Below are 69,488 nucleotides of genomic sequence, written 5' to 3'. Positions count from 1 at the left end.
CCACAACCTGCCCTTTTTTTGTGTGTCTAATAGCTAACCTGACGAAGAATGCAGCAGCAGTGCTCAAAGGACTGAGCATTACTTGGTCCCTTAGTTATATTTAGGGATGGTGGGGAATTGGGTTGGTTTCACGTTTTAGTGTGAGCCTACCTGATTTGCTACAGTTAGAACTGGATATGGAACAACTGATTGGTTCAAAATTGGGAAAGGAGTACGACAAGGTTGTGTATTGTCTCCCTGCTTATTTAACTAATATGCAGAATTCATCATGCGAAAGGCTGGACTAGATGAATCCCAAGCCGGAATTAAGATTGCCGGAAGAAATATCAACAACCTCAGGTATGCAGATGACACAACCTTGATGGCAGAAAGTGAGGAGGAATTAAAGAACCTTTTAATGAGGGTGAAGGAGGAGAGCGCAAAATATGGTCTGAAGCTCAACATCAAAAAAACCAAGATCATGGCCACTGGTCCCATCACCTCCTGGCAAATAGAAGGGGAAGAAATGGAGGCAGTGAGAGATTTTACTTTCTTGGGCTCCTTGATCACTGCAGATGGTGACAGCAGTCACGAAATTAAAAGACGCCTGCTTCTTGGGAGAAAAGCAATGACAAACCTAGACAGCATCTTAAAAAGCAGAGACATCACCTTGCTGACAAAGGTCCATATAGTTAAAGCTATGGTTTTCCCAGTAGTGATTTATGGAAGTGAGAGCTGGACCATAAAGAAGGCTGATCACTGAAGAATTGATACTTTTGAATTATGGTGCTGGAGGAGACTGTTATAAGAATTTTGAGGTCATATCTATATATATATATAATAATTGTTCATAAAACATGTACATGAATGTACAGGCACATGTCTGAAGCAGCACAGGAAGACAGGCCTTTCTGACACCATTTTGACTCTCTCTCTGACCAGGTGTTCCTCTGCAAGGAAGAAGTGGGGTGGGGGGAACCTTCTCATTGTCTCAGGAATTAAAGTGATAATCCCTGGCATCCTGATACCTGACTGCCAGACAAAAGGGTGTGATTAACTTGGCTGGGAAACAGGGAAATGTAAATATCTCTCAATTTTGTTGATTAGGTTTTGGGGGGCAGGGGGCAGGGTCCAGACTGCTCAGATTACTGCCACCAGACCTCCCCTTTCATGATGTACCTATGATGAATCTAGGGAGGGGGGTCTTGGGCTACACCCCTTCTGTGACATATGGATGATGCTTCTGGGGGGTGGGCTGAAACCAATTTCAAATTTCTTTTTAAGGGCAAGACATCTTTGTTTGGGGTTGCTTCCTTGTTCTCCTGTGTGAGAGGAAGGACCCTGTTGCAACAGCAAAAATAAAAGTGCCTTGCTTCGTACGTCCTGGTTTGGTCTCTGTTATTTGGTGGGCAGGAGACGCTTAAATTCGTCTGCTTGCCTGGATCCTTGAGCTCTCCCTGGGTCAAGATCCATTTCTCTGGGTTCATAGGAACCAGCTTAAATTTTACAACAATTTGGCGACCACTTCGGGGACCCAGTTTTGCCTTGAGCTCCGGGTTCACTGAGGAAGGGGAGCCCAGCGCGCCCTTGCCTCTTTTGCAGGGGGGTAAACCAACCTCAGGACCCGAGGCACTTGGTAGTAATTGAGAGTCCAAGCGGGACCCCCAGGACGAAGCAACGTTTAAAGGGACAAGGCTGTTTTTTTTTCAGGAACCAGTTGGAAGCTGGAGACAACGGGATTCGACTGAAAGGATCGGTCGTGAGTATTAAAAGGGGACACCTTGGGTGAGCTAAGAACCACAGCAACTAAAAATCTATTTCTCCACTTGGACTATCCTTTTCTACTCTCCTCTTTGGACCTTAGTTGCAGCAAGGCTGCCAGGCACAGTTACAAGGTAGAACTGAGGTCCAGGGCAACAGTCTTTACGTTAAACGCAGAGCTCAGAAAGACTGTCCCAGCTCCCTTCTGCCAAACTGAGCAGAAGTCTGAGCAAACTGTCGCTTTTCTACCAATCTGGGAATCTGGCTATCCCAGCTCTGTTTCCTATTCCTCTGCTCTTAATCTTCGGGTGAAGACGCCCCCCTGCCATGGCGACCTTTGTTAGGTATGACCCATGACCAGAGATTGCAAGTGCGCCCGTTCCTTTCCTACTACTCTGTATCTCTGTATTCCTCAGTTCCGACCTGACATTGCGTAGGCAAGCGTTCAGTAGGATATGAGTCTAGTGTGTAAGAGGCAGGGAAGTTGCTGTGGAACCCTCAGGCAATTGATGACCAGTGGGAGGGTTCCAATAGGGTTTTAGCTGCACCAGGCCGCCTAGTAGTTAGTGCACGCGAACGGCAGGCAGGAACACCACTAGGACGTGGGGGTGAGTCATAGACTCGGGAAGTTAAGAGTGTCCAGGAACAGGGTCGGGGACCCGAACTGCAGTATAAAAAGGCTTAAGTAAAATGGGTGCAACCCACTCTAAGGAATTCCTTTCCCAGACTCCCAACCGAGGCAAAGCACAACTGAGGCTTGGCTCCGGTAAGGACTTTGAGGATGAAAGTCCACTCCAATTCGTTCTCTTAAATTGGCACGAAATCCCCGGGGCGGACAAGCTTGAAGGGAACCAATTGCAAAAACTTTGTAAGAAAAAAACATTGGGTCCGATTTACTATGGACCACCCAGATGAGGGGAAATGGCTACCAGGAGGTTCCTTTAACATACAGTGAATCTCCGCTTTAAAATTAACCCTGGTGAACTCTGAATGAGAAAAGTTTTGTGAGGAATCCTACAAAGTATGTTATGGTATAAAATTATATATGTTTGCATGTTACATGTTGTCTGTGTTGTCTGTGAAGTGTATGTGCGTCTGATCCTTGTGTCTGCTATAGTTCATTGTTCCCCTTAAAGTAAATGAGAGATATAATCCAGGTTTAGGAAATTAGGGGTTTGTGTAAAATTTGGCCATGACACCCACAGACTGCCTTTTTTAAAGCATGCATAGTTTAAAATAATATAATAATAAGGCAAGCTTGCTTAAATAATCTTATGTAAGGGCTTGATCAACCCAAAAACAATGGCAAATATTTAAAAGAGTGGAGGTAGTGTGTAAAGGTTTGTTTTAAAGAGGCTGTAGAAGGCCATTTTTTCCTCTCCAAAAGTAAAAAGAGGGGGCAGGATGAAGGAAAATAAGAGTAGTAAGTTTGAAAATGCTTGCTCAATGCTTTGAAAATATTTTGAAACTTGAAAATGTTCACTTCATGAGGTGTGCAAATGTTTGTTATTGAGAGAGGCTCTAAAAGGGAGTCTTCCTCCAAGTGACTAGAGGAATATTGACTAAAGGAAAATTGAACAGCTATTCCTATAAAGGTGAATTGTTTGTCAAAAGTAGAGCTTCCTTAGCCAGGAATTGTCTATCTGAGTCTAGTTTTAACTTCAATTGTGTTGGGCTCCTGATATCACCTCTTAAGGAAAAAAACTCATCTGCTAAAGGGTTCTATATAAAGTTGGTATTTTCATTCAAATCTTGTGAATCCTGTATCTTAGAGGGTTAGACTAAATGACCTCAGGGTCCCTTCTAACCCCCATTTTAGAGCTATGTGAAAGGCAATGTGTCTGATGTGGTGATGGGTTGAAATTCAGCCCAGCTCTGCTTTCTGGCAAGGAAAGATTATTGGTTTTCAGAGTTGGAACAAGAGTGTAATTGTTGTTTTTGTGGAGTGATTATATAAGTTTTTATCACTTTCTCTATTAAGGGTTAAAGTTTAAGCACATATGAAAGTCTTGAACATTTCCCAATCTTTCTCTAGAGAGTAAAAGTGGGGTGTATGTGCATACCTACCCCTTTCTGTACAGAAAGGGGGAGCGGGAAGGGAAAAGGGAGATTGTAACCTTGAAAATGTTTGTTTGTGAACTCACAATATTTAAGGTCTGTGTCACAAGGGAGCCATGTGCTCTGTATGTAATGTTTCACCATGTGACTATGGAATATGGTGTTCCTTCTAGGGAAATGTTATTAAAAGTAGAGGATCCATAGCCAGCAAATGTCTATCTGAGTCACTTTAACCTTGATTCAAATGGGCAGAATGGTTTTAGTAAGGAAGTAAATTCCCTCTTAAACTGTTTATCCAATCTTAAGGTTTGCTAAAGGCTTCTATATAACGTTGGTACTTTTAATCTTCCCCTTCCTTATTTTTCCCTTAGTACACACATGTGCTTCCGTGATAGGGCATAGCCTGTGTTTCCTTCCCAGTCAGGCGTCTGTACTCAAATGTATGTGTATCCTAAGGGCAGTGATAGTGTTGAGATCCCCATATTTCAGAAGGGGTGGACTAGATTACTCAAGATCCCTTCCAACCCTTTCCAAACTTGCAAAAAGGAGGGAGAGAAAATGTGTTTGTAAGCACTGAAAAGTGAGTTTAAACCCTGGTGGTATAGTGAAATGGCCTGAATTCAGTCAAGCATTACTCTTTGGTGGAGAAGGATGGAAAGATAGATTTTTAAAGTTTGGCATGAAGAGTTTGAGGTGCCATTCAGAAAGAGGTAGAGATGGTATATCATGCATTGAAAATGAATGTCTGGTGTTATTTTTTCCACCATATTGTCAGCTATTTTTTTTTAACTGCAAAACTCCAGCCAACAGTTCAAGCACATACAAATTCATAATCAAGCAGAATGAGCCTTGACCATCCCTGTAAATAAAGGGCCAGAAAATTTTGTCTGGAATTGGTAAGGCTGAAAATCAATGAGAATGCAAAGGATTTTATGAATTCTGGCTCTATGACCATATTACCCATAGATAAGGGGGCAGAGAATTTAGTCTGCCATGGCTGTAATAAATTAATTAAAAACAAACAAACAAACGAAAACATTTGCAATTACGAATTCACCCCGAACCCTGTAGATAAAGGGGGCAAATCAAGATTTATTTTGCCTGGGGTATGAGATGTTTATATAGTACAGTAAACATGGCTAATTAGTGCCATGACTTCATTAAGGAGTTTAATTTGACCAAACTTTTCTTGCAGCTTTCTGGTGAAAATATTGGGTTGCCTGGATATTGAAGTTTTATATATTTAAAGTTTAAGATTTATAAGCCTGCTTCCTAAGCAGCAAGGAACAGGAAATAAGAGGTGTCAGAAATATCTCAGGACACAAAAGCTAAAGAAATTGATTTAAACTGACCAAAGAATTTAATTTCACCACTTTTGTTGCTGGTTTGGTGGAAGTGTAAATTGCTGGGTTTCTGTGTAAAATCTAACCCTATTTTAAAATCTACTCTTTCCCCTTCCCTTCCTTTATTCAGATGGTAATTTTGTCAAGAGGTGCAGCACTTTAAAAAATGGTACAATAGACTGCCGAATCATGAACTCTGTACATGCACAGAGGCTATGTCAGCTTGAAGAGGAAAATAGAGGAGAAAAATGAGGTTTTAACTAAGGGGCGAAAAGGTTATAATCTGCTCATGAAATATTATTCAAATTTCTTAATGTAAAGCTTTGAACCACTGAGGGAAAACAACCTCATGTGTGTTACTGGTCCATCAAGGTTAAGTGGTTGCCAAGTTCCAAAAATCTTAACATGCCAGATTCTTTCCACAGGTATAAATAGCAGAGTACTACTATAAGTCTGTCTCTTGAGTAGTTTATAAATTAATTAAGAGGTTCAAGGTTATGCTTTGCACATGAAACTTAAATTTAAATTTCCTTATGTAAAAATAAATAGATAAAGAACCATTGAGAACCATCAACTGTTTAGAAGCTGCCAATTCCAGTTCAACATGCAAAACTCTGTACATTTTAGGAACATTTCCTGACTGATTTTCACATGAAATAATTTTCCCTTTCCAGCAGAATACTGAGATTCAGGGTGTGGAGAAATTCTTTCAGAACCTTAATGCAAAATTATCTCCCAATGGGGGGGGGGGGACGCCACCTAAACAAGCCCCTCCACACTTGGAAATTCATAGAAAATTGCTGTCTACCAGTTGACAGACTATGCAAACAAAAGGCTCCATTTCTTTCCTAGCAGGTACTCAGGATGGATACTTATCTCCCATTTGCATTTCACCCCGAAGCATTACCCTATGTTAATATAACCCTCCCTTTTCTAATGTAGCAATGATTGAGTGTTTTGCCAATTCTTTTCTTCCACAGCAAAAAAAAAAAAAAAAAAGTGAGGAGTGAGGAGATACAAACAGTAATTTCATTTCTCTTTGGCGCTTCTCTTTAGCTTATAAATAATCTGCTTCCATTTATTATATCAGTTTTTCCATTATGTCTATGAAATTATTCTAACAATAACCAGGTAAAAATTGTTGTGTGAGTGGTAATCTAAATTTTATTTTGTTTTATTTTTGTATCTTTTTTTTTTGGTATTTCTACTTTTTCTTTCTGTACATACAAATGTAGCATCTAAGTCATTCTTTCCTGTAAATAATAATAATAATAATCCCTTTCAAACAAGATACATGAACCTCAAAGAGAATTCAGAACCACATAAGGAAAATGTTAATAACTTATCGATTGTGTCCTAATTAACAAAATTTTTGTCCTTTGTTTCCTCCACAGCCAAACTAGGTGAAGTAAATTAAACTGACTGAGTAGACAATAACAGCAGTAATTAAATAACTATGATCTTATATTATTTGCAGCTCCCCAAGAAGAAATTTCTAGAATATTCTCCCCTTTCTTGACTATTTATCATTATTATTTTTTAACTAATTATATCTTCAGGCCCCAACCCCCTGCAGGCCTATTTTCAAAAGGATGTTTTACAGGAAACCAAATTGACATTTTATCTCTTTGATCACAACCTAAGAAGGAGGACCTAGAAAGCTATAACGTTTCAGCAAGGTTTAGAAGTGCTGTTATAGAAGTACTGTTAACTTCCTCCCAGTGACTCGAAGGCAGACAAGAAAACCCCCTTGTTGGAGATACATGCAAAAGCAGCAAGAATTATCTCAAGTTCACCTGATTGCCTCAAGATATACAAATGGCGTATAATTAATAATTTGAAGGTTTTGTGCATTATGTGTTATATAGGAATACTGAAATGTGTCAAATGACTTTGGGACAAAGGGGGAAAGTGAATTGCAAGGACATTCTCTCTCCTTGACCTCAAGACTCTGTGCCCTAGGATTTAAAAGCAGCCGGAATTGTCTCAAGATCATGATGGCCTCAAGACATACAACTGATATATAATTATTAGGTCTTATGTTGCGTGATATTCGACAGAAACATTGAACTATGTCTGACAGTATGTTATTTCCACAAGGAGGGGGAGGTGAACCAATTTTGTGTTTAATTGTTGGGTTTTTTTTTTAAAAAAAAAATGTATAGTGTCCCAATGTTTTTTTTTTGTATTATTGCCATGCATTGTATGCCTTTTAAAGGATCAGGATATTGCATAGTTCAGTATTTAGATTAGATCAACTTATGACCACATTTTCTTGTCCCACCTGGCACTCTGCAGTGTGCCAACCTTCTCTACACATTTTTTAAATTTGTTTTTACTCATTTTACCAAGAATAAGCTCCAAGATCCATGAAACACCAGATAAATGAAGGTATTTATGTCTTGATTTAACAGGAATGATCCCTTTTAGAGTTAAATTTGACTAATTTGGACATGTTTTATGGGGCTGTATAAATTTTAATTTGGCTTCAGTTCTAATTGGGCAAGTGTATCCAAGGTGCAAGTAGCTTTCTTCCTTTAAGAGCAACTGGGCAACTCCCTACAGTGCAAGGCCAGAGCCTATAATAAAGGCCCATAGAAAGCCCAAGGCAAAGGCATCTCTCTCATGACATGTCCAAACCTGTGGCAGCTATGGTGAGTGCCAGGCGACATGGTCAATATGAAAGCCCTAAGGGGATTCACCAGGGATTGTTGCTGTTGTGCCACGTTGGAGGTGTGCAACCAGAGGAGAGCTAGCTTTTGACACCTGAGAACACACAAAAGGGTAAACAAGCAAACTGCACTTTCCAGTCAATATTGGTGGACCATCCTGTTAAGTGTAATACATAGACCATTTTTGAGAAATGCTTCTCCCAAAGTACTAAAACAACACATCTGGTTATTCTTTTGTGGGGCAACAATTTTTAAGAAAAATTATAGCCCCAAATGGGGAATTGTTATAAGAATTTTGAGGTCATATCTATATATATATATAATAATTGTTCATAAAACATGTACATGAATGTACAGGCACATGTCTGAAGCAGCACAGGAAGACAGGCCTTTCTGACACCATTTTGACTCTCTCTCTGACCAGGTGTTCCTCTGCAAGGAAGAAGTGGGGTGGGGGGAACCTTCTCATTGTCTCAGGAATTAAAGTGATAATCCCTGGCATCCTGATACCTGACTGCCAGACAAAAGGGTGTGATTAACTTGGCTGGGAAACAGGGAAATGTAAATATCTCTCAATTTTGTTGATTAGGTTTTGGGGGGCAGGGGGCAGGGTCCAGACTGCTCAGATTACTGCCACCAGACCTCCCCTTTCATGATGTACCTATGATGAATCTAGGGAGGGGGGTCTTGGGCTACACCCCTTCTGTGACATATGGATGATGCTTCTGGGGGGTGGGCTGAAACCAATTTCAAATTTCTTTTTAAGGGCAAGACATCTTTGTTTGGGGTTGCTTCCTTGTTCTCCTGTGTGAGAGGAAGGACCCTGTTGCAACAGCAAAAATAAAAGTGCCTTGCTTCGTACGTCCTGGTTTGGTCTCTGTTATTTGGTGGGCAGGAGACGCTTAAATTCGTCTGCTTGCCTGGATCCTTGAGCTCTCCCTGGGTCAAGATCCATTTCTCTGGGTTCATAGGAACCAGCTTAAATTTTACAACAAGACTCTTGAGAGTCCCATGGACTGCAAGAAGATCAAACCTATCCATTCTGAAGGAAATCAGCCCTGAGTGCTCACTGGAAGGACAGATCCTGAAGCTGAGGCTCCAATACTTTGGCCACCTCATGAGAAGAGAAGAATCCTTGGAAAAGACCCTGATGTTGGGAAAGATGGAGGGCACAAGGAGAAGGGGACGACAGAGGACGAGATGGTTGGACAGTGTTCTCGAAGCTACCAACATGAGTCTGACCAAACTGCGGGAGGCAGTGGAAGACAGGAGTGCCTGGCGTGCTATGGTCCATGGGCTCACGAAGAGTCGGACACGACTAAACGACTAAACAACAACTACTTTTTCAGACACATGATTTATATACTTAGGCACTTCCCAGAACAATACACAAATCCAGAACTCTGCTACCTTTCAACATTTCACATTTCCTGAATTCCGCAATGTGGGTTTTCCAGCCAAAAAATGCGGATATTCGGCAATAGATGCTTATGGTGAAGAGCAGGTCATAAATTTAATAGTGGTGGCAGTAATAGTAGTGAAAATAGCATTATAATAATAAAAATTGCTTGCAAAACTATTAGGAGAAATGTGCAACAAAAGCTGAGAGTAATTGAAATTCACAGATCTGGCCATCCTTAGTTCCGCTGTGCTCCTGCTGTTTTGATATGAATTGCAACAAGCATCCACCAATATACACGGTACGGGGCTGTCCATTTTTTTACCCCCTCTAGGTAATGAAAAAGCTGAGTCAGCCCAAGCTCCCATGCCCACTAAAGGCCACCAGCCTTCAAAACTGTGGTGCCTCGGACCATCACCAAAGCATGTGCAGAGTGCAGAATGTATTTTCACCTAGAAACAGGACCTAAGGGCAAAGTGCCTCTGAGCATGTGCAGAACACTTGTTCTCTATTCAGGGAACCAGCTGTCTGGAATCTTTTTCATCACAATGTCAGGATTCATTGTGAACTGTGGAGCGGAAAATGGGAAGTTTTGAGCTGAGCAAGCAGTTGCACCCTCGATTCTGATATTTATGGGCGAAGAACTTGGAAGACCTTGGGGACGGGGGACCCTTCAGTCAGGGATTCTTTAACTGTGATTCCTGCATTGCAGGGGGTTGGACTAGATGCCTCTTGGAGCCCCTTCCAGCTCTACGAGTCTCTGACCCAGGAATGCCAAAAAGGTGGCAGGCACGGGGCATTCCTTTGTGACAACTACCGAAACTATGTGAGGGAACTCCTAGAAGGTCATCATAACCCCTTTCACCAGTGCTTCGTACATCTGGTTGGAGCACTCACACTGAACTTTAAAAAATGGGGGAGTGGGACCTCTGAACCCTCCCGGCAGTTGGGGTGCTCGAGAATTGCCCCAAGGCCCAGAAAAGCCATGCACACTATATTACCCATGCAGAGCCCTCCATGTGCGAGGTTTTTGAACCAAAAGCGATCCACACGTGACCCACCAACATCCCTCCTGCCCGTCTTTGGGCTGTTTCTTTGGAAAGCCACCAGGGGGTCAGCTTATGCTCCCCAACCCCAATCTATTTCCCCCCCTTTTCCCTAGTGGGGTGCCCACAGCCACTGTCCCCGCCATCCCCATGGCTTTATTCCAGGTGGGACACTTGGCCTTTACTCACCATCCCTTTGCTTTGCTTTGCTCCTTCCGCAGTTCCAGGGGCTGCTGTTGCTGCAGAGAAATGGGGAGGGGGGGAGGAGAAGAGGAGGAGGGAACTCTTCCAAGAATAAAGGCAGGGGGGCTGCTGAGTTCCTCTCTATCTCCTTAGTGCCTCTGATGCCAGAGGTTTGCTTTGGGGGCTGCGGCGTGCGCCCGATGCCATCGTGGGATAGCAAGTGGCCGTGGTGGATTCCCAATGTTACAGCCTTGGTGGAGGTCACTGCAGAAGCAGTGCTGCTTCCTTCAGTGTCCTCCTCTCTCTGCCTCTCCTCCCTCCTTCCCTCCCATCTCCACCTTTTCTATTTAAAGGTGCCACTTTCTTTTCTTTTCTCCGTCCCTCTCCAGCAACCCAGACACAGCGCAGATGGCCGGGGAACCCAGCCTTTGTCTCCCAGCCTCCTCGGTCTGTTCCCACTGGGTACCAGATGCCAGCTGATCACTTTAGGACACAGTGCAGAGAAAGCTCTCTGCTTTGCAAAGGGCCTCTTAGGCTTCTCCAGCATGTTGTTTAAAAGCGAGAATTTGTTACAGACAATGGCCAGTTTCTAACTTTCTTCGGCATCCTGGGAACTGCTGAGCGACACCGGGGAAGCGCAGCGGGCAAAGGTCGTGAGCCGCGGGTCAGGGCTGACGTGACAGCTTGTATCTCATGGCAAATTCATTAAGGGCCGCCTTAGACGCTGGACCAGCCGGCTTATTTTCAACCCTGGACTTGCTGGTCTCACATGGCGCCCCCTTTGGGCAGCCGTGAGTATTGCTTCCATTGTGAAGCACTGGCTTCTATGTACTGTACAGTACAATATAGAGGTGCCACAGCAGCAGCTAATCCTAAACCTCTGCATTTTCGGGAGAAGAAAGGGCTATGGAGTAAAGTACTCCTCCTTCCAGCAACTCTTGGTGGCAAACGTATATTGCTCTGCTTTCCTTTGGATCACATCAGCCTCTGCTTTCCTTTGGACCACAACACACTGGCTTGACTTCACCCCAGGAGGCGCACTCCATTGTCTCTTGAGAAGAAGAAGAATAGTTTGCCAGCCACGTGTCCATTTCATATGTCCTTAAATCACAGCACCATCAGGCCCTCAGCGATAAAAACACACTTGCTTCTGTTGCCCTGACACTTAGAACACATTTGTTTGGGAATAACCAGCCCCATTTTGTTGTAGAAAAGGTTAATAGGTATTTTGGAAAGTCGAAATGATGAAATGAGCCTCTGTAACCATGCATGTGTCTGGCTGGTTGCTGTTTGTTTGTTTGTTTGTTTGTTTGTTTGTTATTAGAGTTGCAGAGGGTCAGTCTAGTTGGTTCCTAGGAGTCCCTTCCAAACCTGTGACCACAGGAGCCAACCCCTAGGCGCCGAGGTCCCTTCGGGGTCCCCAATAAAATATTTGAAACCCCACCACCACCAGTTAATGAGCATTGTCATTCCATTAGTGTGTGTACAGCATTTTATTATTGATTGTGTGGGGCAGAGCCTACCTATCCTCGTCCCATATTTTATTCAAGTTGGCACCCCTGCCTGCAATCCTGAATCCAGTGAGGTTTAGGCGCTAGAAGAAGAGACAGGTCAGACAAGTTATTTTGTTAAGGCAATGGCCTTAAGCCAGGCGTCCCCAAACTGCGGCCCTCCAGATGTTTTGGCCTACAACTCCCATGATTCCTAGCTAAGAGGACCAGTGGCCAGGGATGATGGGAACTGTAGTCCAAAACATCTGGAGGGCCGCAGTTTGGGGATGCCTGCCTTAAGCCAAGCAGTTAAGTACTGTTTGTCCATTTGCAAGTCCAACAAGGTTGCCATAAAGACAAATGGGTGAAACTTTCCCCACCTCACCTGGTTGGATGCTTGGGCATCATAGGATGGAGAACAATAGACCAAGCGGAACTGAGTTGGGTGTGTTTGGCTGATGTTAGAAGCAGTGGTGGGGGCCCGAGGGCCACATTTAGCCTCTTGGTGCTCTCTATCTGGCCCCCCAGGACACTCTCCAAGCCACACACTCCTAATCATTGAGCAGCTGGTTGTTACAGAATACAAGAAACAGCAGCAGGACCATTTAGCCACCAGGGGGCACTGCTGTATTTAGGATACCCCCCCCCACACACACCCCTGGGCCGATCATTTCCATGAGGACTAGTTTGTTTGTTTTCCCCATTGGTTAACAAAATCACAAAATAATAGTAGTGATGTATGGAAGTGAGAGCTGGACTATAAAGAAGGCAGATCGCCGAAGAATTGATGCTTTTGAATTATGGTGCTGGAGGAGACTCTTGAGAGTCCCAAGGACTGCAAGAAGACCAAACCTATCCATTCTTAAGGAAATCAGCCCTGAGTGCTCACTGGAAGGACAGATCCTGAAGCTGAGGCTCCAATAAACAATATATCCTCTCCTGCCACCCTGAACATTCCAACAGTCTAGAATTCTCTGATGTCATCAGAAGAAGAAGCCGTTTTGTTCAGTTAGGTCCGTTATCAACTGCAGAGGATGAGTAGCTTTGGGAGCCTCTTGGGGAGATGGAAGTGTTCAAAGGACTGAATCCATGAAGGAGAGCTACTTGCTCTGAGATGGGGGAACCTTTGGGCAAAGGCCAGCAGCGAAGAGATGCTGCTGGGTGCCAGGTTTTTTGGCTCCCCACTTTCCTCTAGGGTGTAACATTGGAGGTCCTGCAGGAGGAAAGAGCGTCTCAGACTCAGGGGCCAGTCTGGGCCAAAGCGGCCCTCCATTGCCCCCACCGCAGAGCCCCTGGCATCCCTTTATCACCTCCGATGCCATCATCAGGACACTTACGTTAAGCAGGAGGGGGAGGTGCGAAGCGTTGGGGGTCTCTGTCAGAGCGGATGATGGAAGCGCCACTTCAATTCCTGTGCCAGGCGCCCCTGTTCAATGCTCCAGGTCCACGGAGGGCTAGGAGGGAAAGAGAGAAGAGATTTTGGGTCCCGGGCACAATTGTGAAAGTGTGTGAGGAAGAAGAAAGAGCCACGTCAAGAGAAGTTAAAATCAACGACAAATCTTCCTGTCCACCTCCTTTCCTTCCTCAAACATCCTGGGGACTATTGTACTGCAGAGGTCGGAGGAGAAGTTTGGCCTCATGGAACTCAGTTGGAAAAAGGCCTCCAGGGCCAAGTCAAGGATTAGGGGCCGTTGTTAAAGTCATCCCGGATGTCCTCCCTGTCCTCCTTATTCTCTTCTTCTACGATGGCCTGGAAAGTTGTGTGAACGATTGCGCTGCCCATGTCCGAAGTGGAGACCCCCCCCCCCAAGCAGGTGCTGGAAGTGCCGCTTCAGTTCCTCTCTGTGCTGATCCTCTTCAGGAACACCGGGTGGGAAAGGCCTGCCAGACAGGGAGCAGGCCCTGCAGGACTCCCTTCTTTTGGATTTGGCCAGAAGCAGGCCAGCTCCGGCTGAACTACTGTCTTCTGGTATTATCGCCGTTCTTCCTCCGTTTCATATTCTCCCAACAGTTGCAGAGCTGTCTTCTCAGCGCCATCCAGAGTCTCCTTGCATCGCTGCTGTACTCGTTGTTCTTTACATTTTTACGGCCCTCCTTTAATCCAAGAGATTTTTTTCTCCTTCCAACGAGGGAATCTTCTCAGGACTATCCTGTGGATCTTTGCATCTCTACACTTCCTCTTTAGCCAAAGAAATGTCTTCTCCTTCTAACAAGGGAGTTTCATCAGTCAAAGACGGTTGCTCTCCATCCTCAAATCTATTCCAGTTCTTTTTCCTCTTTTCACCCATCGGTTCTCATTCCTCTGACCAGGCTCTCTAGAATTCCACTTTGAGTTCCAGGAGCTGCAGATTCAGAAGTCTCCGCAAGTGGACAATAATTTGGTGGCCCTTCACGATTTTGTAGAATTTCACTACCTGATCTTTGTGACGCAGTAGAAAGCTTTGCCCAGTGGCCTCTCTCTGGTGTCCAGCGGAGCCCAAGGTCTGCACTGACTATAAATCCTCGATGATGAGGTCATCTTCTTTGGGTCTCCGGCAGAAGCAGGCCAGGTCTGGCCGAATTACTGCCATTCGGAGTTGGGGGAATATCCGCGCCACGGCCAGCAGCAGAGAAATGCTGCTGGCCGCTAGTGTTTGAGCCTCCCCAGTTTCGTCAAGGGCGTATCCTTGGAGGTCACTTAAAAGCTGGAGGAGGGTGCCAGCCAGGACTGGGGGCTTCCATCAGGAGACACCCCAGCAGGAGCCGGAAGTGCCTCTTCAGTTCCTCTCTGTCCTCCTCCTTTTGTGGGCCCCCAAGAACGGCCTCCAGGGTCCTGTGCAGGGTGTCACTGATCATCTCTCCTCTAAACCTAGGCATCATGATGCTTAGCTGGATGAGGGCCTCCAAGGCAGGGCTCCAAGGGCCCCAAGATGTCTAGAATGGCTTGGGCCGTCTTCTGCTTGGAGTACTTCAGGGTTCGGAACCTGCTGAGCTCAGCTGCCTGGTACTCTTTGATCACCCCCAGGAGGTATATAAGTTGCTCATCCTCCAGCAGCCCTAGGGAAGGGATGTGGAACCGCAGCAGAACTGGCCCCTCCCAAGGGGGGAGGCTCCACTCTCAGAACTCGGAGGCACCTGCTGTTCCGCCTGCAGCTGGGCTGCCTCTTCCTTTCATCTCCTCCTTCCTGCAGCCCCATTCCCAAAGGGAGACCATCCCCACATCCTTCCAGGCAGGCGAGGGGTCTCCATAGCGCAGGATTGGACCATCTGCTTTGCATGCAGGTCTTCCGTACTGGGCGGCATTTCCAGGGGGGGCTGGGAATGTCGGCGTCCCCGTCCGAAACCCTGGAGAACTGCTGCCGATCAGTGCAGGTGATGCTGAGGTTGATGGGTCCCCGGACTGACTGTGTACATGCCAGCTTCCTGGGAATATTCCTCTGAAGTTCTTTAGCTGAAGAGGAGCAAGCTAACTTCTGCACCAGACCGACCATCGATTCCTTTCTTTAAGAGACAATCTGGAAAAGTCCCTGTTTTTTAAACAATTATTATTAAAGATTTTCTTGATTTACAAAAATATGTGCAATGTCTCTCGTAACATTTTTACAAATCCGTTTAATTTGTTGAGACATTGGGAGGAAAAGGGGGAAAGAGGTAGATGGGGGAAAGGTGGGTGGGGTGGGGTGGGGTGACGATGTTTCTATTTTACTTAATATATGTGGGGTTTTTGTCAGCTGGACCCCTGGGGTCCCCACTCTTCCATGGGGTTTTTTCCCCGGGGTGTGCTGAGCCCTAGCGACACCCTCCCAAAGCTCTGTCAGCCTAAACTTTGTCGTCCTTTCACAGAGACGACATGGAGTGCGCTGCCATTCCTCCACAGCCGGAAAAGTCCCTCGTTGTTTTCCTTTTCATATAGTAGTGGCACTGTGGGTTAAACCACAGAGCCCAGGGCTTGCCAATCAGAAGGTCGGTGGTTCGAATCCCTGCCAACCTAGCAGTTTGAAAGCACATCAAAGTGCAAGTACAGTGGTACCTCGGTTTATGAACACAATTGGTTCCGGAAGTCTGTTCATAAACTGAAGCGTTCATAAACTGAAGCAAACTTTCCCATTGAAAGTAATGGAAAGTGGATTAATCCGTTCCAGACGGTCCGCGGAGTAACCGTTCATAAACTGAAGCGAACTTTTCCATTGAAAGTAATGGAAAGTGGATTAATCCGTTCCAGACGGGTCCGCGAAGTACTTAAACTGAAGCGTTCATAAACTGAAACATGGGTGTAATTGGTTCCGGAAGTCTGTTCATAAACTGAAGCGAACTTTCCCATTAAAAGTAATGGAAAGTGAATTAATCCGTTCCAGATGGGTCCGCGGTGTTCATAAACCGAGGTTCCACTGTAGATAAATAGGTACCGCTACAAGCAGGAAGGTAAACGGCGTTTCCGTGTGCTGCTCTGGTTCGCCAGAAGCAGCTTTGTCATGCTGGCCACACGACCTGGAAGCTGTATGCCGGCTCCCTCGGCCAATAATGCAAGATGAGCGCCGCAACCCCAGAGTCGGTCACGACAGGACCTAACGGTCAGGGGTCCCTTTACCTTTACTATAATGTATCTTATTCTTTTCTATGTTAAAAAACAACAGCAGCGTTTTTTGCTTTTTTAAAAAGATGTTTCTAAGCAGCCGGAAGTTCAGCCTCCTGTCCCTGTGCTGGAAAACAGGAATCCACATGAAATATTTGCCTTGCCTCAACCTTTTTTTCCCAAAAGCCACTTCCCACCCAGAGAGTCACTGTGTCTTAAAGTATCACTTTTCAAACATATTCTTCCACATTGGGGGGGGGGGGGAAGTCTCTGCCCATGCTCACAAGTCCTTTGATCTCGAAACAAAAACTTTGCCTGTGCATCACTCTGCACGTGCTCAGAGGCACGTGTACTCTGAAAAGTATGAAAGTGACTGTTTGGCAGGCTTAGGCGGAAAGCTGGTGTGATTTCTCCTCATTTCCTTTGAGGCAGCAGAAGACAGGATCGTCCTTGCTCTCAAGTTCCCTGCGTAACAGTGCCAGCCTGCCTCTTCCTTAGCTCTCCACCCACGGCCATTTCTCCTCCTGTGCCATCAGCTATCGACCAGCTTGGCTTCACAACACTCCCGTGCGCATTTCCCCTCCAAAGCGCCCTGCTTGTTCCGGACAGCTGTTTTAAATGTCACTGTCTGTCCTCCTGCCTTTATTGACACAGTCTGCCTGAGCTTTGCAACCGTGATCTTCCGCTGCTCCCTGGCTTGTGGATCTGGGCCGAGGGGAACCAGGTGGGGTTTTTGGCCGAACGGATCCAGATCAAGTGGGCAGTTTTTCAGCCACTAAGAAAACTAGCCAGGGACATTACTACAGATTCATCCCCCCCCCCCCCCCGGAGGCTTCTGAACTGGAGAAAAAGCCTTTGGGTCTTAATCCTGGAATGATCAGTGTCTCTCTGAGCGTGTTCAGAGTGCTTTCTGCTCATTGGGTAAACTGCAACAATCCTGTGTGTGCTCTTGGGAAAGGTTCTTGGGACAGAGGGATATTGCTGGCTGTTGACTCGAGAGCTCCGGCATCTATCATTTTATAATTAAGAAGTGGTGAAATTAATCTCCCAAGAATGCCAGAATGCAGGAACGAAGGAATCACAGCTAGGTAGGGTAGGATTCAGCTTCCCAATGCTTTCCACCTGAACAGGAGCTAAGAGGAAGGATGAAGCAACACTTTGGGTCCTTCCCGTCTCTATTGACCCTTTGACCCTACATTGGAAGGATAATTAGGGTTTTATGTTTGTGACCTCACCCTTTAAGCGGGCTGACCAGGATATGTTCTTTAGAGGTGTAGGTGGCACTGTGGTTAAACCACTGAGCCTAGGGCTTGCTGATCAGAAGGTCGGCGGTTCGAATCCCTGTGACGGGGTGAGCTCCCGTTGCTTGGTCCCAGCTCCTGCCAACCTAGCAGTTCGAAAGCACATCAAAGTGCAAGTAGATAAATAGGAACCGCTACAGCGGGAAGGTAAACGGCGTTTCCATGTGCTGCTCTGGTTTGCCAGAAGCGGCTTTGTCATGCTGGCCACATGACCTGGAAGCTATACGCCGAGCGCGCAACCCCAGAGTTGGTCACGACTGGACCTAACGGTCAGGGGTCCCTTTACCTTTACCTATTTTGTACTTACAGGTCTTGTTTTATTGCTTATTAAAAATGTTTCTTGTTACTTTTATTTTTTGTCCTGTACAAGTCACTTGCAAGACTGTTCAGTGGGGGAAAGCGACAAATAAATATGAATATAATATTGATATTAATATTAGAAAGAGAGAAATGATAAAAGTACAAGCTGGCTATCATATATTTTTGACTATCCTAGCTCCCGAGTCAGTATTTTTGTTCCTTGTTGTGTGAGATGCTAGAATGAGGGGGGCAGAGTGGCGGCTTAAATAGGTTATGAGCTTGTAGAACTCTAGACAGCATATACTGAATTTCCTTGGGACTGACACTGAGGCTGCGCAAATCTAAACCAAACATATAAACCCTTGGACTCCAGCACTGTCTCTCCTCCAGGTGAAAACAGGCCCTATAAGAGAATATGAAGTGCCACGAAAAGCTCTGAGCTGCATTCAAGGCAAGAGGCGTGGAGCACATTGTTGGCCATTTACAAACACGGACACGCAAATAAGCAAACAAACACAGTAGTTCTTTTGTTCAGTATTATGTGTACATTATTTTATATCTATCTACTGTATCTCTATTGGTCCATACAGGACTTTATAGCACAGAAAAGCTTTAACGGTTGGCATTCACCACCCAACAAGTTGTGCGTTTGGCCACAGGGGGCGACATTGTGCTTGTACCACGATTGGAAGAGAAAGACGAGTGCAAAGGCAATTGAACGAAATTCAGGGGGGGAACCTGTGATTTGCTATTAAGGAAACAATGTCGGTTTAGAGCATGGAGGGCTGCCTATCAGACAGAGGGCATTATTGGGACTGGGAGAAGAAAGCATGTGGGGCAGCGGGGGGGCGGGGGGGGCGGTTGGAGTCATAGCAGGAAATATACCCTGGATACCAACGCCCTTCTCCACAACTCAGAATACTGAAATTCAAGAAACTTGGTGGCTGGAATTGACGGTAGGCAGGAAAGTGGGTGGTCCATATTCCCTCCCCGGCAGCAGAGCTGTCGCTATTGGCTGGACTTCTCTGCTGTCATGGAATGTTCATAAACATTCCAGCGCAGCAGGCCAGCCAGTGCTCTGCCCCAGTTACCAAGGTGGAAGAGGAAGAGGATTGTGGAAGCAGGGTTTGGAAAAAAAACAAAAACAAACAACCAGTTGTTGTTTTTTGCGAGGGAAGGTTAATGTGGGGCCCTGCCATGTCCTTCTCAAAGAGTGCCTCCAGCAAAATTAAGTGCTCACTGCTGTGAGAGAAGGAAGAGGTTATTCTGGCTGGCTGGTCTTGAGCTGGGAAGAAAGGCAGGCAGGCAAGGGAAATGGGGAGCTGCGATCCAATTGGGGGAGTGGTAGAGGCGGGGGATATGAAATGCACACCCCGACCTGAACTGACTTTTATCGCTGGAAAAAAATTCACAGGGCGGTGGCCCATGCCACCTGAATAAACCAACAACTCAGCGGCACAGGGTGTGCCGTACAACCGGGAGCAAAAGTGCGAGGAAGAGGGAACACTGCACAGGTGCTCCTTCAGGAGAGCGGAGGGTGTGCTTGGATTGGGCCTCAGGCCTTGAGGCTTCCCTGTACCCTGGGAGTGGTGGGGGTCCCACCTTCCTGAAGCCCCCCTGTGCCTGCTGAGAGAGAGAGAGTGGGGGTGTCATTTCAGCGCCCCCCGGAACAGCGCTTAAGGATGGAAGGGGCTGAGTTCAAGTGTTACTCCGAAGTACTATTGCTTTGTCGACACTACTAAACCGCAGGAAGGAACAAGAGGATACATTCGTTGTTGCTGGCAACCCTGGCGGCTTTGCCACGGCCTCCCTCCCTCCCTCAGTTATCGAAGCCGTTTTACAGACGTGGGTCGGTATCGGGAGCCCCATTTGGCAGGAAACTGAGGCACAAGGAAAGCTGGGAGAGGCAGGAGAGCCCCTCGCTCTCCTCGACTGGCCAAAAGAGCGCAGCGTCAAGGCCCGCACTTGATCTGCACCAGACATTTCAATCCGTTTCAAACTGGATGAACAGCCATGGAATCGATGTTTCTTGGGGGGAGGTTGCTGGGCGCTCTCTTTTGGCCCAGAGGACATGCAAGCTGAGGGCCAAGAGGCAAGAGGGTCGAACCACTGCATTGAAGGCTTGGGCCCTTTAGAGCTGGCCAGGCCTTGGGGAGCTTAGATTGCGTCAAAGATTTGTCTGGGTTCCCTGATGCAGGCTGGGTTACAGCTGACAGGCTGCTTGGGGCGGCGGCAGTGGGAATCCCAGAATTACCCCTACTGGCCAGATAAATCCCGTTGCCATCCCTGAGCCCTGGCAAGGAACGGGAGAGGAGGAGGTGCCCCCCAAAGTGGTTAACAACCAGGTACTCCCAACATAAACATACCATTATTCTGGGAGCTGGTGGAGGAAATAGATGCACCTCCTTGTAAGGAAGAACGAAGAGTGTCTCTGAGTTTAATTCAGGGGTGGGGTGGGGAGGGAGATAGATAGATATCCTGTGTCTCGGGCATTTTGGGGGAGTTTTGCCCTACTGCAGCCTTTGCCAACATATTTTTTTTTGGTTCCCATATGCTCTAGACTGCAACTTCCAGGTTGAAACCAGGTTGGCAAAGGCTGCCTTGGCATTTTTCGGCATTCTGTGGGGCTAGGGGATGATGCCAGTTTAAAGAGGCTTGGGTTGGGTTTGGCATTTATCCCAGCTGCAGCAAACTTTTCAGGAAAGTCACGCCCCACCTCCAAAAGAACCCAGGTGGGCTCTGATCCATATGAAGAGAGCCTGGCAACCCGTAGCTAGAGCTCTCCCGTGCCCATGCCACCCACTCCAGGAGGTGACAAAGAGAACATGTGCCCTCTCCGTTTTCAGCTTTCCAGGTCTAAAAACCAGATGTGCGTAGATTTGTGTCCCTGAAATTGGGCACACAGCTTCCCAACCAACATCAAGTGTCAACAAGAGAACTGAAATCTCCCCCCACCCAAAAGGGAAAAAAATTATCCAAAGGAATATAGATGAAGGTGACCCAGGGAAGAGCATCTGGGGGCTTATAGTCCTCTTTCCTACTGGGGTGGGTCTCTGCTTGCTGAGGACGGTACCCTCAAAGCGGATATCGATCCACAAAATGTATGTTTTCCAAATGTGAATTCACCCTCTAGATTTCATCTCAGAGACGTTGTTGGGGTTTTACCCAATGGAGCCACCATGTCAAGCATCAGACTCCATTGCTCTGCCTTTTTGCAGTTCCCAAGCCTCGTCTGTAGGGGCAGGAGGCGAAGGATCCCAACAAGTCTCCTGCATGCCTGATGAAGATTTTGGTGGGTCAGTCAAGGAAGCCAACACCCGACTCAACCTTCAAAGAATTTCATCGCAAGCAGGTGGGCCAACTTCCTGGTCGCCTACTTGCCACCAGCGACTTCTCACTCTAAAGACCCCTCCCCTTCACTCTGGCCTTGCGGTGTCAGCTCCGACGTCATGCTTCGTATGTCCAGTTTATAAAGATGGCGGCTACGACATGGAACACCAAAATGAGAGGAAGGAGGAAGACGCAGAAACCCAGCTACGAAGACAGGGTGGGCTCAGAGGCCGGCGAGGAAAGCAGGGAAACGGCATTGTGGAAGGCCCTCCGAGTCCCCATGAGGCAAAGACGAGAAGACTGTAGATTGCCCTGTTCACATTCTGCCATGTTTTAACTGGCCACCGAGTCCCCTTGGGCGACCAGGCTCTGAAAACTGACCAGCTGTTTCATCTGCTCCGTCTGCATGGAGTGCCTCCGGAGTAGCCTCTTGCCCTTGGGAGAAGTGGGGGCCACCGGGATCAGGCCCTTGTGGGCCGGGGAGGAGGGCTTGCCATTGCCCCGGATGTCGCGGAGGGGAGGGTGGGGGTTGAGGTGGAGCGGGGGCAGGAAGCCCGGACGGGTGTGGGCAAAGTGGTCCAGCAGCAGCGTCCCAGAGCCCCTCCTCTCGAGGAGACCCGGGGCCCGGCGTCGTATCGTGATGGGGGAGACGGCATTGGGGATACTTTCCAAACTCTCTCGGGACGAGCTGGCCGGCAGGGTCAACGGGGAGGCGTTGTACTTCCTCCTCTCTACAGAAACGCGGCCCGAATCCGGGGAGCCGGGCATGGACTCGGGGCAGAGGGAATCCAACTCGTAGTGGTCCAAGCAATTCAGCTTGGGGTGGACCAGAGCCCGGGAGCCAGGACTCGGGCCTCCGTCTTGGGTTTCGGGCGCTGTGTTGCGTCGGGCGAGAGTCTGGTGCAGGTGGCTGAAATGGACTTTCTCTGCCCACGCGGCTTCCAGGCTGGCCAGCTCTTCCCCTGAGGCCTGGTGAGCGGCCATTTTGAGGCAGGACGACTCCTGGCCCTCCATGCTGTGTCTCCGGGACAACGGAGGCCTCTTGGAGAAGCTCAGGCCGTTCATCTCAGCCGTCATCCTCTCTTCTGGGGTCCGGGCCTTTTCCTGGTGGGAGGCAGCTAGGACAGAGGGCGCCACCAGGCCCCACGGCTCCGAGTTCAACCTCTTCAGCTGCTTGGGCCGGCCTTTGGGCGGGAGGGCCGGGGCTTTCTCCTCCGCCTCCTTCCCTTTGCCGTGCGGGAGAGGGGAGCAGCTGAGCCGGGTGGCCATGGTGAAGTTGAAAACGTCACGCTCCTCTTCCTTCTCGATGCCGCCGGGGGACTGGGAGGTCCTTACCTCGATGTCCGAGGGGGACATGCACAGAGCGGGCGAACGGCTGTCCTCCACGCCTGGCGATGGTGGCGAGTTCAGGTACTGCTTGGTTTTCTTGGTCCCCGAGGGGGATGTGTCTGTGGTAATGATGATGACCTCTTTCCCTTTGGCCTTGCAAGCGTCCAGGAGCACCTGCAAGGTCCCCCGGTCCCCCTTGTTGATGGCGTACACCAAAGCTGACGACCCGGAATAATCCTTGGCACTGGGCTCCGCCCCGTGCGCCAACAAAATGGAGGCCACCTCAGCCCCAGCCCCGTTGGCGCAGGCGTGCATCAGGGCGGACTTCCCCATCTTATCGGGGATGTTGGGGTCGGCCCCGTTCTCCAGGAGGTACCTCACCATGCGGGACTTGTTCTGAGGGTCCTCGTAGGGGGCCAGGCAGGCCGCAATGAGGGGGGTCTCCCCCTGGGTGTTGCCCTCGTTGATGTAGGCCCCGCCCTCTAGCAGCAGGCGGGTGAGGCGGAACTTGCCCTGCCAGACGGCCTTCAGCAGGGCACTCCCCTCGGGGTGGACCATGGCGGTGGCAGGCGGTTCCGCAGGCATTGGGCAGAGGCAAGGAGTTCACGAGATGGAGGAGGACATCTCAGGGGACGCCATGACCTGAATGGGAGACAAAGCGAGGGAAACCAGAGCGTGAGGACTGCTCTATTGTGGAGCTATATTATGGGTTTTTGAAGGTCTGTCCAAAAGCATTCCCCCCAACATTTCTCTGATGAAATAAGGGGCTTCCTATTCAATAATAATAATAATAATACAGTGGTACCTCGGTTTTTGAGTGTCTCGGAAGCCGAACGTTTCGGTTTTCAAATGCCGAAAACCCAGAAGTAAATGCTTCCATTTCTGAACGCGCCTCAGAAGTCGAACGGCTTCCGCTGCATGTTTTTCGATTTTCTCCACTGACTTTGCTGGCCGCTCTTTGTGCCTCGGTTGTCAAACGTTTCGGAAGCTGAGAGGTCTTTTGGAATGGATTACGTTTGACAACTGAGGTACCACTGTAATAATATTTATACGCTGCCCATCTGACTGGGTTGCCCCAGCCACCAACATATATAAAAACATACTGAAACACTGAAAAACGTCCTTATACAGAGCTGCCTTCAGACGTCTTCTAAAGGTTGTATCTCCTTGGCTCGGGGGGGGGGTCGCATAACTACTCCATACCCTCCAACATTTCTCTGATGAAAATAGGAATGTCCTAAACAAAAGCAGGACATTGTGGGATCAAATCAGAAACCAGAATGACTGCTGTAAATCCTGGACTGTCCCCTGAAAAATAGGGATGCTTGGAGGGTCTGCAAAAGAAATAAAACGGGAAGAGGAGGAGCATGAATAGACCCAGGGAAAGGAAGAGGTGGGGCCTGAAAAAAAAATAGCACTGGGGAAAAGTAGGGATAGGAAATGAGGAGTGTGGTTCAGGAACGGAAAGAGAGAGTGGGAGAGAAGTTAGGCCTGAGCGGGGACTGAGTTCCTGACAATTAAGGACAGCTTTCCCAGGATCTGAATTTGCTGGATCAAAACAAAGCGCTTTGCAAGCTCCTCCGACAACCTTGCTAGCGTCCCCCCTCTGCTCCTTTGCAAGCTTCCGCCAGTTGAAATTAATAGAAGCTTTCTTGGGGTCTGAATTTGCTGGGTCAAACCTCAGCACTTTGCAAGCCTCTCAGCTCCTCTGACAACCTCGCGAGAGACCAACTCACTGCTCCTTTGCAAGTTTCTGTCAGGGGAACTCTGGCGATTCCATGCACGTCTAGGCAGCTCAGGTGTCAAACCTTGCAAGGAGACAACTTGAGGCCTTAAGGTCCAAGGGAGGTTCAGCAGCCGATTTTTCTTTTGGATGCTTCCCAGCATCTCTGTGACTTTTCTAGAGGCGGCCAGCGGTAAGCCGAGTGAGGGAAGGACCTCTTGTCTCTTAGGCAGGCTGTGCCAATTTTGCTGCCCCCGCTGAGGCGCGGGCCCCTGCCAGCGCTGGCAGGAGGAGCAGTATTCAATCCACATGCTGTTAAAGACACAGACTGGCACAATTGGCCGGTCCTTCCGGGCGCAGCATCCAAAACAGCCTGCTCTGACTCAGAAACCCTTCCGCAGGAGCCAGAAGGGAAAAGGGTAATTAATTCTCATTCTCGAGATTTGCTGCCCATGCCTTTAAAAACTAGGCATCTCAGGGCAGCTTTTGCAAAGGTTAGTTGACTTTGCGGGAAGCGTCACTTGACAACGTCTTGTTTCCCTTGCGCAAACCAGGTTATTTGTGTGAGCTATATTAGGTTCTTCCTGAAGGCAACTTTTGCCCTCAGATCCACTAGTTTTCTGCCGGCTTTCTTGATTTATTGATGGATTGATGAATCTATACATCCCTCAATATGTCATGTTCTCTAAGCCAGCCTTTGTCAACATGGCCCCCTCCAACTGTTTGGGACAAAACATAGCCACCACAGATAACACACCTTCTGTGAATTTGTCCAGCCCTATTTTAAAGTGAGGAGGAATTAAAGAAGCTTTTAATGAGGGTGAAAGAGGAGAGCGCAAAATATGGTCTGAAGCTCAACATCAAAAAAACCAAGATCATGGCCACTGGTCTCATCACCTGCTGGCAAATAGAAGGGGAAGAAATGGAGGCAGTGAGAGATATTACTTTCTTGGGCTCCTTGATCACTGCAGATGGTGACAGCAGTCACGAAATTAAAAGACGCCTGCTTCTTGGGAGAAAAGCAATGACAAACCCAGACAGCATCTTAAAAAGCAGAGACATCACCATGCCGACAAAGGTCCGTATAGCTAAAGCTATGGTTTTCCCAGTAGTGATGTATGGAAGTGAGAGCTGGACCATAAAGAAGGCTGATCGGCGAAGAATTGATGCTTTTGAATTATGGTGCCGGAGGAGACTCTTGAGAGTCCCATGGACTGCAAGAAGATCAAACCTATCCATTCTTAAGAAAATCAGCCCTGAGTACTCACTGGAAGGACAGATCCTGAAGCTGAGGCTCCAATACTTTGGCCACCTGATGAGTAGAGAAGACTCCCTGGAAAAGACCCTGGTGTTGGGAAAGATTGAGGGCACAAGGAGAAGGGGACAACAGAGGACGAGATGGTTGGACAGTGTTCTCGAAGCTACAAACATGAGTTTGACCAAGCTGTGGGAGGCAGTGGAAGACAGGAGTGCCTGGCATGCTATGGTCCATGGGGTCACAAAGAGTCAGACACAACTAAACAACAATTTTAAAGCCATCCCAGTTGGTGGCCATTACTGCCTCCTGCCATTACTGAGGGAGTGCTACAGTTTACCTCTGTGCCACGTGAAGAACTTTATCCACCCTGAATCTTCCAACCTTCAGCTTCATGGAACGTCCACGAGTTCTGGTGTTACAAGAGGGGGAGAAAAACTTCTCACTAGCCACTTTCTCCCTGCCATGAATAATTTTAGAATCTCCTATCATGTCACCTTTTCTCTCAGCTTGAAAAAAAGTCCCAAAAGCTGCAACTTTTCCACTTAGGGGAGTCACTTGGCAGAATTTTGGCTTTTTCCCTCCATTTATCTTTTTAGCCTGCAATTTCTCCTTGCGCAGGGGAAACCAGCCTCAGCAAGGCTGCAGTCCTCATCAGCTTGGAATTGCCACCCCTCCACTTCCTGTGTCTCTTGGAAGGAGGGAAAAGTGGGGTAAGGCGGCCGGGTTGTTTGAGTCCAGCTCGCTAATTTAGAATCCTTTTGCGCTTGCTTTAAAAACAGAAGCCGCTTCAATGAGACCTTGCTTTGGAGCAAGTGGCTTCTGGATGGCTGAGCAAATCTGCACTCTGGCTCATAAATCCCACTTCTGACTACCCACCGTGGCTAATTTAGTGTGGCAGGCAAATTGCCTCCTGCCCACAAATCATGGGAGGCCATGCACAGCCACACCAGTTGACCCCCAGAGTTAGTTAGGACTGATTGAATAGGAAGGCTTGGAATGAGCCCGGCTGATGAACTAGGAACTTAAGATGCTGCATCGTTCAGAGTCTCCGGAAAACACCAGCCCTCCCTGGAGATGCAGGGAATAAAACAAGAGACCTTTGGAATGCAAAGCAGGGGCTCCAGAGCTGAGTGATGGCCCTTTCCCTAAAAAATTAAAAACAACAACACTCTCCTATGAGGAAAGGTTGCAGCGCTTGGGACTTTTTAGAAAAGGTGAGCGGGGTGGTAGAAGTATATCCAGTTTTGCAAGGCATGGATAAAGTAGATAGGGCAAAGTTTTCCTCCCTCTCTCTCTCATAGCACTAGAACTCATGGCTGTCCGGTGGAGCTGAACATGGGAAGATTAAGGACAGAGAAAATTCAGTGCAGAGTCAAACCATGGAACTCATTCCCGTGATGGAACTCGCTCACCTCCCTAGATGGCTTTAAAAGAGGGTCAGACAAATTCCTGGAGGCTATCCGTGGCTGTACTCTGTTTCCACAGGCTCCAGATGCCAGCTTGGTAACTGACAGTGGGCTCAAGCCACCAACCTTCTGGTTAACAGCTAGACGCACTGACCCCTTGTGCTACTGGAGGCCACTATAATTAAATAAGAACATAAGAAGAGCCAGCTGGATCAGGCCAAAGGGGGGCCGTCTAGTCCTGTTCGCACAGCAGCTAACTAGAGGCCCCGAAGGGAAACCCACAAATGGGACCCAAGCATAGGAGTTCCCCAGAGATCTCCACACCCGTGCCAGTCAAGAAATGCACCCGCCATAGCTGCCAAGTTTTCCCTTTTCTCGCGAGGAAGCCTATTCAGCATAATGGAATTTCCCTTAAAAAAAGGGATAACTTGGCAGCTATGGCACCCGCCCAATTTTTTAATACTATTTGCAACTCCCTCCTTAGAGAGGCCAGACTGGCCGCTGGCTGGTGAAGACTATTTTATTCTGACAAGCCTTTGGAAACTGACTGTACTCTTCTTTTTTAAGGAAAGAACTTATCACAGTGCTGTGCTGTTTTTACTATTTGCATTTTAATAGATTTGTTTTTATGTCATTTTAATTCTGCTATACCTTAATTGCTTTTCAACTATTACATGAATATTATATGAACTATTATATGAATATGCTTTTAGATTTCTGGATTTTTCCGGTGTTTATAAGTCCTGGTTCTGGGGGAAAGGCAGGATATAAATAAAATAATTATAACAAAATAAAAAAATTCTTTCCAGTAGCACCTTAGAGACCAACTACAGTAAGTTTGTCATTGGTATGAGCTTCCGTGTGCATGCACACGTATCTGAAGAAGTGTGCATGCACACGAAAGCTCATACCAATGACAAACTTAGTTGGTCTCTAAGGTGCTACTGGAAGGAATTTTTTTGTTTTGTTTCGACTACGTCAGACCAACATGGCTACCTACCTGTAACTAAAATAATTATAATTATCCTGCAGAGTGGGGATTAGTACCTCCACGGAGAGTTGCCAGCTGTTCAAATGACCAGTGTTTCTGTGTCCTTAACCGCAGTCATTGATGAGTGCGTGAGGACATTTGACACAAGCCGCAGCTAAGGCCACAGTAGCAAGCTGGGTGGGGTGGGGGGCTAAAAAGTTGGCAACAGCACCTACTGCAGGTTGAGGTCAGGGGACACACAAAATTCCTTTGTTCTCAGTTACCCCAAAATTTTGCTTTCGTCTTTTAAGGTGTGACTCAACAAGTCCACCCAGCCCTTGCCTCACTTCCTAGAAAGACCTTTGCTCATGAGATTGTTCACTAACTCCAGGTCACGGAATAATTTGAGGGAGCCACAAGGAGGGCACCTAGGCTTATTGGTGGGGAACTAACTGCTTGCTGACCCTGTAGCAGGACCTGGTTCAGGGCGGTATTGTAAGTAGAGAGGGATGCCCAGCCAAGTGCCCCAGAGCTGTGGTTCATGTTGGTATTAAGAGAGACATTTCCTCTTTGCAGCCAGCTATGTGAGGGTTTCTGCAAAGCATTTGAATGTCACACACAAATGCAGCTAATTTACACTGGAAATTTTTCTGTCACCCTGGAAGGGTGATCTAATTTAGACCTGTTTGCCTTGCTTGCATTTAGCAATCAAATCTAAAAATGTCAACACGGCCAAGCTTGCCTGATAGCGTATCTGAGGCTAGCATACATTTGCTCACAGAATCATAGAATCATAGAATCGGAAGGTCCCCGAAAGGGGTCATCTAGTCCAAACCCCTTGCGATGGCGTTGACAACGAACTTACGAAATGGAAAAGCTTTCCGCAGAAAAGAAAAGCGATCCTCGCAGTTTGCAGGACATACAGCCCTTGGGCGCCTTAAATAAGGATTTAATGATTATTTTGTCATTTGTATGCTGCCCACCTGACAGGGTTGCCCCAGCCACTCTGGGCGGCTTCCAGCAAAATATGAAAACACAATGAAACACCAAACATTAAAAGCTTCCCTTTTACAAACCCCAAATCTCAGCTCTTGAATTGCAATCTGGGTGAAACCCAACGCAAAGCTCAGGTCAAGCTATTTAAGGTGACCGGGGACCACCTGCATTTTCCAGGAATTGACAGAATGACGAATGGCTACCCTCATCCTTGCAGATTCCCCACTCTCTCCCCCCCTCCCCCCACGCAATGCTCTCCATATCATTTCTCCAGTCCCTCTAGGGGCACTCGAATGAAATCTACAAGAGCCATATATCAAATATTAGCAAAATCCTTATGTCATGCTGGGGGTGTAATAAGGCATACAGTTCCATCTTGGGTCTCCCAGGAAGATGCATAATTTATCCTCAACGAGCCTGGCTCCAAATTAATGACAAATCTGATACTAAAGCCCTTCGCCTTGCCTTCCTCCACCCAGATTCCCCTCCTCCCCGGAGACCTGGACATATTTATCATAGCCGGAAGTAGGTCTCAAGAGAGCTCTCCGCTTGAATCTCGGACCCACTCAAAACAGCAAACGTTTGATGACCATTGCTGGGCAAACTGACTTTATTGAGAGATACTTCATTAATGCCAAGTGGGTGGGAGGGAGGCAGATTGATCTTTTGCAATTATTATTATTATTATTTTAAAAAGATCGAAAACTGGAATAACTGAAGAAATAATCTCTCTCTCTCTCTCTCTCTCTCTCTCTCTCTCTCTCTCTCTCTCACACACACACACACACACACACACTTTATTTTTAGCCTTGCATCTTCTTGGCTCTTACGGTAGGAGGGGCAAGGAGGTGGCATTTATTTGGCAGACTGATAGAGGGGTAATATCTACCACTAGAGAGAGGTGTGTGTGGTGGGGTGTGCTGTTTCTGTTTGGAATTTCAGGCCTGGATGTTTGGGGATGTGAAGACAAAAGAGATTACTCAAAATTAGTGTGAGTTGTGTGTGTGTGTGGGGGGGGTTGCTTCCACTTCGGTTACATAACAGTAGGGAAGTGAGCCCAAAAGCCAGCCTTAATGAGCGAATGGATTCGTTGTGGTTTTCAGAAGCAAGGCAGAAAGGGTGCCTTTGCATATAGCCAAGATATCAGTAATATTCCCCCCACCCCAGTCTTCCTGAAACAGGTGTTGTGGGGGTGTGTGATGTGAAACGAAAGGAGGCGTAAGGCATGACTGGATTGGAATACTTTTAGAAATATCCCCACTTCTGAACTGGGAAATCAGGAAAGGGTGGAGACCTTGCCCACACCACACGCAAATTGAGGGTGCATTTTGCTCCAGGCTGTCACTGGCAGATTTAGAGTCTGTTAAACCTGCAGGGAAGAAGGTGGGAGAGTCTGATGCTACTAGGGCCCCTCCTTTTCTTTCCGTGTCTTCGAGACCCCCGTTTTTTTTAGCATTTGGAGATCGGGGATGGGTGGGGGAAAGCAGGGAATCACCCCCCTGATTTTGGTAGGGATTTTCTTCAAGGAAACCAGGGAGCTGGTTCCTTCAAAGACCCAGCAGCCTGCTGGGTCTGAGGTCCCCCCCCCAACCTCAGAAATCAAAGGAAGCCCCCACCCCCAAAAAGATATTCTGATTTTGTCACACTCTCTCGACCCTGGTGGGAAAGCAACATGCTTTTGTCACACTTTCGACCCAGATGCAAAAATAACATGATTTTCTCACACTTTCAGCCCTGGCGCAAAATGACACTGGGCAGTTCACCCCACCCCACCCTGGCCTGACTCTCTTAATGCTCATGAACACCCCAAACTCCCTGCCAGCCCTTCTCCCCAACAGATGGCCACCTGGTTGAAGAAAGGTATTTAAAATTAAAACCCCGTTTCATTTGGTTTAAAAAAAAACCGAGGATCAAAGTTTGCATCCCACAGCCCAGGGGAAACGCAGCCACCGCTGCACACCTGCATGGAACCCAAACAGCTCTGCTGGAAAAGGTACCTGGCTGCGTCGTCCGGGGGTCTTCTGTGATCCACCACCACCCTGCCGGGGGCTGGCAAAGCGAGGCTCCTCACCCGGGCTGCATGCTTCTGCTGCGCTCCCTGGAGGAGGAAGGTGGGGGGGGGGGAGCCACGGAGCAGGGGGGCACTGGCGATCTCGCCCGTCTACTCTGCACGCCGAACACGTGTCCTCCTCCTCCTGCTGCTGCTCTCTGGCGCTGTGTTATTTTGGTGCCTGGGAATGATGCTAACCCCCCACCCCCCACCCGCTCCGCTGCTTCGGGGATGGAGCGAAAGGGCCAATCGCTACCCAGCCATCTCCAAAGATCATCCAGTTCCTTTAAGATTTGGGGAATTGGGGGGGGGGGGGGGCGGCGCGGCGGAGGCGTCTATCTCTCCATCCATCTATCCTACCAACCAACCATTCTGAGGTTCGCAAGGCTGGATGGCGGATTCTGCTATTTTTAGCCCCCTCAAATGCAAGGGAGAGAGGAACCCCCCCCCGCCCCAATTAAAACATACACTGCACCACCTTTCTCTCTTTTTTGGGGTGGGGGAGAGAAGATCGCCTCTTAAAGGCTCGCTGCTAGCCAAGCCAACGCTTATGAATTTTGTTCTCTTTGCTAGGGTTAGTGTCCCCACCACCACACCACCCCTTACAGTAATTTTGGGGCGTTTTCTCCCCACCACTTACAGTAATTTTGGGGCGTTTTCTCCCCACCACTTACAGTAATTTTGGGGCGTTGGTGAGTCACAGTACAGGTTTAGTCCAGGTGGCGTTAATTCTGCAATAAAAGAGCAGCAGGTCATTTCTTTCTTTGTAGTCTTTGACTGTCGGGTCTTTCATGTTGGCACTGGGAAATGAATTATAATAATCACAGAGGCAGTGTGGTGTAGTGGTTAGAGTGTTGGACTGCTAGGGTCTGGGAGAGACCGTGGTTTGAATTGCCAGTCAGCCATGAAACTCACTGGGTAGGGGGAGGGGGGTCAGTTGCTGCCTCTCATCCAAGCCTGCCCTGCAAGGTTGTTGTTCTGAAGGTTAAATGAGGAGGAGGAGGAGAACCACCTTGAGGTGGGATATAAATGCAGGAACATTTAAAAACGCAAAATTGAAAAAGAAGGAATCTTTCCCCACAAACCTGAAAGTACACTATAAAATTATTTAATTATTTAATATGCCATGTACAGTATTTATTTCCTTCTGCCTCCTCTCCCCCCCCCAAAAAAAACCCCTCTTTATTGACTTAGGGAAGATCTTTTTTGTATTCTGAACAGAGGGTAAAGTTTATTCTGAATTTGGTAAGTAAGATACCTGATGGCGACAATCAAGTGAAAAGCACATGTAGGTTGTCTGATTCTGACAACTTCGTGACTGGCAAAGTTGTGAGATTTGCAGTGGCTGCCGGAAAGCCAAGGAGAAATTTTACTGAGGTCAATATCGTGAATTGCAAAAAATAAATAAATAAAATTAATTGGATGGTTTTAATGCATTGGTTCTTTTAACTTTTTAAATTATTTTAAGTGTGTGTGTGTGTGTGTGTGTGTGTCTGTGTGATGTTTTAATGTAAATATATTTTTTGGTAAATGCTGTTCTTTAATATTGTATTGGATGGTTGAAATAAGAATAAAACTGCACAGACTTAGGGCAAAACCATACCCTAAATTTAAAGTGCATCCAATGCACATTTAAAGCACACGATAACCCCCCCCCAAGAATCCTGGGAAATGTAGTTTCACCCTCACAGAGCTGGAGTTCCCAGCACCCTGAACAAACTACAGTTCCCAGTATTTTTTGGGGAAACTCGTGAACTTTAAACGTGCATTGAACGTGCTTTAAAGGCATTGGTGTGGATCTGCCCTTAGATTGTAAGTCCATGGGGGTGGGGACAAACACAGAAGGACAAACTGGAAAACTACTGTAAGCTGCTTTGAACGCAAGGGATAAAACAAGATATAACCTATTTAATAAAGTAAAACTTAACTGGATTTGCTCAGATTCATCCCTTGCATCTCCCTTTCCTACCTGTCCCCTCTGCTGCCTCCCAAAGTGTCACCCTTTACATTTATTATTGATTGAAAACATTTATAACCTTGCAAAAGCTCCCAGAGCACCTTACAATGAAAACAACACAGACTCTGCCCTTAAGCTCTAAAAAGCCACAGCATAAAAGGAAAGTGGGGAGCGGAGGGAAAAGGAAAGCAAGCCAACCCAGGAAGCCAAATGGTTGATGTTACAAGGCTGCAATTTCTTCAGGTCGTGTATGTGTTCAAGGTCTAGGTAAGGATAATTTTTGTTTTTACTTCTCTGTGCACTGTAGTTCCCGGTGCTGTATTGTTTTCTTTAAAAGGAGAGAGACAGAGCGATGGATATGGTCCTCTCTTTCCTTTTCACAACAACCCTGTGAGGATAGCACAGATGAGAAAGGGTGGTCAGCCTAAGGACTTTATTGCTGAGATTTGGGCCTAGACCCCTTGTCAGGCTGCCACCCGCTAAACCAGGCATCCCCAAACTGCAGCCCTCCAGATGTTTTGGCCTACAATTCCCATGATCCCTAGCTAACAGGACCAGTGGTTGGGGAAGATGGGAATTGTAGTTCAAAACATCTGGAGGGCCGAAGTTTGGGGATGCCTGTGCTAAACCATTGTGCCTTTGCCAGAACCCTTGGGCAAAACATCCACTGCCGCCTTCCTTAAGAATTAAAACACACAATATTCGATGCACAATATTATATAATACTAAAAGCAAATAACAATTGCAGCAATAAGGCGAGTCTTTATAAGTGCTACATTTCCCCGCAGACCCAGCAGATATAATTTCCCTCCTACCAGCAATGTCTGCTCTGATTATGGGGGGGAGGGAATCATTCCCTCTTTTATTAAAACTGCTGAGCAGAGCAGGTGTGGCAGAGTCCCATCCGCCAGGGGAATGCAAACCCACAGCATCAAGCTCTGCTCAGATGCCAGCCTTTCTGTACCACACTCCTGTTTCTGCAGCATCAGAATTTCTATGCGTTGAGAGGGTTGATAACCCTTGAGGTCCATTCCAACTTCACAATACTAGTGGTGCCCGCCCTGTGGAATGGCCTCCCAGCAGATGTCAAGGAAATAAACAACTGTCTGACTTTTAGAAGACATCTGAAGGCAGGCCTGTTTAGGGAAGTTTTTCATGTTTGAAGTTTTATTCTGTTTTTAGTGTTCTCTTGGTAGCTGCCCAGAGTGGCTGGGGAAACCCAGCCAGATGGATGGGGTATTAATAATAATTAATAATAATAATAATAATTGTTGTTGTTGTTGTTCTATAGGTACCATGCAAACATGGCAACATAGGAACCTAGGAAGCTGCCTTATATTGAGTCTGGCCACTGGTCCATCATGCTCTGTACTGTCTACACTGACTGGCAGCAGCTCTCCATAGTGTCAGGTGGGGGCCTCTCCCAGTCCTACCTGGGGATTGAACCTGGGACCCTTTGTGTGAAAAGCAAATGCTCTTCCGCTGAGCTGCGGCCCTTCCCCAAAGCAACAGCAATGAAGCAGGCAGTGCCTGGAGGACTTCTGACTGTTTATTTTAACTTTAGAGCATGGGTAGGCAAACTAAGGCCCAGGGGCTGGATCTGGCCCAATCACCTTCTAAATCCTGCCCGTGGACGGTCCGGGAATCAGCGTGTTTTTACATGAGTAGAATGTGTTCTTTTATTTAAAATGCATCTCTGGGTTATTTGTGGGGCATGTGAATTCGTTCATATTCCCCCCCCCCAAATATAGTCTGACCCCCCCCACAAGGTCTGAGGGACAGTGGACTGCTGAAAAAGTTTGCTGACCCCTGCTTTAGAGTAAATGCAAGGACATAATAGAAGTTTTCAAAATGATACATGGCATGGAGAAAAAAGATTAAGCCGAGGGCCTTCTGGCGGGTCCCTCACTGCGAGGAGAGGGCCTTCTTGGTAGTGGCTCCCGCCCTGTGGAACACCCTCCTATCAGATGTCAAGGAAATGAACAACTATCTGACTTTTAGAAGACATCTGTTTAGGGAAGTTTTTAATGTTTGATGTTTTATTGTGTTTTTAATGTTCTGTTGGGAGCCACCCAGAGTGGCTGGGGAATAAAATGGGTGGGGAAGAAATAATAATAATAATAACAATAATAACTATTATTATTGTTATTATTATTATTATTATACAAATATTATTATTATACAAATTCATGGAGGAGAGGGCTATTGCTGGCTACTAGCCAGGATGGCTATGCTCTGCCTCCACAATCAGAAGCAGCAATGCTTTGAATACCAGTTTCTTGAAAACGCAGGAGGGGAGAGTTGCTCTTGCGTTCGAATCCTGCTTGCAGGTTTCCCATTGGGGCATCTGGTTGGCCACTGTGAGCACAGGATCCCGGACTATATGGGCCTCCTTTGGCCTGATCCAGCAGGCTCTCCTTATGTTTTAACATTCTTATGACATACCTTAGGCATGGGAAATGAGGACTTGTGGGTTGGCAGGTGGCAGAGGGGCGAATCCCTTGACGTCTGAGCGAATAATCTGAACGGGAGAGCTCAGCCCCAGAATATAATGTCAATGTTAGCCCGGAAACCTGTGAAGTAGCGGTAATCATAGCAGCACTTGCCATATTTTTGCAATGTCAAATGATATTTCAAACACATTATCTCTGCAACACCTAAGTGGCTCTCCACTCTGGGATGAAATTGCTCTCCCTCTATTCCTGATGCAGAGCCAAGGGACAATTATCCAGCTGGTGAAATTGTAACTCATTGAAATCCATAGGGTCTACTCACAAAGTAGTAACTCTCTGCTTGCCATGCAGTTCATAGGAAGGAATCTGCAGCCCTCCCCACCGCAAATCCACTGCTTTATTGTCAGGATAAAAGCAGGCACGCATACTTGGGTGCTTTTCAGCAAAGTCTCGCTCAGAGTAAACACATGGAAATTAATGGGCCTAAGTTAGTTCTCGTGGGACGCGGGTGGTGCTGTGGGTTAAACCACAGAGCCTAGGACTTGCCTATCAGAAGGTCGGCAGTTCGAATCCCCGCAACGGGGTGAGCTCCCGTTGCTCTGTCCCAGCTCCTGCCAACCTAGCACTTCGAAAGCACGTCAAAGTGCAAGTAGATAAATAGGTACCACTCTGGCGGGAAGGTAAACGGCGTTTCCGTGCGCTACTCTGGTTCACCAGAAGCGCCTTAGTCATGCTGGCCACATGACCCGGAAGCTGTACGCCAGCTCCCTCGGCCAATAAAACGAGATGAGCGCCGCAACCCCAGAATCGGTCACGACTGGACCTAACTTAACCTTTTCAAGTTAGTTCTCACTGTTATTTTCAGTGGGTCTGCTCTGAGTAGGATTAACAATGAAGACAACCCTTAATGCCTATCTGTCTTCCTGGGGATTTCCTGCTTCCTAGCTCAGTCTATCTGGCTACTAAGCTGTAGAAGCTCTGTGCAGGAAGAAAAAACACCAAGAGTGCATCAGAGCATGTGCAAAGTGCATCCCCACCACCACACACATGCTAGAATGAAGGGTCAGCACGGCCAGCAGTCAGGGATGATGGGAGAATCCAGCTACATCTGGAGGACCACGTCCCCCACCTCTGGTTCAGAAAATACACCTGTGTATTCGAAATACAGTAGATGCCGAAAAGAGATTGCACAAACTGACTCATAATTAAATGCATATTTTTTAAAATGTAGATTGCTACTCCCTGCCCCCCTTTTTTCTCTCCATGTCCACTTCTGCTTCTTTCTCCCCCTCCATCTTCTCCTGCATCTCCCCCCACCCCACGCTCTGTTGCTATGGCAACCACTGGCTGGGCAACACACAGGCATCCCAGGGTGATGGGCTGCTGAGATGCCTTAGCGGATGGAGAAAAGAAGGAGAGAATCTAATATCGATATGTCTCTGGCTCCTGCTCTCCCCCCCCCCCATGGCATCAGCCCACGTGCTAGTGGCTCTGCTATTAATATGATGCGCAGATCAAGAAAACGGTTTATTTTTATGTCTGTGCAATTTTAAGGCCGCTCTCTGAGCAGGGGAAGGAGGAGGGGCGATGAATCACTTTAGCAGCTCCAGAGAGAGATTTTGAGGTGGGGTGGGGGACGGACTCAGGAAATCAGGAGGGGCCTGGGATCAGAAATAGGCGCTTGATCACGGGGATTGTGGCTAATCCTAAAATAGCTCCATGTCTCCCTTCACCTTAGCAGATGTGTGTGTGCCTATTAATGTAGACATTTATTTTCTTACATATACATCCCACATTTTGTGCATCCGAGAACCCAATGTGGCATTCATGGGGTCCCGGGTGGGCCCACCCACCCACCCAGGTACTGACCAGGCCCAGATCAGCTTAAGGCCTTACCTACCTTGAAACCATTATACCTGGAACCAAAAGATCAGTAGAGAGGGAAATGCACCTTTGCGCATGCTCAGAGGAACTTTACTTGATGGTGATGGTGATTTGGCATGTACAATGTACATTGTACAGGCATAAAGGTTCAAACCCCCACTCAACAATGAAACAGACTGGGTGGTCAGCCTACCTTACAGAGTTCTCTTTTTTGCCATATAATTTTTTAAAAAATTTTTAACAATACAATCTCATCTCCTTATTTTCCATATTTTATCCCTTTCGCTTTTTCAAGCCTTGCCTTCCATCAAACCCTTCTTACGATTTTCTAACATTTATCTCTAATATCTATACTTCACTTATCAATCATTGATTTAAATTATTATAAAACCTATCCCTCAAATCCAAATTACAATGACTTTCCTTTTTTATAACATACAAAGCTTCTTGCAATCCTACCAACGTTTTCATTTGAGTGCAACTGTCTTTCAAATAGTCTGTAAATTTAGTCCAATCTTTGATTAACTTCTGGTCCCACTGTTCTCGGATTCTTCCTGTCATCTTACCCAGTTCCGCATACTCCATCAATTTCACTGTCCATTCTTCTTTGGTCGGTAATTCTTCTAGTTTCCATTTTTATGTGATTAATATTCTTGCTGCCATTACTGCATATTGGAAAAGTTTTGTGTCTTGCTTTTTAATTCCAGTACCTGTAATTCCTAGTAAAAAGGCTTCTGGATTTTTTTTAGCAAATGTATACTTCAACATTTTCTTAAGTTCATTATATATCATATCCCAAAAGCCTTTCACTTTCTTACATTCCCACCACATGTGATAAAAGGTACCTTCCTTTTCCTTACATTTCCAACATACCTTACAGAGTTCTCATGAAGATGGAATCATAGAATTGTAGAGTTGGACGGGACAAGGGTCATCTAGTCCAACGCCCTGCAATACAGGAATATTTTGCCCAACGTGGGACTCGAACTTACAACCCTGAGATTAAAAGTATCATGCTCCAACCGGCTGAACTATTCAGAAGCCCTGAATGACACGGGCCTCAAATACCTGAAAGATGACCGCCTTCCCTACAGACCCTCTCAAGTGCTGAGATCTGCAGGGGGGTCCTCTTGGTTGTTCTTCCACCTTCATAAGTTTGGGGTGGTGGTGACCTGGGACAGGGCCCCATAATTGTCTAACTACTTGCCCCATGTAGGTGCATTGAGCACCTTAACTATGCAGTTTTTGGTAGATGCTGAAGACACATTTCTTCACCCTAGCTTTTTTTTTTTACACCAAAGAAAGATACACAAATACATTAAACACGTACAAGCATCACACATATCCAAATTAATTTCATACATATATCCCAGGCATCCCCAAACTGCGGCCCTCCAGATGTTTTGGCCTACAACTCCCATGATCCCTAGCTAACAGGACCAGTTGTCAGGGATGATGGGAATTGTAGTCCCAAACATCTGGAGGGCCGAAGTTTGGGGATGCCTGATATTTCCGAACTTAATATTACAGCCCATAACTGCATTCCCTTTTACCCCCTCTCCCCGCCACTCCCCCCCACCCGTGGGTGATCTCAGTATCTCAATTCTTCCCATTGTTGTGTTGTTTCCCTTTATCAATTCATCCTCTTATTTCATTATACATTTCTTATTTATCTTTCACATTTCACATATTACTGTATCTAATAATAAATCAATTCCAGAACCATGTTTTTTCTCTCCACCCTGGCTTTTGACTCTTGAGATGGATATTTTTAGAACATGCCTTATTTTGTAATTTTAAGTTGTTTAAAACTGTTTTAAATACTGTATTGTGTAAAACTGAACATTAAAATTATTGTTGTTTTTAATTATTTTAACCTGCCCTAGGACATCAGGATGGGGGGTGGGCGGGTAATGAAGTGTGTGGTAATAATAATAATAACAACAACAACAACAACAACAACTGTATAGAATTGCACTGTTAAATATATAAATGAATTTCAATTTTAATATATTTAAATGACATTTATATGTATGCTCATACACACACACTTCATTTAATATATCATGCCTTATATCTGAATGAAAATGTAAAAGAGGGGGAAAATAATATGTAAGGGTTTAAAGATGTAGGAGAGAAGTACTTTGGAACGCCAAGTCTTGGCGGCCAAGACAAATTGCTTGATAAATGTCAATAAACATTTTCCCTAAACAGAAAAAAACCTGCATCCACTCTTATCCCTGGTGTGTGCAAAAATGAAAAGAACGGCTGATAAAACAGAGGGACCAGCCCATAAATTAACTGCGCTGCTGACAGGTCTACTCAGGAGTAAATCCCAATCGCTGGTTTCAAGGTACAGTAAATGCACGATGCAAGGCTGCAGTTCGAGTGACCATTTCTGGGGGGAGAGAGAAAATTGGTGCGGCCCGATCCCCTGCACGTTTACTCTGAAGTAAGCGCCCCTGTGCTCAGTGGAGTCCCCTGTGTTACATAGGCACGGGTTGCAGCCGGCACCCTTTTGAAGGACTTGTTCTGTGTAAGCCTGCAATCCTAGATCCGCTTACCTGGGAGTAAGCCCCCACTGACTCAATGTCTCTTACTCCTGAGTAGGGCTACAGAAGGTAGCTTCTTCACTTACTTCCAACCAAAACACATGCTGCGTGATTTGATTCCATCTATACAGGGAGAGCAGCCTCCACCCACTCCCCCATTGCAGGGGGTTAGACTAAATGACCATTTGGGCTCCTTACAATTCTACAAAATATTACCGTATGATTCCAATCCAAGTTGACAAAAACCAGCTTGACGCCCTCCCCATTCACAAGTTCTTAAGCCACACCTCTTCCTCCTCCCTACCCTCCTCCCTATTGGCCGCGCGCCGAGGAGCTCCGCCCCTTTCGAACGTTGCGTATCCGGCTTCGAAGGACCCGGCAGAAAGCTCTAGCCGCTGCCTCCCCCCACCCCGCCCCCACGTGGGCCTTGCAAAGGGGAAACTAAGGTAAAGGCGGGGAGGGGGGAGGTCTTGTATCGATGGACTAGCAGCTAGCTGGTCCGGTCCGGTCCAGTCCATTCTGCAATGAGAGGCCTGGGAAGGAGTCCCGCCCATCTTTTGGTGGAGAAGAGGTGGCTAATGGGGTAATGTTAAAGGGAGAAAAGGGGAGCCCCCCCTAGGGTGCTGCTTCGCACCAAGTCAGATCACCGGCCCTTTTAGCTCAATATTGTCCACACTGACTGGCAGTTGTAGCTCTCTGGGATCTCAGGCGGGAGGCACTACCAGCCCTACCACTGAGGAATCGAACTTGGGACCTTCTGCGTGCAAAGCAGCTTCGCCGCCGCTGAGCTACGGCTGGTTTTTCCTTTTGCAATTGCAGCTACGGCTTGCTTCTGAAGGACAGCCTGCCATCCCGGAGGGCAGCCGCCCAGCGTGGCGTGGTTGACATTGTGTGCGTGTGACCCATGGTGGACTGGCTCGATCCAAATGCCACAGGCCAGAATGTAAACATCTAATGTGGAACTGGTTCGATTTTGGGATGCACCTGAAGTCAGCTTAAATACAGGTGAAACTCGGAAAATTAGAATATCATATTATTTCAGTAATGCAACTTTTTATTTTAAACTTTTCTTTTAATTTTTACAAATGCTTTCTTTTGGAAATTCCACAGTAATAAAACAAACAGTTACTATAATACAAAAAACAAACACAGCTAGTACTGTACATTTAATTAATTACATTCCATTTATAACTGACCCTCCTAACGACAAATAATTACAATTACAACAAATAAAGGCTTGACATATCTTGCTTTGCATGTCATGCATCTATCTCATATATTGGTTTCACCTTTTAAGTTGCATTAGTGAAATGAATGCACTTTTTGACGATATTCTATTTTTTCCGAGTTTCACCTGTAGGAAAAGCTCCCTGAAAAGAGAAAAGTAGCAAGGGAGCCAAGCGAACCCTTTTGCCCCCATCTGCTAGCTTTCCACTTGCAGGGTTGGCTTGTTTCCCACACAGATCCAACACAAGTTGAAAGGTGGCACAGCAGAGAGAGATCTCCCACCTTTGTTGGTACAGTCATCTTTACCACCTCAGGTTGGGAGGCCAGAGGAGCGAAAGTGAGGACTCTTGCACCCTTACACAAGCATTAAAGGTGCAAGGCTCCACATGCTGTTGTGCTACGTTACACGGCAATGCTGTAACCAAAACTGTGCTTCATAACTGATGTGCAGGCCAAAGTTCTGTCTAATCCAGCATAAATTAAATTCTCATATATCTCATATTAATGAGATAAATTTAGGACCATTTCTGCAACAAGTGCTCATTTTTCAAAAATTATATCCTGTGCTTTTCCCCTCCGAAAAAATTCCTCTGGGGCCTACTCCCTGGTATTTTATCTGTGTTGTTTTAACTGAGACTCGGTCTGGCAAAAAAGCAAGATATAAAAAGTAATCTATATCTCTCACCTTATTGTGTGACAGATTTTTGCCTCCTGACAACACCTCTCCTAAGACCATCAGTACCTGTTTCTGCCCAGAGGGCCAATCATGGCTGGAAGAGGCGGCAGAGGGAGGGGCCGCGGCGGTCACATGACCTTCAACGTTGAAGCTGTGGGCATCGGAAAGGGGGAGGCTCTGCCCCCACCCACCCTCCAGCCATCCCCACTGTTTCCTGTGAGTCTGGATTGCTTTTTCTTAATTTCTCTTCCTCCCCTTTATTATATTTATTTACGTTCCATATCAAACGTGTATTATCAAAGCAATGTTGATTTAAAGCATAAATAAAAATAGGTTATAGAAAACAATGAATGCTCTAAAGGAAACTGTAGTATTGAATATTATAGTAGATCAAATATTATGTTAAATAGAATATTTTTAATCCTACCAGTAGAATATATTGTGCTTTAAATAAATGTGACCTGAATCCTGAAATACTGTTCGTAGGGTGGCCGGGTGGTGTTATTTCTATTTATACTGTAATCCATTTTACATTTTTTTCTTAATTTGATCTTGCCAGAGGGTGAGGTGGGCAGGATTGTCTTCCAATGTGTGGCTAGAAAAATCAGACATATTAATTTATCCTATAAATTTACCTGTATTTATTTATTGCATTTAGAAGGAGCTTAAGGTGGCGTACATGGTTCTCTCCCCCTCCCCGTTACATCCCCGCAACAGCCCTGTGAGGTAGGTTACCTTGTTGTGTCTCTTTGCCTCTTCCCGTACAGCCCTTAGAATATAAACCTGTTCCACTGCAAACGGGAGAGGAGGTTGAATACATGTTGGCCCTGAAACAAGAACTGAGGGGTGCTATGAAGAACCTGCCGTACTTCATCAAACCTTCTGCACCAAAGAAAGGTAAAAAAACAAAAACCTAAAAACCAAGAAGAATGCAGAATTCCTCCTCTGCTAGGAAGATGGAGTCAGTCAGTAAAACAGTTGACCCACCTCTTAAATATCAAAGGGCAAAAATAGTTTGCCATCTTTTAACCCCATAGATTGGCTGACCTGTTTTGGAGTCACAGAACGCTCACCGGTGGGAATTTGGGGTTTGTTTTTCTGAAGGAGGGGGAAGGGTCAGCCATGAATGTTGGAAGTCATAAGAACATGAATAGAGCCTGCTGGATCAGGCCAATCAATGGCCCATCTAGTCCAGCACCCCAGTGGCCAACCAGACCCCCCAATGGGAAACCCAAGCACAAGAGCTCTCTCCCCTCCAGTGGTTTCCAGCAGCTGGCATTCAGAAGCATTTCAGCCTCTGGTCCTGGAGGCAGAACATAGTCATCATGGCCATTGGTAACCTACTCCTCCATGAATTTCCCTAATCCTGTTTTAAGGCCACCCAAGTTGTTGGTCTGTTCCCAGAGTGGTTTTCACAATCAATGCCTCTTTCCCAGGGAACTCTGGGTATCCCAACTCTTGGCACCCTTAACAAACTACAGTTCCCATGATTCTTTGGGGAAGGCCATGGCTGCTTAAAGTGGTATCATCGTGCTTTGAATGTACGACGCTGATGTGACCTATATCATCGGGCAGAATCATTTCCAGACCTTGCTGTGAGGATTGGGCAATGGCATGCAAACTGGAGTAGATTCACTCCCATTTTCACCCCCTCCTTTCTCTCTACCTCCCTGTTTCTTAGCTGTATCACCTCTCGGTCTTTTCCAGGCTGAGCATAACCAGATCCCTTAACCATTCCTCATAAGGCTTGGTCTCCAGACCTTTCATCACCTTCCTCTGCGCATGTTATTATAGGCAGGTGCATCCCGGAGATATTGCAAAATCCCCCAAGTCAAGTTTCTGTGGGTTGTAAAATACTTTTCATCTGTGGTGTCATACACACCTTGTTAACCCGAGGCCATCAGTGTGTGCAAACCCAGAGACTCCAAACCCCAAATCTCTCTAAATTTCAGGATTCCTAGATCCCTATCGAGTGGCTGGTTTTCACTGGCCTGAAGCCAGCTTCAGGTTATGTTGACCAAGAGGTCATTGGACAAGCTGATATTAAAACACAGACCTGTGTTCAGCAGAGCACAGCTGAGAACTTCTGCTGTGATCCACCAGCCTGGGCGACCCTCTTGGTCAGAGGAGAAAAAGCCCAGAGGAGAGGATCATAAGATGTGATGGGCATCTTCCCTCGGTTGGCTTTCAGGAACTGTTCATCCATTCTTCGACAAACATATTTTTTAAATTCCAGGCTCTGGTTTCACTCGTAGAAGCAATGAATCAAGGCTCTTTGAGCTCCACAGTTACCACTTGAGGAATTGGATACTGGGCACACAAAAAATGAGGATCAAGAACTTTCTTCTTCTTTTGAAAGCACACTTCTGGGCCTCAGGGGTCCCTAAATAGCCCTGAGAATATGTGGGTAGCACCTGGTGGGAAATCTCAGTGGCTAGATTGGGAACAGGGTTTTCTGGAAACTGCATGAGGGGGAGAGCATTGCTGCTGTTCTTCCCACGAGTGTTTGGTTGACCATGGTGAGAACAGGAGGCTGGACTAGATGGGCCACTGGCCTGATCCAGCGAGCTCTTTTATGTTCTTTTGTTGTTCTGTGGATGCTGGAGACCATTAGAACAGGCTTCCTCAACTTCGGCCCTCCAGATGTTTTGAGACTACAATTCCCACCATCCCTGACCACTGGTCCTGCTAGCTAGGGATCATGGGAGTTGTAGGCCAAAAACATCTAGATGGCCGAGGTTGAGGAACAAAAACTGTGTCGACTCATAAGAGCAGAGAGGTAAGGGGGAGGAATAAGGTAGGACCTGTTGGATATGGGGGAAGGTAGGAGGCAGCTTTGGGGTGTAAAGAGGGCCGGCCCATGAAGAGAACCACGAGTTAGCCTCACTGGGTTTAGTCAAGTCCCTACATCTGTGTGTGGGGTGGTAGAATGGCTTGTTTCTTGAAACCTGTCTGCATCCCGTATTTTCCAGATGTGGAACGCTATTCTGACAAGTATCAGATGTCCACCCCTGTTGACAATGCCATTGAATGGAGTCCTGGTAAGTCTGGGAATATTTTATTTAGTTGTATTCATTGGGATATTTGTACATCCCACACCAGCCTCAAGGTCTCCTTTCACCACTTGCCTACCATGATATCTTAAATATATTGGAAGATATTTATATATCGTTTTGCATTACAAAAAAAACCACACCCTCAAAATACAAATTGGTGAAAACATACCATGAAATAGTAAAAGCGACATAGAACCACGAAACAGAGAAGACGTAAGTATGCAGGGTGGAGCCGTTGAAATTAATCAACCTAAGTTAGTCATTATATTTTCAGTGGGCCTACTCTGACAGGACTCAGTCTATGCATATGTCTGGAAATATAGATGTGTACATTATTCAGTGCCTGAAAGAGACGAGTAATAATCATTCTTCACATTTGTGAGATGGTTTGCAGGGCACATTGCGTTCCATATGCATTATCCCATTGAAGCCCTTACAACAAACCTGTGAGTTAGGCTGGTGTTATTATCACCATATTAACAGTGGGCACTGAAAGGCCATGGTAGGATCCTGTCTCCCCACCCCACATTATTCCCCCAGCCCACCTTGCCAACAGGGATGAATGAGACCTGTGTAGAGTAGACACAGATAAGAGTCTCCTGCTTAGAGCACAAGGCAAAATTCCTACTTGATTTTTTTTTTTTGTAGGGGGGAATAAATGGTGTTATTAGGAATTTCGAATGGCTCAGAAGTACAGAAGTGATGGATTTTATCAGAAAATCCAGCCAGGCCTTCCACGTGTGCCCAAGTAGTTAAATTTTGCTTGGTTGTTTATCTTTGCAGATTGGAAACAGCTACCCCAAGAATTAAAGATCCGGGTGCGGAAGATTAAAAAGCAGAGTAAGTACTTCTCCGCGTTCAAGCTCAAGTCAGAACAGCAGCGACAGAAACCCCCCTTCCCTGACTTTTACGCTTTCCCACCCCACAGTTGCCCAGGTGCAGGCCAGGTACAGAGCAGGGATTTGACCCTTCATCTCTGTGACTCAAATGGCAGCACTCTGCTCGCCCAGCTCTTAAGTACCTGCATCCGGTAGGGCCCCACCACTGGTTTAGGAAGCAATGTTCACACACTATCAGCCACAATCCACATCTATCCTGTTGAGAAAAGCTGCCTTTTCATCTCCCCGCAAGCAAGCCAGCTTTGACCCGATTTGATGGCATAAGCCTTATTTATTTCTTGCATTTATATATTCCTTTTTTTTAAAAAAAAAAAAATTATTTATACTTTTCAAGTTTCTACATTTCATTAGTTTTACAACCAATTTAACATTTCAAAGTTTGACTCCCTCCCCCCTCTTTCTGTGGTTCCTTAAATTTATTTTTTAATATTTTCTGCATATCCAAATTCATTTAATTTGCTCATTTTTATTATCTACTTTAGAGTAGATAATACTCTAAAGTATTATTATTCTCTATAATACTCTAAAATACTCTAAATTATATAATAAATTATCTAAATTGTATAAATTATATAATATAAATTATATAATAAATTATATAATACTCTAAAGTATTAAAGTTTTTATTATCTACTTTGGGACCCAGGTGGCGCTGTGGTTAAACCACTGAGCCTAGGGCTTGCTGATCAGAAGGTCGGCGGTTCGAATCCCTGTGACGGGGTGAGCTCCCGTTGCTTGGTCCCAGCTCCTGCCAACCTAGCAGTTCGAAAGCACGTCAAAAATGCAAGTAGATAAATAGGAACCGCTACAGCGGGAAGGTAAACGGCATTTCCATGTGCTGCTCTGGTTTGCCAGAAGCGGCTTTGTCATGCTGGCCACATGACCTGGAAGCTATACGCCGGCTCCCTCGGCCAATAATGCGAGATGAGCGCGCAACCCCAGAGTCGGTCACGACTGGACCTAATGGTCAGGGGTCCCTTTACCTTTTATTATCTACTTTAAATATATGTTCTTATGAAATTGCAGATTACAATAATCCTGCCAATGTTCTTATCTGTTTACAATTTATGTGTAAATAAATAAATCAAGATAAAAGTTTGTTATCTTGATTTCTTATTCTTCCGGTAAGTTTAGCCATTTCTGTATATTCCATAAGTTTTTGTATCCATTCTTCCTTTGCTGGGACTTCTGCTTCTTTCCACTTTTGGGCAAGTAGCATTCTTGCTGTTGTAGTCGCATACATGAATAAATTTCTATAAAATTTAGGTAGTTCTGTCCCCATGATTCCCAAAAGAAAAGTTTCTGGCTTTTTTTTTTAAAAAAAACAACGTTCTTTTAAACATCCTTTTCCATTAATTCTATATCATTTCCCATTTATATATTCCACTTTTTTCTCCAAGGAGCTCAAGGTGGCGTACATAATTCTCACTCCCCCCCTCCATTTTATCCTCACAACAACCCTGTGAGGTAGGTTAGGTTGAGAGTGAGTGGCTGTCCTCAAGTCACTCTAACCACGCAGCCTCTATGAAGACAGCCATGCCCCCTCCCCACCCGCTGCTGTGTGGACAGACAGCAACTTGGAAACGCACACTCAACTGCGTACAGTGTGCAAATGTGATTTGAAACAGAGGGAGTGGAAACAGCCCCACTGTGTTTTAAGCTGGTAATGTGTGCACAGCCTAAAACTCTGCCCACTGTACCATGCTGCCTCTGACAGTTTACAGGGTTTATTTCCTGTAAAATCCCATTTAGCCTTTCCTGAATTGCCCAAGTCCCCATTTACGCAGCTTACTGTTCCGTTTTATGGGGAATTTAGTGACCGATTTCCGCTCAGAATTCCCACACCCTTTCCCGGTTTAATCCTCAGCCAGCGAGATGAGTTCAGACAGGCAGAGTTTGTCACCCTTCCAAAGAGAGCTGTGGCCTCTGTTAACCCAAGAGTCTTGTAACTGGCAAGTAGGGCCTGAGAGAACTGTCTGCCCTTGATGCCCAAACCTGGTCCAGAAATGACCACGTTAAGAGGATGTCCTTGATTGGTGGGTCTTCAAAATGGAGGGTGAGGGAGAAGATGGTGGTCTCTTGGTTACGATGGGCCTAACCTTACTAGGATTTTATAAATTGCCACTTTCCAAAGAAGCACCTGGGCTTAGCCAAAGAACCCCTGTGTGTTGCAGCAGAGGATTCTGGGACATGACATGGCTTTCGGTTAAGCAGATGGACCCAGAACCCTCATTCTTGCCCCTTGTGAGCTGAGAGGCCACATTCGCACCATCTATTTTAAGCACTATGATACCAATTTAGATAGTTGTGGCTTCCCCCTGAGAATTCTGGGAGCTGTAGTTTCTTTAAGGGTGCTGAGGAGGCCACAAATTCCCCCCCCCAGAGCTACGATTCCCAGACTTCCCTGAGAAGAGGGGTTGATTGTTAAACCACGCTGGGAATTGTAGCTTCGGGAGGGGAACAGCGAAAATGTCGAGATGTTTCCCATGGTTGATTGTGGGAGCCTTATTATTAAAAATATAAACTGAGGTGATTTTTAATATATAATTTTCTGGCTTTTTCTGTATGTGTTTATGGAGATGTTGAAGGAGTTGTCGGTGTGCTGGTGTAAATGTATGCAAGGGCTGTAGAGCATCTTTTGCGTGCAGAAGGTCATGGGTTCAATCCCCTGGGAATGTCCCAGGTGGACTGGTAATGTTCTAGCTTTGGTATAGAAGCAGCTTCCAGCATTTATCCTGCTGTCCCCTCTCTGTGGTGTTGACTTAAGGACCCAGGTGGCGCTGTGGGTTAAACCACAGAGCCTAGGGCTTGCTGATCAGAAGGTCGGCGGTTCGAATCCCTGCAACGGGGTGAGCTCCCGTTGCTTGGTCCCAGCTCCTGCCCACCTAGCAGTTCGAAAGCACATCAAAGTGCAAGTAGATAAATAGGGACCGCTCCGGCGGGAAGGTAAACGGCGTTTCCGTGCGTTGCTCTGGTTCGCCAGAAGCAGCTTTGTCATGCTGGCCACATGACCCGGAAGCTGTCTGCGGACAAACGCCGGCTTCCTCGGCCTATAGAGCGAGATGAGCGCCACAACCCCAGAATCAGACACGACTGGACCTGATGGTCAGGGGTCCCCTTTACCTTTACCTTTACCCCTCTCTGTGGTGTTGACTTGATGGTCTCTTTTTGGTACAGGAGCCACCGTCCTTACACCTAGGCGCAAAACTCAGTTGCCAGTAGACAAAGAAGAAGCCATCAAGAAGCTGGAGGTAAGAAAATAAAATGAGCCTGCTGGATGAGGCCAATGGCCCATCTGGTCCAGTATCCTGTTCTGACAGGAGCCAAACAAATGCCTCTGGGAAGCCCGCAGGCAGGACTCAAAAAACAAGAGCACTTTTTGCCCTCCTGTAGTTTAAAGTAACTGGCTTTCAGAAGCATTAAGGCCAGGGTGAAGATGTCTGTCTTCCGCACCCTCCGAAAGCTGTACAGTGAAGGTGCCAGGCGGACCTCTGCAGGGAGGGAGTTCCGCAGTTTAGGGGCCACCACAGAGAAGGCCTCTTGGATCATGACCCCCCCCCCCGAGCCTCTGAGAGCAGAGGAGCGACCAAGAGGGCAGGTCTGTAGGGAAGAAGGCAGTCTTTCTGATATCTGGGGCCTGCATTGTTCAGGGCTTTAAAGACTAATGTGAGGACCTTGGATTAGGCCCAGAAATGAACTGGCAACCAGTGCAACTGTTTTAGAACAGGGGGTAAATCAGAATTGTAGAGTGGGGAGGTTGGTGTGATGGTTCCTTAGGGTCCCAGATCCTGTTGTCAGCGCTAGGAGTCCGCCCTTGAAATTGTGATATAATAAGCTTGTGTCTTCCTGCCAACCTAGCAGTTCGAAAGCACGTCAAAATGCAAGTAGATAAATAGGAACCGCTACAGCGGGAAGGTAAACGGCGTTTCCATGTGCTGCTCTGGTTTGCCAGAAGCTGCTTTGTCATGCTGGCCACATGACCTGGAAGCTGTACGCCAGCTCCCTCGGCCAATAATGCGAGATGAGCGCGCAACCCCAGAGTCGGTCACGACTGGACCTAATGGTCAGGGGTCCCTTTACCTTTACCTTTAAGCTTGTGTCTTAATACTTTTCAATTGTTTCCTAGACTTTGGAAAAGAAAGAGGAGGAGGTGACGTCTGAAGAGGAAGAGGAGAAAGAAGAGGGAGAAGAAGGGAAGGAAGAGGAGGAGGAGGAATACGACGAGGAAGAATTTGAGGAGGTATGGAGGACAAAAATCAGTGGAGCAAAAATCAGAAAAAATAGACCCGTCTTTGGCAGAGGTTGCAACCTGCAGTTTCTCTGAGTTGACAGGTTCAGGCTTCCCTGCGCAACCCCCGCTTGTTAACACCACCACTACACCTCTTTCCTTAGCTAAAAAAGTGTGTGTGGTGCCATCCCAAAACGGTTTCTCTGCTCTCTAAAATTCGGAGCGGCATCTAACTGGGATCCATTTGGCCGGAGGGTTGTGGATATCTGCAATTTTTAAAGCTGAGAAATCAGCGTTGACCAGCGAATTCAAGGCATGAGATATTCACATTTTGTTTCCTTTTTTTTTTAAAAAAAAGTAAGTGTGCTTCTGGGATGCGGGTGGCGCTGTGGTCTAGGGCTTGCTGTGGTCTAGGGCTTACCGATCAGAAGGTTGGCAGTTCGAATCCCCGCAACGGGATAAGCTCCCGTTGTTCGGTCCCTGCTCCTAGCAGTTCGAAAGCATGTCAAAGTGCAAGTAGATAAATAGGTACCGCTCTGGCGGGAAGGTAACGGCATTTCTATGTGCTGCTCTGGTTCGTCAGAAGTGGCTTAGTCATGCTGGCTACATGACCCGGAAGCTGTACGCCAGCTCCCTCGGCCAGTAAAGGGAGATGAACGCCACAACCCCAGAGTCGTCCATGATTGGACCTAATGGTCAGGGGTCCCTTTACCTTTACTTTTAAGTGTGCTTCTAGTCCTTAAGGATAAGCTAGAAAGTGTGTGGGCCACATCTAATGAAACCTCGGGAAGTCAGGATATCCAAAACATCTGGAGGGGCACCAGGTTCATAGAATAATAGAACTGTAGAGTTGGAAGGGTACCCCAAGGGACATCTAGTCCAACCCACTGCAATGCAGGAATCACAGCTAAAAATTCCTGGCAGGTGGCCATCCAACCTCTGTTTAAAAATCTCCAGTGAAGGAGAGTCCACCACCTTCCAAAATGGTCCATTCCACGGACAAACAGCTCTTACCCTCCGAAAGGTTTTCCTAATGTTGAGAGTGGGAATCCCCCTTCTTGTTATTTGAACCTGTTGGTTTGGCAAAGGCTTGTTCTAAACTCTCATCTCCGCTGCCCCCATTTACTCTTCTTCAACAGGAGACGGATTACATCATGTCCTACTTTGACAACGGTGAAGATTTCGGGGGCGACAGCGATGACAACATAGACGAAGCCATATACTGAACGGGGCAGCCCACCCGGTTTGCAAACAGGGAGGTGCGTCTCACAAGCGCCCCAAACATCTCTCCCCCACCGAGTAGTCTTTTCTGCCGCCCCTTTGGGGTCCTTGGATAGACAAGCTGCCTCGCTTAGGATGGGCTCCTGCTTGCTTTCTGTGGGGGGGGGGCTTCACAAGCGGAACCTGCCGGGACTTCTGCTCATTCGGCCTCTAGGTGGCACCGCTGATCCATTCTTCCCTGGGTGCTCCTTGTGTGTGTCTGTGTGGGTACCTGTTGACATAACCAGCACAGGATCCTTGGATCCTTCCTCCATTTTCTTCTGGAAAATGTGGGTTCCCTTGGGTTTAGTAGGAGAGTGTGTGAACTCCTGACACACCTGGCTTTCTTTCCTGAGCCTAGGAAGGAAATGGAATCCTTCCAGAAGACCCTGAAAGGGACTTTTATCTGCGGTGTTAATTCACAGCAAAAGCATTCCTCTCGTTTGAACTTCTCTTTTGTAACGATGCCTTCCGTTTGTTTTCCCTCTTGTGCGGAAGATACAGATTTTTTTTTCCTTTGGGAAGTATTTTAACGAGATGATTTTAAATTCCACTTTCTAACTTTTGACTTCGTGAAGCCCTGCTGAAGATGAAGGGGATGGATGGGCGGCAAAGGGAGATAGCCAGCCTCTTCGAATAGTTGCCAAGAATCTCCCACAATCCCCTGGAGCCTGTAACTGGTGAAAGGGACACAGTCCCTGTTTGGTGGAATGCCAATGCATAGAAATTCCCATTTGGAGATCTACAAAACCTGATTTTAACTTGTGTTTTAATCAGCTGTGGATTTCTGTTGCAATTTGTTAACAAGGTTTCAGTGCTGTGATTTGGTTTGGCTGAGAGCTGCCAGCTGCACCCACAACTTTCCCATCTCAGGCATAGCTGTTGGAAGATGGTGGGGCTATCCTCCCACCCCCACCCCACTGTGATATTTAACCCTTTTAAGGATTTCTGCAAGCACAACTGGGCTTAAATACTCACCCCCACCTTCCTGGATCCATTTATCAGCTGCTAAAGAAGGAGGACTTTTTAAAGCTCTTACAGTTTTAAGGGTGCCATCCTGTGTTTAAAATGCAACGTGGACAAAGGTTCCCCCCCTTCTTCCTTTTACAAAAAAAACAAAGCCCCCAAATTGAAACAACCTTGCCACCACTGCAAGCAGGCCACCCACATTTCTGGGACAGGTTGCCCAGACACTTGGCCTCAAAGATGCTCTTGTCTTCTGCTTCCTCCTAAGAATTCTCCTGGGAACAGTGTGACCAATGGGATCCTGACACGCTGACAAGCAAAACATGCCACTCAGTCCTGTTCCCTTTAGGAATCCTTCAGCTGGATCAGAAGGTCCTTTCTTTGAACCAGCTACCTGATTTGCAGCAGTATTCTCAAGCAACTCCTAAAAGTTTCAGTGAAGCAGATGAGTGGATAAAGAGAAGACTTTGAAGTTAGGAACTCAAAGGGACTTTTTTCCTCTAAATGTCAGGGGACGGATTCCTGCAAGACGGAGCCCTTCCCTTTATTTTTGCCTGTTGGCAAGTTTTTAAAACGTCGCTCCTTTTTACAGTGTGTGTGTGTGTGTATATATATATGTGTCAGCATATAAATTATTTTATTGCAATAAAAGTTTCCACATTTTCTCTTCAGTTTCCTGACGCTTCCCACTCACAACAAAGCGGAAAGGTTTGCCCATGTTTAGGCTGCATTCGCACAGCAGTGTATTCTGTATCCCCGATACTTTCCAACAATGACAACAAAAATACTATTTATTGCATTTATATCTTACCTTTTCCCTTCAATGAGCTCATTTAACCCCCACAACAACCCTGTGAGGTAGGTTAGGCAGAGGAGACAGTGACTGACCCAAGGTCAACCAGCAAACTTCATGGCAGAGTCAGGATTTGAACCCCGGTCTCCCAAGTCCTAGTCCAGCACTCTAACCACTACACAACACTGCTGAATTCTTGCTTTATTTTTTTTCTGCAGAGAAAAGTAGAATTGCAGAGTACGGGATGCAAAAAAATGTGAGAAATTGTGCGGTCCCTTGGTTGCCAAATTCGGCCCCAACCCCAGCCCCACCACTCGATGCAAAATTTGGATTGCTTGGTGTAAAAGATTTCCCATGTTGTCTTTAGTGTGTTTTAAAGTGAAATTCACGAGCTTTAAAGTGACGAGAAGCGTTTGGAGAAGTTGGGGGCTGATCCAGGATTGACTGTCAACTTTGATCCAGTAGGGCTCATCGTTTGCCCTGGACTTTATTCCGACAGCTGGGAATGAGCCAGACACATGATGGACGAGGGGACAGAGTGATGGGGAAGGTCTAGTGTGAAAAGGACAGCGTTTGTAACTCTGTACAGTCAACAAGCTGCCCTCCTTGGCATCTGGGCTCTGCTTCTGACAAAGGCCTCCGGACAACGCCAGCCCTACTTGGCTGCCCCCTCTGCTGACGCACTTCAAGGATTTCATGTTCCTGTGCTCTAGGGGAGGTGGCACGTACTTAGGGGGCTGCTTCTTCCTGTTTCCCACTTTGTGTGTCAATAGTGAAGCAATACCGCGCCACCGTCGGTCTGAGTGGAAGGGCCAAACTTACACTGAAGTCAAACCATTGCTCAGTGTGTTTCCTACACTGACTGGCAGCATCCCTCCAGGGTTTCAACATCCCTACCTGGAGATGCAAAGCTCAACTGCTGATATACAACCCTTCCCCCAACAGGCAGATTTGTGTGCATGCCACAGTTCTGAAGGGGCTCAGAGTGTGGCATTGGGGCAGGAAATTATTGTGACAATCTTCCATGTTTGATAGAAATCCAAGTTCCTAGCCCTTATGGAGGGCAACACTTGCTGAAATCTCCAGAGTCAGAAAGATGGTTGAATGAAAATGTTAGGCAGTCGAGGCTTCCGCACCCCACGCTGCTGTTGCCTCCCTTCATAATTAGCACCATAGGAAAATAAAAAAAAATCAAAAAAAAATCTGCATTTGTTCCTCAGAACAACCCTGTGAGGTGGGCCAGGCTAAGAGAGAGAGAGACTCATCCAAGGTCACTCAATGAATGGGGATTTAGACCTGGGTTTCTTTCATTCCTAGGCTCACGCTCTAGCCATTGTACCACACTGTGTTGGTTTTGCCTCCCCCTGCCTCCCATGATTTCTTCTCCCCAATGCTGCTGTTTGGTATTTCATGGAAACTGGAAAGGACATATTGCTGCTGGGGTCTCTGGGTGTCAAGCTTTCCTGTTGTGGCCAGATGCCTATTTGGGGACATCACAAAGCAGAAGGGGTATGAGCCGGATCAAGGTATTTGTGTCGCAATAAACTTGGTACATGTAATTTTAGAATTGTAGAGTTGGAAGGGACCATGAGAGTCATCTAGTCCAACCCTCTGCAATGCAGGATTCTTTTGCGCAATGTGGGGCTCGAACCCATAACCCTGAGAACAAGTGTCTCCTGCTCTGCCAGCCTATGGTATTAATTATCATTTATGGTGGGAATGTACGTTGGTGCAAGATTCTGACGGTTTGACTTTGATAGAAAGGATAAATAGGACTAAAGGAACTAATTGTCTGCTGTCCAAAATTAAGGTTGCCGAATATTTTTTGATGGCACTAGTGTAGATGCATTGTCAAAAGAACTGGTTGTATATCTGACCGTGGTGGCTCAAATAGTAATTGTGGCTCAGTGGAAAACAGCCCAACATCTTACACTGAATGCTTGGTACCTCTGGAATATAGCTACCGGTATAATGGAGAAAATTACACAAAATTTGAGATTTCGACCAGAACCTCCAGGCACTTTCCGTACGATTTGTCACTCCTTTATTACATATGCAATGGAACCATCCTTTTCAAGGCAACCCTCATCACAAGTCTGGCAAATCTGCAACTACAGTTGAAAATCGGATGATGCCGATATTTTTCGCTTGGACTTTGTTATCATGTGCAACTGCACTCATTCTATTTGTCTGTGTTATAGTTTTGCTTTTCCTCTCTTAATTTTCATCTGTTGCTTTAACTGTCCTCTCTGGTTTATATACATTAAAAAAGGAGGAGAGAGAAAAACCTTTACCAAAAAAAGCGAGAAAAGCTTGGGGTCAGATTCCTCCTTGGGGACATTGTAAGGCAGGGGGTTTGGGGGAAGGTCAAGGTGGGTGTGCCGAGGGCTGGGGAGCGACGTCACCGTTTGGAGTGGAATGGAATTTTCCTTTGGTGGCAGCTGAAGAAGAGCAAACACTTTCCAAGAATACCTGGAGGCCGAGCATTCCTGTCCACAGACCACTTACGCAGGGAGAGAGAAGTTTACGCTGATGGTCAGATGAAAGCAGGATTTGATTTGGACAGAAGCTGCTACCTAATTCCTGTGCCAAGACTTGGCCCTGCCTCAACGATGCAGCGACGACGCAGAGTACCTCCGGACATGCAAAGATTGCCTCTCCTGCGTATCGCACCCCATCGCCATTTTATTTCTGTAGCATGCAGAGACCTGTGTAAACTTGACCCTCAGCCTCCAAACCTTTCTCTCTCTCTGAATTTCAGACCCATGACGATGAGTTTCAGGGACAGGCTTCATATATGGACCAAATTTAGGTCCAAAGTAACATACACACCATGAATTGTTTGTAAAATGAGGAGAGTGGGAACTCAGCCTTACAGGCAACACTGAAGAGCATTGCTGAACCAGCAAATTGTAGAATAGATGCAAATCCACCCCCCCCCCCAAATAATGCAATAGCTTAGTTGGCTGCTGCAGAAACCTGCTTTCCTTTGGTGCATAGTTCGATGGATTGGGAACAGGGTTTTGCATGGATTCTGTTTTTTCAATGCACGGCCACCATCACTTTCGCCTGCCTCTTGTCCCTGGAAGAGGGAGCAGCGTCTGGCAAACGGCTGTTGACAAACCAGAGAAGGGTTTGGATGAAATGCACCTGCTGCAGGGAGGCTGGTTAAGGATCCTGTCCCCACCCACTACCTCGTGATTCCCTCGCCCTTGTTTTCCTCTTTAGCCAGGCCTACGTGCAGAAAGTCCTGGCCAGCCCTGGGACACACCCCTGATAGGAACGAGGGGAGGGATCGAGAGCAGGAACACGATCCAAAGGCCCTTATCTGCACACCACACAAGGCCTTGGCAGAGGTTCCAACTTGATCACAGATGTGCTTATCTGTCCACATCCAGCAGTTTCAAGTTCTGTGCAGGATTCCCTTCACGGCTCTGCCTCTCCTGTCTCCCCCAAACTGAGCTGGGCTTATTTTTCACAAGCTGTCCAGAGTTAATCTTTGCAGACAATACTTAATCTGACACAGAACTGGTTTTCTGCTCCCCATCATAGCCACCGTCCCTTTAAAAAAAAAAAGTATTTTCAAAGAAACGTAGAATTGTTGTGATGGAAGGTACCCCAAAGGTCACCTGAATTGCTACTAAATAATCCCTCAGAGATTATTATTCTTCTCGAAGCTACGAACATGAGTTTGACCAAACTGCGGGAGGCAGTGGAAGACAGGAGTGCCTGGCGTGCTATGGTCCATGGGGTCACGAAGAGTCGGACACAACTAAACGACTAAACAACAACAATCCCTAAGAGATGACCATCCAACCTATGCTTAGAAACCTCCAGTGAAGGAGAGCCCACCACTTTCTGGGGCAGTCTGTTCCCCTGTCAAACAGCTCTTACCTTCAGAAAGTTCTTCCTAAAGTCTAGTACAGTAGTTGGAATCTCCTTTCTTGTCCTTTGAATCCATCACTTTGGGTCCTACTCTCTGGAGCATCAGAAAACAAGCTTGCTCCATCTTCCATGTGATGGTCTTTCAGCCACAGGTAACACTTTTACGTGCGTTAAATATGTGTGCGACCGTGTGCATAGCTGCGACCCAGAATTGGCCAGAAAATGGGGTGGGCAGAATGGGCTCGCAGTGCTCCACCGATGCGTGGGGGGGGGTCAGGAACGTAAGCCCCATGCTGTATGCAAAGATGGCTATTATATCCCCTCTCAGTCTTCTCTTCTCCAGGCTAAACATCCCCATTGCCCTCAGCTGTTCCTCACAAGGCTTGGTTTCCAGACCCTTGATCATTTTTGTCGCCCTCCTTCCATCTTGTCAACATCCGTCTTAAATTGTGGTGCCCAGAACTGGATATGGGACTCCTGGTGGGGTCTGACCAAGGCAGAAGAGAATGGTACTATTGGTTTCCTTGATCTGTATAATGTACTTCTGTTGATACAGCCTAGAACTGCCTTAGCTTTTCTGCTATCAATATCATTACTGATATACAGTTGTACCTTGGTTGTCGAATGCCTTGGTACTCGTACGTTTTCAGCTCCCGAACAATCGAAATCTGGAAGTGGTTTTTGAACATTTTTTTGTTCTGATAAAGGGTCTGATAAAGTACTAACTCTTACAAATATTCCCTTTACAAATAGTAAAGAATTAGGAAAAATAAAAGTATTATCCACCTGTGAATGCCATCATTACTGATAATAGGTGTTCTATATAGTCTTAAATAAACCTGTGTCCTGCAACACAGGATGTGGGTGGCACTGTGGTCTAAACCACTGAGCCTAGGACTTGCTGATCAGAAGGTCATCGGTTCGAATCCCTGCGATGGGGTGAGCTCCCATTGTTCAGCCCCTGCTCCTGCCAACCTAGCAGTTCGAAAGCACGTCAAAGTGCAAGTAGATAAATAGGTACCGCTCCGGCGGGAAGGTAAATGCTGTTTCCGTGCGCTGCTCTGGTTTGCCAGAAGCGGCTTAGTCATGCTGGCCACATGACCTGGAAGCTGTACACCGGCTCCCTCGGCCAGTAAAGCGAGATGAGCGCCGCAACCACAGAGTCATCCACGACTGGACTTAACGGTCAGGGGTCCCTTTACCTTTACCTTTAAGCCTGTGCCCTGTAATGTTATATCTGCCTTTTCCAAGTATGCTCAGAGGCTTAAAACCTCGAATAGAAAATGGAAATGGTCTGGGAGCAAAACCTTCTTCTCTAGAAGGGTGTGTCCACACTCAGCAACTGGCCCTTATGTCTGTTGAAAGACTGCCCCATGCCCCCACTCTGCACCATTTCCTGTTTTCGACTCAAATCCAAAATGGCAGGAAGGTTATCTAATGGACAGAGAGGCAGAGGGCCAGGGGGTGAAGGAGGGCTGGGGGGAGGTCACAAGCTAAGGCCTCGGCAAGACGCAGGAAACTTCGAAAACCAAACTTTTCCCCTTAAATGGATGCTTCTAAAATTGTAACCATTCCAAATCTTTCAGCAGCATTAACTCATCCACACAGGCAATTATAGGGTTTTTGTTTGTTTGTTTCTCTCTCTCTGAGAGAGAGAGAGAGAGAGAGAGAGAGAGAGAGAGAGAGAGAGAGAGAGAGAGAGAGAGAGAGAGAGAATTGTTTAATACGTTTTAGAATAGAATAGAAACTTAATTCGCCTCAGCCAATGGCCATAGCAAAAAGAGGACATTACAATATACACAGAAGAAAGTGAAAATTAAATATAAATTAATATGTTTGATATCCTACCTAACTACGATCATGGGACTGCGCGACATGCAGGTGTGTTGCGTTGTACAGACGTACACACATGACACGAGTACGCCGCTCAATGGGTGTGCACACAGCCACCGTGGAACTTTAAGGGGGGGCCGACCCACTCATTGAAAACTTTTGCCCTCCCCACTTGTCTGGCCAATGGGGAGGGAAAATGGGAGCTGGAATCTGGCAACTCTAGAGACATGAAAAATTTCAAATGAGGCTGCCAATCTGCAATGATCTGGCACCAGAAAATAGGGGGCATCTCTAGTAAAAATGGGGGCGTGTGGAAGTTCCATTATATTCTATTGATATAGTGTGCATGCGCACGAAAGCTCATACCAATGACAAACTTAGTTGGTCTCTAAGGTGCTGCTGGAAGGAATTTTTTCCATTTTGTTTCGACTACGTCAGACCAACACGGCTACCTACCTGTAACTAGATCAATGGGCTATATATCATTGAATAAACATCACAGGCACTGCTAAGAAAATAGGCATAAACAAGAAATGTAACCGAACTTAAAGCTGCCTTCCCCAGCCGGGTGCTCTCCAGATGTTTTGGACTCCAATTCCCATCAGGCTGGGGCAGATGGGAGTCCAAAACTTTTCCTTGTAGTGCTCCTGTACCATCTGCATTAGTCAATCAGGCCCAAATTCAATGGGTGAAGCCAGGGAAAACTATGCCTGTTGAATTTCTGCCTGTCCCCATGAGGTCCCAGGAGCCCTGCTGGGGAAAGCAGTAATCCAAATTCACAGCAGATAGCAAAATAAAAAAAATCATTCAGTAGCACCTTAAAGACCAACTAAGTTTTTATTTTGGTATGAGCTTTCGTGTGCATGCACACTTCTTCAGATACAGTGTGCATGCACACGAAAGCTCATACCAAAATAAAAACTTAGTTGGTCTTTAAGGTGCTACTGAAGGAATTTTTTTTTATTTTGCTTCGACTCAGACCAACACGGCTACCTACCTGTAACTAAATCACAGCAGATAGGTCCATCAACAGCCATGGTAGCTTAACAGAACCTCCACATTTAGAGGCAGTGTACCCGTGACTAACATTTGCTGGGGAGGGAGCAACAGGAGAAGCCTGTATTCTTTTTGGCCTGCTTGTGGGCTTCCCGGAGGCACTTGGCCGATCTAGCAAGGCAATTCTTAAAACTCACATGGAGAGAGGTCTGCGAATGGCTAGGAATTAAATGGAACCTCCTTGTTTGGACTCGGAGGAAGTCTTATCTCTGAGTATTAGTTGCTGAGATGGTTGTCGTCTTCACACCCTGCTTGTGAGCTTCCCACAGCAAGGAGAATAGCCTCCCAAGGCCCAGGCATTGTTTTCACCTGGATGGTTTACCTGGGACGGTGCAGGTGTGAAGGTCATCCCTTTGTGGCTTCCTCACATCCTTTGTGCCATTCCAGGGATGCTGTCTGCCTTGTCAATCCCAGTGTGCGCCGCCCTAATTCTGATTGCTGCCTCTCTGCCTTCTGCGCCCAGGCGTGACACCACGCGTGCCCAAGAGAATGTGAAGTTTGCCTGCCCAGGAGCAAATTCCTCGGGTTATCCTCTGATTCCAACAGGTAAAATTGTTGTGGTTCTCCCTCAGCAGGCTGTTGACAGGATGTGGCCATTTCCACGTGAACAGCTGGCCACTGGCATGTTTCAGGTGCTGCCCTGAAGCATGGTGGGAAGTGTTCAGAAACTGACATGCTCATCTTTTACACGTGGTGCAAGACATGGTCTGGCAGGATCAGGCCCCAGAGACTGGTTCTGAACAGCACGTCTGAAAAACCTGCTTTGAATGTTAGGGAGGCAACCTAGTTCTGATCATGTGTGAAGGAACAAGGGCAGAATACAGGTGAGCTTTTCAAAGAGGACCAGATATAATAATAATAATAATAATAATAATAATAATAATAATAATAATAATAATAATATTTATACCCCGCCCATCTGGCTGGGTTTCCCCAGCCACTCTGGGCGGCTTCCAACAGAAAAATGACATAAAATAATCTATTAAACATTAAAAGCCTCCCTAAACAGGGCTGCCTTCAGATGTCTTCTAAAAATCTGGTAGCTATTTTTCTCTTTGGCATCTGATGGGAGGGCGTTCCACAGGGCGGGTGCCACCACCAAAAAGGCCCTCTGCCTAGTTCCCTGCAACTTGGCTTCTCGCAACGAGGGGACCACCAAAAGACCCTCGGTACTGGACCTTAGTGTCCGGGCAGAACGATGGGGGTGGAGATGCTCCTTCAGGTATTCAATGAAGTGAATATGTGTGAGTTGTTGGGCTTTTTTTAAAAAAAATGATTGAAGTTGCTGAGCTTTTGGGGGGATTTTACCCCAAAGTTGTTGAGCTTTTATAGGATTGAAGTTGCTGAGCTTTTTTTCGGATTTTACCCCAGGACATTTACTGCCACGGTGGCCAGATTAAATTGACTAGCGGGCTGGATTAGACCCCCAAAACAGACTTTGGACATGCCTGGCTTACATAGAGTGCTTTTCTCTCAGAAACCTAACTCACCAACACACAGGGTTTTCGTGAGAATAAATTGAGGTGAGAGACTGTGATACGGAAATGATCTTAATAATAAAGGGGGGGCTGTGCTAGGCAGCAGCTATCTTGATAAGAGAACACCATACAGTATTGGGAATGGAAATTTCCTAAGTAACTTTTCTTAGGAAGGCTGAGTGGGAGAATCTTAGGAGCTGCCTTAGTGGCAGAGATGGGTGAAAGATGATTTCAGTTTCTCTCCCTGTCAAATCTCCCCACTCTTAACTCTGGTAACTTCCAAATTGTATTATTGCAACGGACTCTATGTGGGGCTGCCCTTGAAGACGACTCAGAGACTTCAAAGAATCAGCCAGCGTTCTGTTTAGATCTCATATAACCCCTGTTTTTATGCCGACACATAAAGAGTAGCACGACTGACAGCTTGGAGTCAGAGGCAGCGACATTTGAAAATATGATTTCTGTATGATGAATTCAAGGAAGAACAGAGAGAAAGCAAGAAGCAAAGGGAAGAAGGGGTGAAATCGTAACAAAAATTCCTATTAGGTCAGCACAGAAGCGCGCATGTTTCTGAGCGTCACCAAACCCTTTGGTCCAGCATTGATTTCTGTGAGACCTGAAAGCCTACAGTTACACTCTTCCCAAGTCAAAGCTAAACCAGCCCCATGAAAGCGGTTGTTGTGCCTCTCTCCTCTGTAGAGCTACCCCTTTTTTTTGTCTGGGGCCTGTTCTGCTGCCACCCCAAATTCTGCAGAAGAGTTTCCGCAGGCAGGAAGCGCCAAAAGGAACAGCCTGTTCCGGATGGAGCGGAGAACCTTGATTTAGCTCTCTCTAGAGGAAGTTGCGGCGTGGGGGGAGCCAAATGGGTTGGCTGAAAGCATCAGCAGACTTGTGAAACCGCCAATGAACCCCCCCCCCAAACCAAAGGCAGTGCTGGGGACGCCAGAAATCTCCAGTTTTAGCAGCCCAGTCAGAGCCGCAAAACCAGCTGTCAATCGCCCAGCTGGGTGATGCGTTCTTGCCTCCTGAACCTTGACTAGTAGGTGTGCTTTGCAAACTGAGCCGCCTCCTGTGATGCTCACCCATATTTGAACCTAAGAAAAGCCTGCTGGATCAGGCCAGTGGCCCATCTAGTCCAGCATCCTGTTCTCACAGCGGCCGACCAGATGCCCCAGAGCAGGAGTCGAGCCCAAGAGCCCTCCTCCCTCCTGTGGTTTCCAGCAACTGGTGTTCAGAAGCATTGCTGCCTCCAACCGCGGAGGTAGAGCACAACCATTGTGGCAAGTAGCCTTATCCTCACACAACAATCTTGTAAGGTAGGTTAGGCTAAGGACAGAGATTTGAACCCTGGTCTCCCATGCCCTAGTCTGACACTCTAACCGCTACAACCACCGCTGGCGCCCGATGTGTTTCAGTTGCTACCATTTCGCTGTATGTTCTAAGAGGGTCTACAGTAGATCTGTCCATGCTAGAGCTGGCATGGACTAGGTTTGGGAAGCTCTGGGTTCGAATCCCTGCTCAGCCATGCAGCTCACTGGGTGGTGTTGGACTCGTCACCTCTCGCCCAGCCTAGCCCAGGCATCCCCAAACTTCGGCTCTCCAGATGTTTTGGACTACAATTCCCATCATCCTTGGCCACTGGTCCTGTTAGCTAGGGATCATGGGAGTTGTAGGCCAAAACATCTGGAGGGCCGCAGTTTGGGGATGCCTGCCCTAGCCTACCTCGACAGATTGTTGTGAGAATAAAATGAGGGAAGAGATGGGATATAAAATGTAATTCACAACAATGAAAAAAATAAAACCTGTTCTAGTAAACATTAAGCTTGTTTTCAAAGGAAACTGTAGGGGTCAGTTTACTACGGATCAATTTCTCTATCTAGACTAACCACACAAGGCTAACCTCATCTACTCAGAAGCCAGTCCCAATTAATTAAGTGGGGCTTACTCCCAGGTAGGTGGAGTTATGATTGAAACCTAAGTAAGTTTGGAAACAGAGCCATTAATTTTGATGGGAACCGGGGTTGGGATCCTGTCCACCATTACATGGCAACAAGACCCACTGAACCGAGTAGAAAACTCTGTAGGCTTGCTCTATAAGCTCACCGAATGGAAGTCTGGATCCAGCTCAATTGTGTTTTCCACACACTGGCCAAAGGCCTTTTATTACTTTCCCAGACTACTTAGATCTAATCTTGCAGATCCCTTCATCCTGCGTTCCGTTCCTGATCACCCTGCGGCCTTCTAGTTTATGACACAGTGCTCGAGTGACAGTACTGTATATTCTTTTTGATAACTTTCCAGCAAACTGCCCAGAGAGCGTGACAAAGGGCATTATAAAATAAAACACCTGTTCTAACTAATACTGCATCTGCTTTGGAACTAGGCTCCGCCACAGAATCGTGGAATTGTAGAATTGGGACCCCAAGGATCATCTAGTCCAAACCCCTGCAATGCAGGCATCTTTTTGCCCAACGTGGGGCTCAAACCCGCAACCCTGAGATTAAGTGTCTCCTGCTCTACCAACTGAGCTATCCTCCAGGCTCTAAGCTATTCTGCAGGTTGGCAGCCATCACTGCCCCTTAGTGGTCCATTTAAAAGGGACCCCTTTCCAACCCCATCCCTCCCACTTCAGAGCTACACCACTGACTCCGGCAGCTATAAACAGGAGATATTTTCAGCCTACAATAGACACCCAGCGCCTTGAGTTCTTTGGAAAAGCCGGTCAGTGCAAATCTATGCAACACACTATTTCCTTCCCATTTCATCTTCTGTGACCATTCATTTGTGTGCGTTTTTCCAGCAGCTATTGGCCCAGGTCCCCTTCGTTTGCCTGCTCGAAGCAGAAAGCCACAGGGATGTATGTCCCACATGCTCCAGAAGCTTCATGAAAGGCACCAAGGCAAAAGAGGCCGACATTTTGCAAGCACATAGCCCAGATGCTATACGGTCGTGGGACGGTCAGACATGTTACCTGGACAGCAAACAATTCAGATGGAGCAAAACAACAACAACAACAACAACAACAACAACAACAACAACAACAACAACACAAAGCAATCCTGTTATAAGAATTCTAAGGTCTCGGGCTTCCGATTCGTCGCGCTGGTGAAGTTGGACGCAGGGACTTCGTGCTCTGAAGTCCCTGGCTTCGTGGAGGGGGGGGGAAGTCCGCAGAGCGAGCGGACTCCCCGAAAAAACACCGGGTAGAGAGTCCCGGTGACATAGTGCCCAGCTGTTTGCTCCGAACGCGAATCCTCTGCTGCCCGAGAGCTCAGTAGAGCAATCGAGAGCCAGCGGAGTGGAGTCGCGGGAGCCATTTTTGGGTTTCATCTTACCTCCTTGAAGTGAAGCTCCGAGTCCTCAGCCTGCAAGCGGCGGATTCTTCCAAGGCAATAAAAGGCAATAAAAGGCAATAAAAGAAGGCAATAAAAGACTTCTTCAAAGTAAGTCAAATCTCTATTTGGATCTTAAAAATTTTAAATTTGAAGATAGGAAGAGATTCTAAAGTAACGGAAGCCGATCTCTTCCAAATGGACAATCGGGAGGCGCATTAAATATTCCCAAGCCGAAAAGGGAAAACTTCTTTCAAGATTGCGGACCCGAGAGAAAGAAAGACTTTTCCAAACCTCCCCAGCCCCCCGGTGTCGTTGCCCCTTGAGGTTCAGCAGCAACAAGGGGGAGGACGTTTTGACAGCTGTCAAAAGCTGTCAAATTGTTAAAGGGCTAAAAAAGACGATTTTATTCCTGTGAATTGGAAAAATTGATTCAAAAGGTTTTAAAAGGATTTAAGTGGACTGTAAATTTGAAATCTGATGAGGTTAAAGACAAAGGATAAGAACAGCCAAGATGGAGCCGAAAACGTGGTAGAGAGGAATTTTCCAGTACCCTTCTGCCCTTATCTCTGGTCTGCCTGTGGTCAAGTGAACTATGAAAACAAAATTCTCTCGAGCTTTCCAGGAAGCTGTGCTGGGTTATCTACAAACATGGGAAGATATCTACAAGGAAAGGCAATGTTTCAATCCAACAGAAAAGGAGAATGAGGTGCAAGAGCAAGATTTAGAGGACAATTTTGATTATGAGATTGTGTGTGAGGAGCAACAATTTGAGGACAATTTGGAGACTGATTCAGACTATAAAAAATATGTGTTGGATGATGAAAAACAAAGATCAGAACAGAGAGATGAGGCCGACAAGGAGAAGCAAAGTGAAGAGAAGATTGATGGAAGTGAAAATCCTGGAGAGACTGAAATGTTGAATGGTGTTAGTGAAGGGAGGGAAAGGCAGAAAGAGGGAGGAGCAGAGGTCTGGAAGTGGATGTGGGAAAGAATTGGTGTGGGGTAAAAATTTTAGTTTAAGGTACTGTTTTTGGTTTATGAACAACGGTGTCGGAATCTTGGCCTGTTAAAGGATATGCTGATCCAATTGGGAGGAGGGACATTGGGGGGAGGGGGAAGGAGAGATTTTTATAGTTTAAGGTTAAGAGCTTTCTGGAGGGAGTAAAAAGAATGGCTGAGGAAATAGGCTTAGAGTTTGTTTTTGAATAATTTTGGTGATCAGGTGTTTGGGTGGAAAACTGCCTGTCTCCCCCTTCTTACTCTTGGTACCCAGTGGCAGGGGGTGCCTTGAGGGGAGAGGGAAGGGTGGAGGGAAACCCAGACACAAAAATGGAACCTTTTGACTGCTGGACTCCTCGGGCTACCCCAGTGGCAGGGGGGGGGCTCAGAGGGGGACAGCATGAAGAAGGAGGAGGATTGTGTTAATATTATAAGAATAAGATTCTGAATTGGATTAGAAAACCCGCCATAACTATGTAAAGAGGTTGGGAAATCCAGGAGGAGGAGAGTCGTGGAAGCCATTAATATTTTTCCTTTTTCCTTTTTTTTCCCTTCCCTTTTTTCCCCTTTTCACATTTTTTTTAATCTCCTTTTTTCTTTGTTTTTCTTTTTTTCCAGTACAGTGAAGAAATAGCTGGGGGATAAGCCAATCCCCAGAGATCCTCCGCCTTTGTCCTCTCAGTGGCAGGGGGGGGATGAGGGGGGAGGAAGGAGGGGGGAGGTCAAACCCAGCTTAAAATGGACCCCTTTGTTCCCCAATACCCATGGGGCTCACTGGTGGCAGAGGTGGGCTTGTGGGTGGAGGGAAAATGAAGGGACAGAGTTTATGTTGTATACTTTGTATGTGTTTTCTTTTTCTAAAAATTAATAAAAATTATTTTTTTTTAAAAAAAGAATTCTAAGGTCTCAAATTTGGAATAAATGTTCATAAATGTACAAGGCAAACACATTTGTTGTTTGTTGTTTAGTCGTGTCCGACTCTTTGTGACCCCATGGACCAGAGCACGCCAGGCACTCCTGTCTTCCACTGCCTCCCGCAGTTTGGTCAGACTCATGTTCGTAGCTTCAAGAACACTGTCCAATCATCTCGTCCTCTGTCGTCCCCTTCTCCTAGTGCCCTCCATCTTTCCCAACATCAGGGTCTTTTCCAGGGAGCCTTCTCTTCTCATGAGGTGGCCAAAGTATTGGAGCCTCAGTTTCAGGATCTGTTCTTCCAGTGAGCACTCAGGGCTGATTTCCTTCAGAATGGATAGGTTTGATCTTCTTGCAGTCCATGGGACTCTCAAGAGTCTCCTCCAGCACCATAATTCAAAAGCATCAATTCTTCAGCGATCAGCCTTCTTTATGGTCAAGCTCTCACTTCCATACATCACTACTGGGAAAATCATAGCTTTAACTATACGGATCTTTGTCGGCAAAGTGATGCTTTTTAAGATGCTGTCTAGGTTTGTCATTGCTTTTCTCCCAAGAAGCAGGCATCTTTTAATTTCGTGGCTGCTGTCACCATCTGCAGTGATCATGGAGCCCAAGAAAGTAAAATCTCTTACTGCAAACACATACATAATTATATAAATCACATGTCTGAAAAAGTACAGGAGAGCGATCCTGAAGCCATTTTGACTCTCCCAAATGGACCTCAAATATTTCTCTGCAAGGAGGAAGGAAATGGGGAAAGCTTTCCAATTGTCTTTGGACTGTAGGGGCTTACACCTCCCTATGAATACAGTCTGGCAAGTTATCTGCTAAGCTAAGCAAACTATCAATCAGTAAGAGATTCAATCAGGAACTAAAGTAGTTATCATCTCAAAGGAATGACCAGGCTACCCAGAAAAGGCAATCAAATAAGGCATTATCAGGGACCCTGGCAGACAGGAGAGAAGCAACACTCTCAAATTTCTGCTGGAGACTGCCTCCTTCTGTGATGTTTTGGGAGGTGTTCTTGGGGTACAGGGTGAGCAATTTCAAAAGTATTTACAGTGAGAGGCTTGTGCACCTTTGTTCGGGGCCTCTCCTACCTCCTTGCAAGGAGGTGAGGCAATTCTGTTGCAAGAAGGGGGGGGGGGAATCTGCCTTGCTTTCTATGGATCTTGCCTCCATCCATTCATCTCTGACCGATCATGGACTTAGGGGACTCAGTCCCTAGAGGAGTTGGGCAGCAAAAGCCAACCCCCGCTATGTTTTCTATGACAACCCCAACCGTGCTCAGATTGCCACGTGCATTCTAAGAAAGAGCACACACGCATGGACACACCCTTCGAGGTGGGGCACAGAGGCAGCAATGTTTCCTGCACATCGTATTCCAGGAGCAGTTTATTCCTCCGAGGCCGCATTGTTTCCATAAGGTTACATAACTGTACCATCCTCCCAGTACTTCTCAGAACTGCCCGGCTGTTTGCTTTCACCAGGCAAAACGCCAGGCTCTTGGTCCCATTGATGTACAGTTACAGAGGGAGAGAGGGAGGGAGGGAGGATTTGCTATTCTGGGCCTAAAGACAGTCAGCCATCTGTAGGCTGTTCCCTGCAAACACTTTTACCAAGCTTCACTTTGTACAGTTTTGCATTAAGTTAGTGCCCTTTAGATGTCCAGCTGTCCTTTGTCAACAAATTTGTCAACAAATTGTCACTGTTTTTTGTGTTGAATATATGCTATATGGTAATTTATGGACCTAGACTGCAAGAAGACAATATCAACAACCTCAGATATGCAGATCACACAACCTTGATGGCAGAAAGTGAGGAGGAATTAAAGAACCTTTTAATGAGGGTGAAAGAGGAGAGCGCAAAATATGGTCTGAAGCTCAACATCAAAAAAACCAAGATCATGGCCACTGGTCCCATCACCTCCCGGCAAATAGAAGGGGAAGAAATGGAGGCAGTGAGAGATTTTACTTTCTTGGGCTCCTTGATCACTGCAGATGGTGACACGAAATTAAAAGACGCCTGCTTCTTGGGAGAAAAGCAATGACAAACCTAGACAGCATCTTAAAAAGCAGAGACATCACCTTGCCGACAAAGGTCCATATAGTTAAAGCTATGGTTTTCCCAGTAGTGATGTATGGAAGTGAGAGCTGGACCATAAAGAAGGCTGATCGCCGAAGAATTGATGCTTTTGAATTATGGTGCTGGAGGAGACTCTTGAGAGTCCCATGGACTGCAAGAAGACCAAACCTATCCATTCTGAAGGAAATCAGACCTGAGTGCTCACTGGAAGGACAGGTCCTAAAGCTAAGGCTCCAATACTTTGGCTACCTCATGGGAAGAGAAGGCTCCCTGGAAAAGACCCTGGTGTTGGGAAAGATGGAGGGCACTAGGAGAAGGGGATGACAGAGGACGAGATCAAACAGGACGAGATGGTTGGACAGTGTTCTTGAAGCTACAAACATGAGTCTGACCAAACTGCGGGAGGCAGTGGAAGACAGGAGTGCCTGGCGTGCTTTGATCCATGGGGTCACGAAGAGTCGGACACGACTAAATGACTAAACAACAACAATAGGTATCTAAAGCCATATGTACATGTTGCCATGCAGAATGTAAGCACCCTATACTGTACAATGGTACCTCGGATTACAAACACTTCGGGTTACAGACTCCGCTAACCCAGAAGTAGTACCTCGGGTTAAGAACTTTACCTCAGGATGAGAACAGAAATCGCGTGGTGGCGGTGCAGCAGCAGCAGGAGGCCCCATTAGCAAAAGTGGGACCTCAGGTTAAGAACAATTTCAGGTTAAGAACGGACCTCCGGAACGAATTACGTTCATAACCAGAGGTACCATTGTATATAGAAATGAGCAAACCAGTGATATTT

At 46.6% G+C, this 69,488-nt stretch overlaps 2 protein-coding genes across 3 annotated transcripts; one reads left to right on the top strand and one right to left on the bottom strand.

Annotated features, from left to right (window-relative positions):
- Positions 1-21,747: 21,747 nt before the first annotated feature.
- Positions 21,748-23,301, bottom strand: ANKRD34A (ankyrin repeat domain 34A). The gene has a single exon (XM_035098837.1). It carries the CDS (start codon positions 23,299-23,301, stop codon positions 21,748-21,750), a length of 1,554 nt encoding a protein of 517 aa, XP_034954728.1.
- A 17,018-nt stretch (positions 23,302-40,319) lies between these two features.
- On the top strand, positions 40,320-53,495 carry POLR3GL (RNA polymerase III subunit GL). Of its 2 annotated transcripts, XM_060269424.1 has the most exons (9): positions 40,320-40,438; positions 41,920-42,111; positions 42,663-42,792; positions 44,868-44,936; positions 45,735-45,791; positions 49,028-49,101; positions 49,977-50,090; positions 51,218-51,337; positions 52,573-53,495. In XM_060269424.1, exons 2-8 carry the CDS (start codon positions 41,986-41,988, stop codon positions 51,302-51,304), a joined length of 657 nt encoding a protein of 218 aa, XP_060125407.1. In that variant the 5' UTR covers positions 40,320-40,438; positions 41,920-41,985; the 3' UTR covers positions 51,305-51,337; positions 52,573-53,495. The 2 variants fall into 2 exon arrangements, with proteins under 2 accessions (XP_060125407.1, XP_034955169.1); XM_035099278.2 differs by having other exon boundaries at positions 51,218-53,495.
- The last annotated feature ends 15,993 nt before the right edge of the window (positions 53,496-69,488 follow it).

This window comes from Zootoca vivipara, chromosome 17 (assembly GCF_963506605.1).
Source record: "Zootoca vivipara chromosome 17, rZooViv1.1, whole genome shotgun sequence".
Lineage (NCBI taxonomy): Eukaryota > Metazoa > Chordata > Lepidosauria > Squamata > Lacertidae > Zootoca > Zootoca vivipara.
This window is presented reverse-complemented; position numbering and strand designations above follow the sequence as displayed.

Excerpts from the sequence above, each read along its gene's own strand:
- ANKRD34A (XM_035098837.1), bottom strand. The coding sequence starts at position 23,301 with ATGGTCCACCCCGAGGGGAGTGCCCTGCTGAAGGCCGTCTGGCAGGGC.
- POLR3GL (XM_060269424.1), top strand. The coding sequence starts at position 41,986 with ATGGCTGGAAGAGGCGGCAGAGGGAGGGGCCGCGGCGGTCACATGACC. Across the intron at positions 42,112-42,662 it reads AGCCATCCCCACTGTTTCCT|CCCTTAGAATATAAACCTGT; the intron begins GTGAGTCTGGAT and ends CTTCCCGTACAG. Across the intron at positions 50,091-51,217 it reads ACGAGGAAGAATTTGAGGAG|GAGACGGATTACATCATGTC; the intron begins GTATGGAGGACA and ends CTTCTTCAACAG.